The 68,181-nt window shown below is 58.6% G+C and overlaps 2 protein-coding genes across 3 annotated transcripts; one reads left to right on the top strand and one right to left on the bottom strand.

Moving 5' to 3' along the window:
* Positions 1-10,542: 10,542 nt before the first annotated feature.
* MRPL21 (mitochondrial ribosomal protein L21) lies at positions 10,543-23,669 on the bottom strand. 2 transcript variants are annotated; one of them, XM_023240172.2, is made up of 8 exons: positions 23,432-23,669; positions 23,187-23,237; positions 19,477-19,534; positions 17,332-17,417; positions 15,986-16,149; positions 13,111-13,163; positions 12,038-12,141; positions 10,543-10,657 (listed from the first exon to the last, which is right to left on the bottom strand). In XM_023240172.2, the coding sequence occupies exons 1-8, from the start codon at positions 23,667-23,669 to the stop codon at positions 10,593-10,595; spliced, it is 819 nt and encodes a 272-aa protein (XP_023095940.2). In that variant the 3' UTR covers positions 10,543-10,592. The 2 variants fall into 2 exon arrangements, with proteins under 2 accessions (XP_023095940.2, XP_011285406.2); XM_011287104.4 differs by lacking the exon at positions 23,187-23,237.
* Positions 23,623-49,978, top strand: IGHMBP2 (immunoglobulin mu DNA binding protein 2). The gene is made up of 15 exons (XM_045039673.1): positions 23,623-23,753; positions 26,051-26,220; positions 29,811-29,994; positions 30,226-30,323; positions 31,634-31,797; positions 33,984-34,184; positions 35,763-35,910; positions 37,307-37,481; positions 40,075-40,257; positions 40,571-40,680; positions 41,103-41,206; positions 42,147-42,270; positions 43,103-43,948; positions 46,147-46,319; positions 48,970-49,978. The coding sequence occupies exons 1-15, from the start codon at positions 23,668-23,670 to the stop codon at positions 49,165-49,167; spliced, it is 2,964 nt and encodes a 987-aa protein (XP_044895608.1). The 5' UTR covers positions 23,623-23,667; the 3' UTR covers positions 49,168-49,978.
* The last annotated feature ends 18,203 nt before the right edge of the window (positions 49,979-68,181 follow it).

Raw genomic sequence — 68,181 nt, forward strand, 5'->3', positions numbered from 1 at the left:
GCCTGCTCTGTTTCTGCCCGTGAAATCCTATAAAATCCTTCCGTTTTCCTCAGATCCTCAAAGCTCCTCCCTACCTGCTAGGTCACCTGCTTCCCAATTCGTGAATTGAATCTGTTGAATAAAGCTGATTAAGTCTTTAAATTTGCTCAGTCTCGGGGCGCCTGGGTGGCTCGGTCGGTTAAGCATTCGACTTCAGCTCAGGTCGTGATCTCGTGGTTTGTGAGTTCGGGCCCCGCCTCGGGGGGGCTCTGTGCTGACAGCCTGGAGCCTGTTTCCGATTCTGTGTCTCCCTCTCTCTCCGCCCCTCCCCTGCTCGCGCTCGGTCTCTGTCTCTCAATAGTGAATAAATGTTAAAAATTAAAAATGTGCTGTTCCATTTCTGTTACGCTCCCAGGTAGGCCACTGTGTGTGTTGTAGCTTCTCTAAGCTTCAGGCTTATTACCTGTAAGGCGAGAATCACGAAACCTACCTTGCCGGATTTATTTTATTTTATTTTATTTTATTTTATTTTGAGAGAGAGCTGGGAAGAGGGAGAGAATCTCTAGCTGTCTCCACACTCAGTGTGGAGCCCGACCTGGGGCTCGATCCCCTGACCCTGGGATCTCGACCTGAGAGAAATCAAGATACTCTACCCCCTGAGCCACCCAGGGGCCACCCCTCCCCCGCTTTCTAAATATAGTGAACCCACCCTGCAGGATTGCAGGATTGTTGTGAGAAATCCATGGGCGTGATGGTTGATTTTATATCAACCTGACTGGGGCGTCCGGAGACCTGGGAAAACGTTATTTCTGGATGCGTTCTGCAAAGGTGTTTCCAGAAGAGATCGGCCTGTGGCGGTTAGAGTGAAGAGGGTGGCCCCATGTCCCCAGGGATGCGGGCGGACACTGTCCCATCCTCGGGGGCCTGGATGGAACAAACCGGCACAGGAGGGACGAACTTGCCCTCTCGGCTTGGGCTGGGGCCTCCACCTTCGGTCCCCGGACACTGGCCTCTCCGGCTCTCAGGCCTCCGGTTGGCTCTGGAATCACTCTTTCCAGGGTGTTCGGCTTGTACATTGTAGATCACGGGGCTTCTCCGCTTCCCTGCCCATGTGAGTCAGTCTCTCACGATAAATCTCCTCCCGTGTGTCTCCACATATCCTGTGGGTGCTGTTTCTCCGGAGAGCCCTGACTCCCACGGCGCGCCCATTTGGTGACGCGCAAAAGGGCTATGGTGCGAAGGGTGCCTCCTTGCCCTGAGAGACGCACTCGGGCCAGACCCTGGTGGCAACTTCCAAAGATATTCCGTGTTGTGACGCACATCGACTTGTCTGCAATTCTTTTCCCAAGTGAAATGGTGTCTGAAGACGGCTAGCTCAGGGGCGCCCGGGTGGCTCCGTCGGTTGAGCGTCCGACTCTTGATTTTGGCTCGGGTCGTGATCTCACGGTTCGTGGGTTCGAGCCCCGCGTCGGGCTCTGTGCTGACAGTGTGGAGCCTGCCTGGGATCCTCTGTCTCCCTCTCTCTCTGTTCCTCCCTCACTTGTGTGCCCTCTCTCTCTCAAAATAACTAAATAAATGTGAAAAAAAAAAAAAAAAAGGAGAGAGAGAGAAACAACCAACATAAGCACCTGAATGTGCCCGGCCGAGGACGTCCCAGCTCTGCGTCTGGGTCACCAGTACTGCACGGCTGGGACCCTACACAGGAATTTGGTTTCACCTGTGTGCGAATATTTTTCGAGCATAACTGGCCTGAGAAATCAGCTTGCCAGGCAGGCCTCTCTTTAAAACCAGCATTCATTCATTCATTCATTCATTCACTCATTCACTCATTCATTCTTCCTTTTATTTACACAGAGTTCACGTCATATTTTGTTGTATACCCTTCATATGACTCCATGGGGTTTTGACCATTTTGCAGACAAAAAGAGTGAGGCAGAGACAGGTTAAGCAACTTTGTCCGAGCTCCCATGGCTCACAGGGGCAGAGCTGGGATGCCAACCCCGAAAGTACCCTCCAGCGGAGACATGCAGCACTGGGCTCCACCAACCCCGGTCGGGGAACGGCTTGTCACCTTGTCCCGTGTGGGGTGCCGGGCCAGGCTTTGTGCAGAACGCTGAATCTACGATTATGTTGTCCTTGTTTGCGAGGAGCTCAACCCCCCCGGGCGGATAAACAAAAAGACTTGGGGAGCTTCTGAGTGCGTGTGTCAGGACCTGGAACGAAGGGTGAACCCCGAGGCAGGGAGACCGGCCCGATGGCTCGCGCGGTGACCCAGGCATCGGCTTGCCACTGTGGGGCCAAAGGAAACAAATGGATGTCCCAAAGGAGGGACAATCCAAGCGCTGCTGTGAAGGTTCAAGGGCAGAACTCCTGAGCCGTTGGTTCGAGGAGGAGGAGGGGGAGGGGTGCGTGATGGTGCGGGTCCCCGTCGGGTTCCTGGAGCAACACGTGGCTGGGGGCCCAGCCACGGTCCCCAGATGATTTCAGAAAGAACTCCTGATCCCGTTACACGGCCCCTGGGGCTGGCCTCGTGTCCCTGCATCTGAAAGGTGACGTTTTTCATCACCAAAAAATGTACTATAATGGATTCAAATGCACATTCACTGGGTTCCACTCGCCCCCCTCCCCCTGCTGTCTGTGGCCGCATTTGGGGTTAAGGGATCGGCAGGGATGGGAGTCAGAAGGAAGGAACAGAAGTTGGAACCAGAGGTTTTGTTCTTAGCCGCCCCTAGGACGTCTGTCACGGGAGAATTTAGATCCATGCGCCTCGAGGTGACATCTTAGCAGCTCTGTCTGGCAGGGACTCGAGGTGAAGGGTGACAGGCTGGCGGGTGGGCCTCTGGGGCCGTTGGGTTGGCTCATTCATGACTCCAGCCAGCTGGCGCTGGGCGATCCCTGGAGGGGTGTGGGATGCCAGGGCGAGGAGGAACCGGGTGTCTGGGCAGCTGGCTTGGCCTTTGAAGGAAAATGTAACACATGTGGATGGAGTCCATGGCTAGGCCCGGGCAGGGCCACAGGCTGGGAGCCGCGGGGCACGTCAGCAGAGTTCAGGGCTGACCCAGGATGTGCCTTTGGTGTCCCCCCCACCCCCGCCCCGTCTTGACCACTGTCTTGGGCTTGGGTTCCTGGGCCTGCTGGATGAAGGTCCCGCAGACTGGGGATGGGGGGCGGTGGGGGGTTCACACGATTTGTTGTCTCGCGGTGCCGGGGGCTGGAGTCTGAGATCACGCCGTGGGCAACGCCACATTCCCCCGCAGGGGCCGGGCAGGCGTGTGTCCCGGGGCCTCTCCCCTGACTTCTGGTGGCCCCTCAGCTTGTGGCTGTGTCACATGGTGACCTCGCTATGTGTGTCCGCATGGCCCCTTTTCCCCAAGGACACCGGTCACGCTGGATCAGGGGCCACCTTAGTCCAGCGTGACCTCATCTGAACTCATCACGTCTGCAATGACACCGCCTCCGAGTAAGGCTGTGCTCTGAGGTGCCACGTGGGCCGGGGGGGGGGAACACAGTTGAACCCGTGACCACCACCCACCCCGTGTTCTTTTGGCCTCCCTTCTCCATGTTGGTCCTGGTGGTGGCTACACCTGTGTGTGTGTGTGTGCCCTCGGGGTGGGTGCTTGAGGCTGGGCTTTGGCTTCCCCTCCAGTAGCCTGAGGCCTGGGACTTGGCTCCTGGGTGACGAGAGGACGGCTGGGCCCCTTGGGAGCAGAAGCAGCGCGTGGCTGCGGTCAGAGAACCGTGTCCTGATAGGTGGCTCTTCCCCGTGTGGCCGTGAGCAGAGTTGAGGAGACGCGCCTGCCCACGGCCTCTCCCGTCCGCGCGCAGCCCGAGAGGCCAGCTGCCTTCCAACCTCTGTTCATGTCCAGATCGCAGATTCCCCGACAGGTGTTTCCCGAGGGGCCCCCCGCGTGCCAGGTCCAGTCGCCACCCGGAGCCCTCGAGGGGCTCCGCTCTGGGAAGCCGGCCCAGCCGCGATTTGTTGGACGCGGGCCCCGGAATGTGGCTCGGGCGCATCCGGTAAGTAGCGAAGCGTCTTGAAACTCAAAACGCATTTGCGTCAAAGCCCGTAATTTACTCTTACCCCGGGGAGGAAGATTTTGCTCCACGGTCCAGCTTTTTGTCGTGGAGTCTCTGGGTCTCTCGCACGACACTGGGTCTCATTGTGGACTCAGAGATGCAGGAGTCTCCCGGGATGTTCTGTGTGCGCGTGCGTGCACGTGCTTGTGCATGTGCATGCCTGTGCGCGCGCGCATGCATGTGCTTGTGCGTGTGTGCATGTGCTCGTATGTGCGGGTGTTCATGTGTGTGCGCGTGTGCACGGGCACGTGTGTGCCTGCATGTGCGCGTGTGCGTGTGCATGGGCATGCGTGTTTGGCATGTGCTCGTGCGTGCGTACATGCGTGTGCTTGTGCGTGTGTGCGTGTGTGTGAGTGGCTTCCCCAAGAGCAAGGAGCAATGGGCAGGGCTTTGCCGTGTGCTGAGCATCATCACACATGGGATTGTATTGAATTTGCACAAGTGGCTGAGGGGTGGCTTGCTCTGAATTGTGTGTGGGGAATAGAGGCTCCCAAAGTTTCTGTTTTGTTGGTCCAAGTGTATGTCAACTGTGTCTCTGATTTTCTGCATTTCTTTTTCTTATAAAAAATTTTTTTGAAGGTTTATTTATTTTTTTTCAGAGAGGGAGAAAGAGCGTGAGCAGGGGAGGGACAGAGAGAGAGGGAGCCTCAGAATCCGAAGCAGGCCCCAGGCTCCGAGCTGCCAGCACAGAGCCCGATGTGGGGTTTGAAAGCACAAATCATGAGATCATGACTTGAGCCGAAGTCGGACGCTCAACCGACTGAGCCACCCAGGCGTCCCTATTTTCTGTGTTTCTGAGGCTCTGGCAACAGGGGCCTTGCTGACCCTGGAGGGACAGCCCCTCCCAGGGTTAGCGATTCCTAGAGACAGCAAATAACTAGCCTGAGAGGGTGGCTTTCAAAGGAGCCCACGCAGAGCCCTCTCTCCCACCTGTCTTACTGGGGTCTCACCCTCAGGACCACGGTCCCTTGCCCTGATCAGCCCAGGGCAGGTCCCAGACAGCTGGGACAGAGGCCTTGAAATTATCCAAACTAGCCAAGCCCCCGCTTGCTCATTCCGCCTGCCTCTTCCTTCCCTCAAAACCACAGTGATGGTTCCTGCCCCCAGCCCCGTCTCCCTCTGCCTCCTGACCGACCCCCGTGCTTTCCCGTGTGGCCTCCTCCTCTCGGGCTCTGCGAGCCGCAGATCTGTTGTCCTCACTGTACCTGAATGACAATGAAAACCTAGATTTAAAAAACAGAGGGGTGCAGAAGAGGGGAGGAGGGCGGTGGAGCAGGAGGACCCCAGGCTCGTCTCGTCGCACAGACATGACTAGATAAGCCATGGGGTCTGAAACTCCCAGAAATTGACCCGACAGAGCAGACTTCACAGCTGCAGAGAGAGAAGAATGCTTTTTGCTGCACAGAATCCCACCTCGCGTATTTTATTGCACAGAAAGCGTAGTGCAGAATTTAACAAGCCCAGTTATAAAAGATTTACGCCAGATGCAAAAGAATAAATAATAAGAGATACAACAGAGGGACGCAGCTCCCTGCTGGCCAGGAGAAGACGTTCACATAGGTGACCACCTGGCACAGGCGTTGTGGTCCTGGGCAAGGGTACCGAACGGCCAGGGAAGGGGTCATCGTGTCCTTCTGGATACTAATGGCCCAGGCCAAGTGCCTCCTTGAGGCCAATAGCACTGTGGCCCCATTTGGCCGAGGCTCGGGAGGCGAAGTCGTTTGCCCATCAGAGCTGGGACTCTGAACAGGGTCACCTGTCCTGAGGCGGTGGAGGAATCCCACCAGAGAACCCCATACGGCCCCTGCAGAGTGAGCGCGGCAAACTCATTAATGCTACGTGTCGTTCGTACAGGGATGTTAAAAATCTGATATAACTGGGGAGGGCACGGGGGAAAAACAGGTGGGCTTTAGGGGGGAGGGAAAGGTGGTGTGGGGGAAGGGAATTTTCTGGGGTGACGGAGGGCTCTGAACCCTGGTCTCAGATCCTGCCCCCTGAAATAGCCCCACTTCTAGAATCTTCTCTTAACATCCTAGGATTTTTTTTTTCCCCCCAGTTCAAACATTCCAGAAGAGAGAACTCCCCAAGCTGAGCTCCAGGAAGTTCCGGGCAGCAGACAGAGGAGGGGCTGGGGGCGTGTGCAGAAGGAGACATACTTGGCTTTCACGTTGGGCATCAGGCTGGTCAGGAGAACAAGTTCCCTTAGGCTCCTTCGGAGACTTGGAAGGTCTCCTCAAGGAAAACATTCCTTATCGGTGGAAATACCAGTTTCATTTCAAAGTATGGGGTTGACAATTCAGTAGAGTCTTCCCTGGAAGGGCAGGCAAATCACGAGAGGCCACATGTCTGCACTGCATCATCCTGTGAGAAGAGTCTTTCCTCGGGGCGCCTGGGGGGCTCAGTCAGTTATGCATCCGACTTCGGCTCAGGTCATGATCTCAACGGTTCATGAGTGTGAGCCCCGCATGGGCTGTCTGCTCTCAGCATAGCCCACTTTGGATCCTCTGTATGTCCCTCTCTTTGCCCCTCACCTGCCCTCTCTCTCTCTCTCTCTCTCTGAAAAACAAATAAACATTGGAAAACATTAAAAAAGAAAGAAAGAAAGAAAGAAAGAAAGAAAGAAAGAAAGAAAGAAAGAAAGAAAGAAAGAAAGAAAGAAAGAAAGAAATTGGGGCACCTGGTGGCTCATTGGGTTAAATGTCCGACTTTGGCTCAGGTCATGATCTCGTGGTTAGTGAGTTCGAGCCCCGCTTTGGGCTGTTTCAGATTCTGTCTCCCTCTCTCTCTCTGCCTCTCCCCTGCTCTCACTCTGTCTCTTTCTCTCAAAAATAAATAAGCATTAAAAAAATACTAAGTAAAACGATCCTTTTAAATTTTTAAAAAATGTTTATTTATTTATGGGCTCTGTCCCTCAGAGATCATTCCCAGAGACAACCTGTTAAACTGCTGACCCTGAGGTCTGGTGAGGAGCCTGGGGGCAGGTAAGACCCCCACCTCGCAGTTCTGTTCCACACACGGAGCCCAGACCCCTTGGCCCTGCTGAGAGCGGGGGCGCTGCCTGTCGTGGCGGCCTTCAGCCGGAGGAAAGAAAGAAGAAACCTGGAGGGCGTCTTTCAAGGACATCAGGGTTTCTGTGTCTCCAGTCCCTCCGTGGGGCTGCACAGGAAGCGGGTCAAAGTGCACCCAGCCTTCCAGCTGCTTGGCTCTCGCCTCCTGCGGCCGCTGCTGTGCCCGCCTCCACGGAAGTGTCCTCGGGCCCAGGTGTCTGAGGCCCTGGGTGTGGGGATGCCGGGAGGAGAGGTTCTGACCCTTGGGCTCCCGGAGCCATGTGCAGACAGGTGAGCTCCATGGGCACCACTTTATTGTTTTAGTTTTTTTAAGATAAGTGTACTCTTTTTGATATATATAAAGTTCATCCATTTATTTTGGGAGAGAGAGAGCATGAGTGGGAGAGGGGCAGAGAGAGAGGGAGAGAGAGAGAATCGCAAGCAGGCTCTGCACTGTCAGCACAGAGTCCAGCGCGGGGCTCGAACTCACAAGTGTGCCATCGCGACCCGAGCCGAGGCCGGACTCTCAACCACTGAGCCACCCAGGCGTCCCCCCGGCCGACCCTTGTAGACATCGCTGAGTCAGTCCTGCCTGCACTTTAATGCTTCCAGGGCCGTGTCTCTCCGTGGCCCTGTAGACGCTGGGCCCCACCTCCTCCACAACCTCCCGGGTCATCAGCCTCGCCGGTGAGTAACACAGAATCTCACCCTTATCCTGGAGCTGGCTGTCCAGGGAGGGGGGAAGGCCAGCGAGAAACCCGGGACAAATAAATACACACGTGCTGACCCCGGGGAGCAGACAGGGAGCGGACAGAGACCCAGGGGAGGGTCCTCCTGAGATGAGATGGCCTGGCAGCCCCCTCCGAGCTACGGACGCAGACCCCTTGCAGCCGGGCGTGCGGGTTAGCGCGGGACTCATAGCCCTTGTGCCAAACCCCTGGGCTGTCCTGCCTCCCAGTGTCCCCTTTCACGCTTTTCTTAGTCTGCCCCCCCCACCGCGTTCTCAGGACATTCCAGGATCCGCTGGGAGGCTCTGAGAGGGTGAGCGGACTCTGCAGGCCAAGGTGGGTGGAGGGAGCAGGGGGCTGGGTTAAAGGGAGGTGAGGCAGGCAGGTGCCTGGCCACACCCCTCCCCTCCTCCCCCCTCCCCCGTTGTTCCTGGAGCTGCAAGGTGACCCCGTGGAAAGAACGGAAAGCTGGCCTAGGGGAGCAGGGAGGTGCTGCGGCCCCCCTAGCGCCCTACCAACCCCGGGGGGCGGCCCTGGCGTGGCTTCCGCCCCAGAACAGCACAGCTGTCGGGAAGGGCCTGTAAGGAAAAGTTCACTCTGCAAAAATACAGATGTGGATCTTTTTTTTTTTTTCAATTAAAAAAAAAATGCTTGTTTATTTTTGAGAGAGCAGGAGTGGGGGGGGGGCAGAGAGAGAGGGAGACACAGAATCCCAAGCAGGCTCCGGGCTCTGAGCTGTCGGCACAGGGCCCGACGCGGGGCTCGAACTCACGGACCGCGAGATCATGACCTGAGCCGAAGTCGGCCGCTTAACCGACTGAGCCACCCGGGGGCCTACCATCTTAACCATTTCAAGCGACAGTTCGGGAGCATTAATGACTGTCACAATGGTGTGCAGCCATTACTGCCGTCTACTTCCAGGCTTTTCCATGACCTCAAACAGAAACCCTGTACCTATCCAGCAAGAACTCCCTGTCCCCGCCCCCCCAACCCTGCTCTCAGCCCCCGGAACCTCTACACTTTCTCTACGGATTTGCAAATTCTAGACGTTTCATACACGTGCAGTCGTACGGTTTGTGTGCTTTTGGGACTGGTGGCTTTCAGCATCGGGTGCTCAAGGTTCACCCGTGTGGTGACAGGTCAGGGCCCCATCATTTTTAGGGCTGTACGACATTTCACTGTGTGTCCACCGCCCACATCTATCCACCCACCTGTTGACGGACACGAGTTCTTTCTGCATTTTGGCTACTGTGCACAGGCCTCGTCCAGTATGCTCAATGCTTCGTGGGCACCCGGCCAGCTCCCCGGAGCGGGGGTTCCGCCTCTTTCTAGGTGGTGCGCGCGGTCACTTCTTGTCACCCGAGTCCTCACAGCCGTCCAGCGAGGCGGGCACTGCACACCTGGTTCCGTCTGGCTCCAGAGCCGAGCAGTACGGCCGGAATCCGTCCCGCGTCCCGGCGCGTGTATGCGCCAAAGGCAAAGAACGTGGAAGGCGGACCCTGTCCTCAGCTGTGTCAGCACGAGGACGGTCCTCAGAAGTTCCTGGCGTGGCCTCGGCGGGAGTGCACCCCACGCTCCGGGGCTGGCTCCTGCCACCCCTCACACCCAGCATTACGGGGGGGGGGGGGGGCTGCTGCCCACTTGCGCGGGCCCATCCTGCAGGGCTGCGCCCCCTGCTGTGCACGGAGGGCACTACGGGAGGGAGAGCCCCCCAAGGGTGGCCGGCATGGGGGGGGGGGGCTCCGCCTACAGAGCTGTCTTCTTCCTTCCCTCCCCTGCCCACCCCCTTTCAGGGGGGACCTGACAGGCGACTACCCCCCCTCCCCATGACTCCCCGACCCCCCAAGCAACTCCCCAGGACTCCTGCCGAAGAAAGCATTCACTCCGGTTCCACAAAAGGTTGTATTGTGCGACTTACAAGCCCTAACTGTTCTTTGGGAGGAAGGCCCTGCCTCCGGGAAGGACACAGAACAGGGGACCTTGCCATCGGGGAGCCCCTCTCCCCCACTGGCTCCCCCTGTCCCGGGCCCACTCTGGGTTCAGGACCTGTCGTCCCTCCTTGCCTGGGGGGTTAGCTGGCCTGACTCCCGGCACACAGATCTGGGCGGCCCCAAAGGCTTCTGGGACAGGCGGCTGCTTCCAGGACCCACTTGGGAACCCCTCCGGCCCCTCACCGCTCCAGGCTGCCCACTGTCCCTCCTCCCGTCCCCGCTGCCCCGCCCTTGGTGAGAGCGCCACCTCCCTGCACCGCAACCCTCCTTTCCTGCTGGACCGAGAGCAAAGGACAAGAACAGGGACTCTGGGCCCAGAAGGTTCGAACCCCAGCTTCTTGAAAAACCCAATCACTAGACACAGGCATACTCGGAGATGGGGTCCACTCGCTTTCTGTCCACCCATCTTGCCCAGAAGTGGAAGCCGGACTGTTTCTCTTGGCGTGGGCTCCCGGGTCCCGGCTGCGCCCCCCTCCACACCCTCGGGCCCCACCGCCTGCGCTGGGGTGGAGGACAGCCAAGAGAACCACAGTGTCCCTTGCACAAGCCTCCAGGCTGCAGCCCCGGGAGGGCCGTGCTTGTAATTCTTCCCGAATTCCAGGCTTCTCTGGCTCCGGGAGGCTGGCTGCTTAAAAAACTGTGCTCACAGACGGGGGTTCAAGCTACAATGGCCTGTCACGGGCACGCGGAGATTTTACGTCACAACTCAGAAACCCGGTCTCCGGAAAACGGGAGTTTATTTTCATACTCTGTAAATAGTAGCTTCGCGATCAACACAAACACGGAGCGATCTCAATGGTGTTCACCCGGAGGACAGTCTGTGGGTTCACGATAACTGGAAAAGACGGACAAGAGGGTCACCGCTCGGCCACGGATTCCGCCGCTGTTCGTGAGCTACAGTGAAACCCTGCTGCTGGGCCACCCGAACTTTCCATGGGGTTGGCCTCACACCGGCTCTCCCCAGGCAGCAGGCACGCGTGGGCCCCGCCGGCCACCTGCCGTGAGCGCGTCACGGCGGGTGCTTTCCTCTCTGCCCACACGGCCCACGGGCACCATCAGACACAGCAACACCAGGGCCTGGAGGCCGGGAGCGTCCTGGCTTGGGGGCGGACGGCCCGTCTGCCCGAGCCTGGGGCTACCTGATGGCGGCCTGACCTGCGGGGAGGCCGGCCTACTGGTTCGGGATATTTTAGTGACTCCCCACTATGAACAGCTTAGGCAGCCCTTACGGCGTCACCAAGGACCGTGGGTGCTATGCGCTCCCGGAGGCGGGATTCCGTAGCCCGCGCGTCCCAGCCACGAGGAGCCCCCACCCTGTCAGTTAACCGGGCAACGGAAGGTGGCCGTCGACTGGGGCAAAGAAGGGTGACGTGTGGGGGTCAAAAAGAACGGGGCGGCACGGGCCAGGCCTCGGCTGGGCGCTCCCCCAGGACGGGGGGGGCAGAGAGTGGGTAGTGCCAGCTGGACTGAGACCCAGGCGGGTCTCCTCCAGCCTGGGGCCTCCTCCCTGTGAGCCCAGGTGCCCCGGTGCCCTCTACCCTGGATGCGTGGAGCCCGGCACCCACACCAAGAGGCTGGGCGGGGAAAGCCGGCCTCCTGCCCTTGCTCAGGGGACGCTCTCGCCTTCCTGACCCCTCGCATCGCACCCTCTGCAACACTCCTGCAGCGCGCTCCAAAACGCCCCGGGATGAGGCCTCCTCTCCCCTTCCCGCTCACTGGCCGCTGAGCCCACCCCACGGCCCCTCTCTTCCCTCACGTGCTGCTCACGAGCCCCTGCCTGTGCACCCACGCGGGGGACACGCACAGGTGCCACACACGAGTGAGGTGTCTGCTGTGAAGTCACCCCTCAGACTCGCTGCTCCCAACTCCACCCTGGGTCTCCCCGGCCGCGCCAGGGTGCCTCCTCCCTGCGCGGCTCAGGCGGTCGGCCACCGCGGGTCAGGGCCTGCCTTGTCCCGTCGTCCCCACGCTGCAAGCTGCCCGAAGCGTCATCACGCAGCTCCCCCTGGTCCACGGTGGGCTTTGCTTCTTCCCTCTCCGACCTCTGACCTCACCCCCTGCCACCTGAGGGGAGCCTGAGGCTCCCGGGCCCTCCCTCTGCACCCCTCCACCTGTCCATCCCCCTCAGACCTGTGAGGCCGGGCAGAGCTCCCTCCCTGGGGTGTGGCCCCGGCGGAGCACGAACGAGGTGCCAGCCACGCTTTCTCTAACTTACCTTTCTTCTTCCTGTAGTTTTTCCTTCTCTGAAATTTCATATTGATTTTTGGCCATGATTCTGTCTTTTCAATGACTGTGGCTTCTACCCGAACGAGATCCTTTCTAGAAGATGGAAAATACCCTTTTGATTATTTTTCAAGCTTACTAATGCTTTCTGTAAGAATTTCCAAAATGAAGTTTTACTGTTGTATGTGTGTGTGTGTGTGTGTGTGTGTGTGTGTGTGCTATAAAAGCGATATGTCCTTTTCCCTGCAGACATTTTGAAAAGCACGTAGCAGCCCGATCAAGATCAGTGCAGAAAGGACAGGGCTGGGGGGACTGGCAAAGTAAGTGAAGAGGGATAAACTCCCAGTGATGAAATAAATCAGTCATGGGGACGTGACTACAGCAGAGAATACAGTCAATAAGGCTGTAATCGCTTCGTGTGGTGACAAACGGTGACCAGGCCCGTGGGGGGCGTGCACTCTGCAACGTATGAAGATACCACACGCCTAAAACGAACGCCGTGTCATATGTGAATTATACAATTCAACACCATAAAAAAAGAACAGCATCAGGGTGCCTGGCCGGCTCAGTCAGTGGAGCACATGGCTCTTCATGTTGGGGTTGTGAGTTCGAGCCCCACGTTCGGTAGAGTTTACTTAAAAAAAAAAAAAAAAAAGAAAAGAAAGAAAAAAAGACAGCAGGGGCGCCTGGGTGGCTTAGTAGGTTAAGCGCCCGACTCTTGATTTTGGCTCAGGCCGCGATCTCACGGTTTGTGAGCTCGAGCCCCGCGTCGGGCTCTGAGCTGACAGCAAGGGGCCTGCTTGGGATTCTCTCTCTGCCCCTCCCACTGCTTGCACGCATGAGTGCGCCCTCTCTCCCTCTTTCTCTTTCTCAAAATAAACAAACATTAAACCAAAACAAAACCAGCAAGAAGATCGCAGCGTAGTCCGTCAACAAATCGTAAGGGCCTTATGCCGTAATAAGTTAGTTAACGGGACAACGCTGTGGTCCGGGGATCCTCTGCCCGGCGACCCTGCGGTGGCCCGCGTGGGTCCTGGACAAAGCCAACGTGAGCGAGCGTGTTACCCGAGGAGCGGCTTGCCAAGTAACGTGAAGTTGTCGGCTCCCACCAACAGCACCTGCGGAGCGAAACAGACACGTTACCGGCAAGTGACACGAGAGCTCGCCGATCAGGCGGCGACACAAACACCCTGGAGAATGAGACAGTGTGCCGATGGCATGCCGCCGACCAGGCTACCTCATGAGTCGGTGCCTGGGACGGGAGCCGCTCAGGACCTGGCAAGCGGCAGCCGCGGCAGGAAAAACCGAGCCCTCGACCCGGTGATTCGGTGGCTCTTTTCTTTTTTTTTCCCTTTTAAACTTTTTATTGGGGGCGCCTGGGTGGCTCGGTCGGTTCAGCGTCTGACTTCGGCTCAGGTCATGATCTCACGGTCCGTGGGTTTGAGCCCTGTGTCGGGCTCTGTGATGACAGCTCAGAGACTGGAGCCTGCTTCGGATTCTGTGTCTCCCTTTCTCTCTGCCCCTCCCCTGTTCATGCTCTGTCTCTGTCTCAAAAATAAATAAAATAAAACGTTAAAAAAAAAAATTTAACTTTTTATTGGAAGTTATGACATAGACAAGGAGAAAAATGCACAAATCATACTGGGGTACTTTTTTTTTTAAGTTTACTTCTTTATTTCAGAGAGTGCAGAGCAAGCAGGGGAGGGGCGAGGGGGGGCAGGAAGAGAGAATCCCACGCGGGTTCCACACTGCCATCAAGGAACCCCACGTGGGGCTCGAACTTACGAACCGGGAGCTGAAATCAAGAGTCGGATGCTTAACCGACTGAGCCCAGCGGGGCCCTCGTTCTGTGGCATCTTTTGAAGCAGCTCGTAATGCTAACCCTGCGCACTCAGGTTCAAGTGTATTTTCTGAGGACTGCGGAATCCCATCCAGCAGCCTTTCTCGGCACGGCCAAGTGTGGCCTCCCAGGAAGACCTCTTTGCGCTGCAAGGGCAGGGGTTTTTATTGAAGTTGGAGAACCATCTGAAGTTTGACTGTAAGAAAAATACCTGAGCATATGAAACTTAAACATCTAAAGGCAAAAAGCGACTTCTGTAGCAGTGTAAACGGGCTCTTTATGCCAAACGATGACAATCAAAAAACTTTCACGGTTCCTTCAAGGACGATGTGTTTCCTGCTCCTAGAGTCTAGATTTCCTAAGTTAGGAATAAACAACCCGCGTTAGGTGAGGCTTTCGTCTATGTTAACGTGATGTGTTTGAGAACAATGTCTTTGGGAGGTGCCTGGCCGGCTCCGTCGGTCAAGTGTGGGAGTCTTGATCTCAGGGTTGCGAGTTCGAGTCCCATGTATAGAGATTGTTAAAAAAACAAAACAAAGCAAAAAGCCTTTTTAGAAGCCTTCACAGATACACTTTTTTGTTTAAATTTTTAACATTTATTTATTTATTTATTTATTTATTAAATTTTTTTAACCTTTATTTTTGAGACAGAGGGAGACAGAGCATGAATGGGGGTGGGTCAGAGAGAAGGAGACACAGAATCTGAAACAGGTTCCAGGCTCTGAGCTGTCAGCACAGAGCCTGACGCAGGGCTCAAACTCACGGACTGCGAGATCACGACCTGAGCCGAAGTCGGACGCTTAACCGACAGAGCCACCCAGGCGCCCCTTAACGTTTATTTATTTTTCAGACAGAGAGAGACAGAGCACGAATGGGGGAGGGTCAGAGAGAGAGAGGGAGACACAGAATCCGAAGCAGGCTCCAGGCTCCGAGCCATCAGCCCAGAGCCTGACGCGGGGCTCGAACCCACGGACCGTGAGATCATGACCTGAGCCGAAGTCGGATGCTTAACCAACTGAGCCACCCAGGCGCCCCCAGATACACTCTTAAAGGCTCCCGTTACTTTAGACCGTGCTCACAAGCTCATGACCGGCCACTGTGTCATTAAGGAGAGGAGAGTTCTGAGGGTTGCTGATGTCCAAAACAGTTAATTAGTCCAGCTCTGGGCTCAGATCACAGGCTGGGAGAAGAACTTCTTAGAAACAGAATTTAATGCTCTGCTTGGTGAAATACATAAAGAGTCTGCAGTCACAAAGGAAGAAGTCTTAATGAAGAAAACCACATGTGTTATGGTACGTTACGCTAACAGTTAAACCTATCCTACAGAAATGACCTAGTGCAGAGAACTTAAATTTTATATACTTTTATAAGTAGAACAGGCCAAAAACAAATAGAGCCGCCCAAAACAGCAAACAGAATGCTAAGTGATGGGTAGAAACGCTAAGTTCACAGACGGAGCGGTGTAGAACGGCCGGCAAGATCAATCAGTCCCAGGGAAATGCCTCTGAATCCATCAGGGGCGCCTGGGGGGGCTCAGTCTGTTCAGCATCTGACTCTGGATTTTGGCTCAGGTCGTGATGTCATGGTTTGTGAGATCGAGCCCCACGTCGGGTTCTGTGCTGACAGTGTGGAGCCTGCTTGGGATTCTCTCTCTCCCTCTCTCCCCTGCTTATGCACGTGCTGTCTCTCTCTCTCAAATATTAAAAAAAAAAAAAAAGAAAAAAAAGCAGCAGCCATCGATTCGAAGGCCAGAGTGGTGTTCCAGCTGAAACATTTCTCCTGTAACATGGGGTTGAAAGTCTACGTGTTCACCTGGACGCCCATTATGTTCTGTGGGAGCACGTTACGGAGACAGGAGACGAATCAGCACACATACTTTCCTCTGCGGAACGTGCTGCCTGCCTCCCTGTGACAGGGTCTCCTGGGTGGGTGGGTGGGGGGGCAGCCGCCCGCCCCTCCCTGCCTGCCACCCTCGGGGAGGATGCTGCTCTCCTGCCCCACGGGTATGCTTGCCTTCACCCGCCGACCTGAGGGAGTCTCCCCAGTGATGCGCCCGGGGAGCGGGATGACACGTCTGGTGACTGTCACTGACAGTCTCACCTTCTCCAGCCGGATCCTCTCCCCACACGCGACGTCTAATTCATTGTCAATTAAAATCAGGTCCTCGGAGGTCACCTTCCACTGGTGGCTGGCAAAGTGCACCACGGCGAAGAGCCTGCCGTACTGGCCGGTGGCGATCAGCTCGTTCACCTTCCCCACAACCTCTGGGGGGGGGGGAGAGGGAGAGTCAGGACCGGGCTGGGTCGGTCAGCTACTCATGACCCGGACGGCAGCCGCTCCACCCCACCCGGCCCCAGCCGCTGTGACCGTGGTACAGGACCACGTGGCCCCTGCTCCCTCTCAGCGGGACAGGAAGCTTCCCCGGGAGCTGGCACCCTCAAAAGGGGAGCTCACAGCCGGGGGGCTGCTTCCTCTCCCTGATGCGGGCAGTGTCAGCCCGCTGTTCCCAGGAGCACAGGCACTCGGGGCACGTGGGGCTTTTCCAGACCAAGTCCCCAACCCCATACGATACCCCGCTCTGGCCTGAGCACTGTCTCTCTGACTCTGGGGAGGACAAACCTTCACCCTGTTCGATTCCCCGTCTTTACTAAGAAAAGGCCAGAGGACTGGCAAAGCAAAAGGAGAGGCCATTTTGCAGGTAAGGAAAAGCTAGAATTATGCCGCATAGCATTGGGGTCCACCTGGAAGCTTCTGCCCACACAGCTCCCTGCTTCCGCCGCCCCGGCTCGGGTTACAGCCCCTGTGGAGCCCTGACCCACCAGCCTGCGCGGGGCTGGGTGCGCGGGGCTGGGTGCGCGGGGGAGGAAGACATCCTTCCTGCCCTGAAAGCGGAGTCCAGGCCGGAAGCCGCACCGAGGAAGGGGAGGACGCTGTTTAGCTGGCGCGGCATCTCAAAGACGCCACCCGCTACCCCGCGTGTCTAGCTCTGTAAAAAATACCGAGGGTGCCGCGCCCCCTCATGGCAGCCACGGCGGCCGGCCACACCGTCCCTCCTCACGGCCACAAGCTCTGGGCGGACACCCGTCCCGACACCCCGACGGTTTCTCCAACGCCCAGGACGGCACGGGCTCCCGCTGCCCCCCGTGCACCCTGTTCTTCTGATCGCGGACAGATCTGTCCCTGACCCCGTGCTCCTACCAGCGGCGGGAAGCACGGATGGCCCGGGGGCCCCTCCCTCACTTACGCAGCCTGCCCTGAACGTGCTCGGCGCTCAGGAGTATTTGCTAAGTGAACGACGGTTTAACTTTTTGTGCTCGGTGGCGAAAATGGGCCTGAGCATTCACACTGGGCCTCAGAGCGCCTGGCGACGCGACATCCTGTCTGCGGCCAGGTGACCGCCTCTGTCAGGGAGGGGGGCACCGCCCTCCAGCTTCTGCCCCCGTTACCTGCGTGCTGTCTGGTCTCCTCAGCTGGGTCTGGCAGAACAACCTCTGGCCAAGGCGGTGAACTCAGCGACGTTTCAGGAACGTACCTGCAAAACATTTTCACGTGTGCATCACCGTTCAGAATCTGTGAGACGGGGCTGCGCTCCCAAGCCCGGGGGGCGGAGGAGGGGGGCACGGCAAGTGCAAACTCACGGCCGTGCTGCCACGTGACGACCGAGGACAGGCTCCCGCACAGCCTCTCGGAAGGAGCAGGGATTCCAAGGAACACGCACCAATCACTCGTAATTAAAACGGAATTCCGACCATCTTATTCCAGAAGATCCCCTCCTTGGAATAACCACGCCCCGGGCCGGTGGCCCATGCGAGGAAGCCGGGCCCTCTCAGTGTCCCCAGGGCACACGTGCTCGGAGGGAAGGGCTGCAGCGCTGTGCTCCCCTCCCCCCAACACTCCACAAGAAGATAAGAAGCTCTCAGCACCTCCCCCCACCCAGCCCACCGGGCTCCTGTGTCTCATCTTGGCCCTCGAGGGCCCTGAGGGCAGGACTCCAACGTCAGGACCGTTTCCCCTGCTCTCCCCCTTCCCCGCCAGCCCGAACCTCTAACTCCCACCCGGCAGGGGCCTGCTCGGCCTTCATGGGGGGACAGGAGCCAGGCAGGCCTGCATCTGAAGCCCAGCTCTGCTGACAGAGTAACGCGACCTTGGCAAGTGTCTCACTAAACGGGAATAAAAGCCCCTCCCTCCCCCCCCCCCCCCCCCCCCCCCCCGGGGCTGGGCAGGGTCAGGAGGGTCAGTGTGCCCGGAAGGCTGGGCAGCGGGGATGCGCTCAGGAGCAGGGGCAGTGCCGTCGCGGGTCTGTCCTGTGCCGCAGCCAGGCGTCTGCCCGCGGCACGGGAGCCGGGTGCACCGGGCCGGGAGCCTGGAGGCAAAAGAGGGCCGCGGGGTCTTTCTGACTTCCCGATCTACTTCTGCCTCCAACTACTGTCGCCTGCAAAGAGGGGAGAGCTCGGGAGGCCAAACTGAATTATTCAGAAGCATCTTGGAGCTTCTGTCCCTTTGCTGCCAGACGGTGACAGGTCGGCGTTTCTGCTGCAAAGCTCCAGCAAGGAGAAAAGGCCACTCGACAGGCAGAGCCGCCGACTGCGCAGCAGGACCCACGTCGCCGGCGGTCAGCAGGTGCTCAACACAGACCCGTGAGTCAAACGCTCTCCGGGACGGGGTCCGCTGGCCACAAAATTAAACCGGGCTCGTCCGCTGTGCTGACCTCGGAGCACCCAGAGACACGTCCCGGCTCTGCGGCCGGGCAATGACCTCTGACGGACCCGGAGGCGCGGAGTCTGTGCGCGGGAGCCCCGGCCCCCCTGCCGGGTCGGGCGGCACCCCGCTGCGGACTGGCGAGCTGGAGGCCCGTGGGGAAATAGGAAGAACCAGGCAAATTAACTACCATCCCCCTTCAGGGGCTCTCTCTGTAAGCAGGTTCTGTCTTTCGACTTCTTCTCAACGTAAGAGAGCCCTGAATGTCTCCATTTCTGAGATCCTGTGACCCAGGGGCAGCTGACACTCTGGGACAACTTCCCGTCCGACACGCACTGCCCTAAGCTCTTTAGACGTGGAAATTTACTGAGTGCTCACAGGATTCCACCGAGATGGACATGAACATCACTCCCATCTTGCAGAAGAGGAAAGGAAGCCCAGAGTGGACCACCCGCCCAGGGACCTGCCCCAGGCTGCGAGAGGCGGGGCCGGGATAGGAGGCGGGGCTTCCTCGCTTTTAACTGCTACTAGGGCGTGACTTTGTCAGATTCACTTCCTGTAGTTTTCCCCAAAGCGTGATGCTTTAATACTGAATCCGCTCTTCCCAGTGGTATTTAAGCTGTTCCTAGAAATTCTGATACAACCTTCCATACTCCCACTTGGAAGTCTCTAACTCGGAGTTAAAAACTTTGCTTAATAAAACAGCTACGTAAGGCCCGGGAGCACACTCGTCTTCGGGTTTCTCGATGCCCCATCCACACTTACGTCGAAGGTTTTAGAAAAACACTTTCACAAAAGTTACATATTTTCGAAAACCCACGCACGTGCAGTTTTGGCTTTAGAACGACAGTCCCACAAACGAAGGGTCGCCCGAACCCACATTTGGACATTACCCTTGTGGAACTGAAGTGCTCTGTGAACCGAACCTTCGGGAAGCCGACCCCAGGGAAGCTGAGGGGACAAGAAAAAGGGGTAGTTACTGGTATGAAATGCCACAGCTCTTCACAAAGCTAAACACACAACGCTCTTGCTGGTACCCGAGTCAGACCACCACACTATCACATGCCTGTGGAATAATCTAGGTCACCGAAGCTAAAAGAACGTCACTTAGTTACTGCTTGTGTGTGCCGAGATGTGCTCATCACACCATCGAAAGTTTTCAAGCAATCTCTACACTCGATGTGGGGCTCAAATTCACGACCCCGAGATCAAGACTCACAAGCCTCTTCTGATGGAGCCAGCCGCGTGCCCCTGACCGCATCATTGAAAAGAGCCCCAAACCGGAATCCCTCACCCACGAATCCACTCCTCGACCACCAGGTGCCCAGCAGGTTCAGACGCTGTTCTGGGCCTCCAAGACGGCCCGAGGGGCTATTCTCACCCCTGTACTGTCCCTCTGAGATGGAGCCGGTCTCTGTGACCGATGGCACATGGCATAAGTGATGTTGCAGAACTTCTGAGATTAGGTTATAAAAGACTGGAACGGAGGGCTCCTGCCGACAGGCAAGGAGTGAGATTGGAAATGGACTGTCCTTGGGGCGCCCGGGTGGTGGCTCAGTTGTTTGAGTGTCAGCTCATGATCTCACGGTTCGTGGGTTCGAGCCCCGTGTCGGGCTCTGTGCTGATAGTTCAGAGCCTGGAGCCTGCTTCGGATTCTGTGTCTCTCTCCCTCTCTCTCAAAGATAAACATTAAAAAAAAAGAAAAGAAAAGAAAAGAAAAAAAAAAAGAAACGATCATACAGCCCCAGCCGACAGCCTGACTGCCGTCTAATGAGAGCCAGAACCACCCAGCAAAACTGCTCCCGCACTCCTGACCATCCGAAACGGTATGACATAAAGTTAGACATCTTTAGCGGCTGGGGTTTGGACTCGCTTGTTATGCAGCAGGTGACCAATACACCAAGGGACAAAGGCAGTCACCCCCTACTGAGTCAAGAGCCTGGAAGTCAGATGCAGAGCTTAGGAGCAAAAAGAAGAGAGCAGGAACTCAGTGGCCGTTGAGGGTTTATTTATTCATTTACCTCTGAAGATGTTCTGTTATTAAAGTTCTTTTGCGGGGGTGTCTGGCTGGCTCAGTTGGTAGAGCGTCTGACTTTTTTTTTTTTTTTTAATTTAAATGTTTATTCACTTATTTTGCAAGAGGGAGGGAGAGCACGAGCCGGCGAGGGGAGGAGAGGGAGAATCCCAGGCAGGCTGCATGCTCCGTGCAGAGCCTGACGCGGGTCAAACCCACAAACTGTGAGATCGTGACCTGAACGGAAATCAAGCATCGGATGCTTTTTTAAAAAAACGTTTTTAAAGTTTATTTATTTTGAGAGAGAGAGAGTGAGCAGGGAAGGGGCGGGGAGGGGGAGACAGAGAGAGAGAGAGAGAGAGAGAGAGAGAGAGAGAGAGAGAGAGAGACAGAGAGAATCCCAAGCAGGCTCCCCGCTGTCAGCACAGAGCTCAACGCAGGGCTTGAACTCTCGAACTTGAGATAATGACCTGAGCTGAAACCAAGAGTCAGATACTCAACCGACTGAGCCACCCAGGGGACCCAACGTTTTTTTTTTTAAAGTTTTATTTTTATTTTGAGAGAGACAGAGACAGTGCAAGTGGGGGAGGGGCGGAGAAAGGGAGAGAGAGAATCCCAAGCAGGCGGCACGCTGTCAGCCCAGAGCCTGATTCGGGGCTGGGTCCCACAAACCGTGAGATCGTGACCTGAGATGAACTCAAGACTCGGATGCTTACCTGACGGAACCACTTCCGTGCACCAGAGTAGACAACTCTTGATCTCAGGGTTGTGAGTTTGAGCCCCACTTAAGGGAGCCTACTTAAATTAAAAAAAAAAAAAAAAAAGTTTCCTTTGTATCTATTTTTCTGTTTTTGTTATGAACACACGTTGACTTTTGTCAAATATTTCCTGTATCTATTGACGCTTTTTTTTTTTTGAGCTATAATTGACATACCATAAAATTCACCCTTTCGTAGCTACCTGCTAGCAGGTGTTTCCAACTATGGGTCTCTTGGGTTGGTTTCCTCCTCTCCTCTGCTACCTCGCTGCGCCTGGGGTTTAGATCTTGGACCTTCTCTCTCCTTTATCTATGACCACTCGTCTGGTGACTGCACTTAGCTGGATGGATTTGAGGACCACCAGTATGCTTAAGGTGCAGCCTGGACCTGACTCCCCACTTGACCATCTGCCATCACCACTTGCGAGTCTAACAGGCATCTCGAAACCTACAAAGGCTCCAGGTTCCCCCGAGTGCCTGCTTCTCCTCCCCATCTCACGTGACCACAACTTCATCTCTCCAGGTGCTCGGGCCAAAAGTCTCCATCATTTCGGACCCTTCTCTCTCCTGCCTTCACAGCTATTGGCAGTTCCTCCTGGTTCTCCTCTTCAAGAGATCCGGGTTCTGACGACGTACGTTCTCCAACCCACCCCCACCTCCCGCCTGAACTACCACTAATGTCCTGCTCTCCCCATTACCTCCCTTCTCTGCACAGCAACTAGAGTGATCCTGCTAAAACCTAGGTGGGATCCTGTCACTATTATGCTGAAACTCTCCACGAGCCTCCTATTTCATTCAGAGAAAAAGCCAAAGCCCTTGCAGTGGCCTACAGGGCACGGGCAGCGTGATCCCCTCCGTCTCTCTGAGCCCATCTTGTTGTTCATTCCGCACCCGCCGCTCAGGCTGCCTGGCTATTCCCATAACATGCCAGGCCCGTGCCAAGCACATGCCCACCTCAAAACCTGTGTTCCTTGACCGTTCTTCCCCTGGAACCTCCCTCCCCCGCAATCCACAAGGCTACTTCCCTTCTTTTCTCTGGGTCTCTGCTCAAACACTATCTCAGTAGAGAGGCTTCCTTGACCATCCTATTTAAAACTGGTCCCCTCCCTCCCAACCTACGCTTTCTTTTTCTCTGTAAGACTTATCAGCTTCCAGCACACTATGTAATGTGTGTATTTAAAAAAATATTCTTAAAGTTTATTTTCTTGACAGAGTGTCCAAGTGGGGTTGGGCTGGTGGGGAGTGGGGGGGAGGGAGGGAGAGAGGGAGGGAGACAGAGAGAGGGAGGGGGGAGAAGCAGGCAGGAGGGGGAGAGGGAGAGGGGGGGGGAGAGAGAGAGAGAGAGAGAGAGAGAGGCAGAGAGGGAGAGAGGGAGAATCCTAAGCAGGCTCCACTTCGTCTGTGTTTCTTAAAGTGGGCGTCCGGACTTGAACACGGCATTCCAGGGGTGGTTTTACGTGGGGGTAGAAAGCAGTGGTTTCCAGTGCTTTTGTAAAAACGTTCCTGCCAACTTAAAGCCAAGTTTCACCAGGGCACCTGGGTGGCTCAGGTCATGATCTCACGGTGGGTGAGTTGGAGCCCCACTCGCGGCTTGCTTCTGTCTGCTTGTCAGCACAGAGCCCACATCGGATCCCCTCTCTCTGCCCCAACCCCGCTTGCACTCTTTCATCAACAAACAGTTAAAAAAAAAAAAACCCTTCACCATTTCCCAGACGGGGACAGGGAAGGTTGGAAGAGTGGCTCGTAGCCCGGGGGCGATGGTAAAGCACAGGCGTCTAGAGGTCTGTATCCCTCTTCCCCCACTCCCCGCCGTGTGACCCTGGGCAAGTTACCTAAGCTCTGTGAACCGAGCCTCAGTTTGCCCCCCTCCGGTAACACCGGGCCTGCAGAGAAGTCGAAGGGCTGCGGTCAGCAGCTAAGCTCCTAAAGGACCCAGGATCCGAACCCAGGTTTCACCCACCGCAGGGCCGGTGCTATATTCGCCGCATCAGGGAAAGCGGTCAACACCGAAGGCACCGGGGCGGACGCAGACACGCGCGCCCCGACCCCTCCTCTCACCCCGCCGCCCGGGTCTCACCCGCTCCGGGCCCCGACGCGCTCAGGACGCTGCGGCTGCAGGCGGACGCCAGCCGCCCGAGGCCGACCCGCACGGCCCGCGCGGTTACGGCCGCCGCCATCTTCCCGCGGCCTCGGCCGGAAGCGGAAGCGGCAGCGGCGCGAACCTTGTGCGTCGACGCACCGGGCCCGGCCGGGAACTCCGCCGCGCGCCGCAGCGGGACCTCTGCCGCCGCGGGCCCGGGCCGGGCGGCGGTCATGGCCTCGGCGGCTGTGGAGAGCTTCGTGAGCAAGCAGTTGGACCTGCTGGAGCTCGAGAGAGACGCGGAGGTCGAGGAGCGCAGGTACTGGGTGGACCGGCCGGGATTTGCCCTTCTGCTCCCTGAGTCCCGCCCGCGGCGCTGTGCGTGTGTGTGTGTGTATGTGTGTGTGTGTGTGTGTGTGTGTGTGTGTGTGTGTTTGGGGGGGCTCGGCCGCCTCTGGAGATGGGACCCTGTCGCCTCCCGGGTGGCCGTACCGGTTTGGGGCCTTCACTTCAGGAAGCCCTTTCTTCTTGGCCTGGAGCCCCCACCCCCGAACTTCCAGTCCCAGGCCTTGCCCCTGCCCCCAGAGCGTTCTCAGCCCTTCTCTCTTTCGGGGCCCGGCCGTGGGAAAGGGCGACGATGCGGCCTCCTGGGCCCTGGTCTGGGTAGGGGATGGGCCTGGCTTTGGGCGGGGAGTGGGGGAGGTGGGCCTGGCTTTGGGCAGGGAGTGGGCCTGGACCTGGGCCTGGGGGGGGAGTGGGGAGTAGAGGGGTTGGGGGGCAGGGGGTGGTCCTGGGCCTGGGCGAGGGGGTGGGGTGTTGTAGGCCTGGCTTTGGGCAGGGGGTGGGCCTGGGCCGGGGGGGGGGGGGGGGGGGGAGTGGGGGAGGTGGAGGGGTGGGGGAGGTGGGCCTGGCCTTGGTCAGGGAGTGGGCCTGGGCCTGGGCCTGGGCAGGAGGTGGGCTTGCCTGGACTGTTAACTTCCAGTTGGGCACACTCATGCTGTGTGTGCGGAAAAGGCTGTGCAAGCTCTGATGGCGACCAGCTCCCCCTGGGGAGGGCGAGGCTAAGGCTGGCTTTGGGGACAGGTGGTGCCTGAGCAGAAAAACAGGAGTGAAGGTTTCCTGGATAGAAGAGGAAGGAGAGGAGCCTTGAGGCGCCTTCCTGGATGAGATGGGAGGGCAGCCTTGCACCTGAGGGTGCGTGCCGTAGAGAGCCCGGCTTGCTTCTCAACGCGAATATTCATTTAGCTGAAGAAGTAACAGCCAGGGCTTATGGAGCGCTCACTGTAAATGCTCTTTCCAGACCCTCGTTCCTTCAAACCTCAGTGTTCTTCTCATTTGGTGCCCGAGGAGGCTGTGACAGAGCAGTTCAGTCACTTGCTCAGGTTAACACAGGTGGAGTCAGGATCGGAGGCTAGGAGTCTGATTCCAGGGTCCGCACTGCAGACATCGATGGGCTTTGCTTTGTGTGTGGCTGTGTGACTTTGCAGGTTACGTCGCTGAGCCTTAGAGCCACCTCGCCTGTAAAGTGGGATTATTCCCACCTCATGGGTTTGCTGTGAGCACAAGATGGCCTGCTGTCAGGTGCCCAGCTCAGTGCCGGGCGCAGTGAGCACCCACAGAAGGGTAGGCATCGGTCAGGTTGAGAAGGGTCTTGCGGGTGAGCTTGTGTTATATTCCGTGTGCAGAGGCCGGCTCTCCGCACAGGTAAGAGGGTGGGGTATTCACCTTAGAAATAAAACAGCCAGTTCCTCTCCTAGCAGTTCTGGACGTGGAATTCATAACAGCAGAGGATTGCAGTTCTGGACATGGAATCTGTGGCCTAAGCTCTAGGCTAGTGCAACCAGGGAAGGGGAGGACCTTTATTTTGTGGAGGAAGGAGTCGGGAGGGGTAGTTTCGAACTGAAGTCCGTTACAGAAGGGGCAAGAGTTCGGGAAGACGGCCGCTTCTCGCTGGCTGCGTCCAGGGGTAGTGGATTTCTTGTAGGAGTTGCAGGGTGCATCATTCCTGTTGTGGGATGGTCTGGCCCCTTTGCTGTGGGGGGGTCTGTCACCGACAGTTCTGGTCGCTGACATCTGTAGGTGCAGCTCCCCCTTCTGGCCTCCCCGCTGCATTTCAGTGAGGTTTTCTCTTCGTTTTCACGGGTGGGGGGAGGGGAGGCGGGTGAATAGATTCGTGTTTTGGGTGGATTGCTCGGGTGCTGCTGCTTGGGACTGGACAGGGCAAGCCCCAGAGGTGAGGCAGTTAGGAGGCTCTGTCTAGTCCAGACGATGTAGCTGGTGTGGGTTGAACCAGGGTTATGGTGGGGAGGATGGAGGCAGAGGCGGATTCGCGAGGGTGCAGATGGTGGGGGGTGGGGGGGGGGCTACGATGGACTTAGTGACAGGTGGGAACCAGGATGTGCAGTCAGAGCAGAGCAGGGCCAGCGCGTAGCTCTGCCCGCAGGAGGATGTGGGGGAGCCCGATCCGAGGGGCAGTTGTGGAGCCCCCTTGGGGTCTTACTTGGTGCCTGTGCACAGATGTTTGTGTCTCTCTCCCTTTTTCCTTCCTCCTGTACGGGTGGAAATACAAGCTGGTGGAGTGTAAGTATTGAACTCTCAGTGTTGGGTATCTTCCAGGTCCTGGCAGGAAAACATCTCTCTGAAAGAGCTCCAGAGCCAAGGGGTCTGTTTGCTGAAGCTGCAGGTGTCCAGCCAGCGGACCGGGCTGTACGGGCGGCTGCTGGTCACCTTCGAGCCCAGGAGATGTGCGTCTGCCACGGCCCTTCCCAGCAACAGCTTTACTTCCGGTCCGTGCGTCTGTGACGTAGGCATATGTTGTTTACTGCTCGCCTCCCGACTGCGACTTTCGCTCTGTAAAGGCTGGGTCACGCATGACCGATTGGGGAATAAAGCATTGCAGTGAAGACCCCTTGGTTAGGTATTCGCCAGTCACGTGGCTTTTTGGCAGTCTAGGTCAGCGCCGTCCAGACGGCAGCCACTGGCCACACGTGGTCATCGAACACTTGAGATGTGGGTCGCGATTGCCGCAGGCATACCGTGCGCACCCGGTTTGGAGATTGAGTACACAGATGTCTAGGCTATCTGAAGGGTAACCTTTTTTTTTTTTTTTTTAATATTTTATTATTTATTTTTGAGAGAGAGGGGCAGAGCGTGAGCGGGGCAGCGGCAGAGAGAGAGGGAGACCCAGAATCTGAAGCAGCTCCAGGCTCCGAGCTGTCAGCCCAGAGCCCGACGCGGGGCTCGAACTCATGAAATGTGACATCATGACCTGAGCCCAAGTCAGATGCTTAACCGACTGAGCCCCCCAGGCGCCCCGGAAGAGTAATCTTTTGGAAACCTGACTACTTGTTGAAACGGTGTTTGTCATATATCGGATGACGTATATCATCATTAAAATAAGTTGACTTGTTTCCTAAAGATTATTTTTTTCACGGCTACTAGAAAGGGCAGAATTACGCGTGACCGTGGCCGTGCGTGTCTTGGGCAGCTGTGGTACAGCACGTCTCCTTCTGTATTCCCACAGCCTCTCCATGCCGAGCGTATTCGGGGCACCCTTGTGCCGGCCCTGCCCGAGAGGAGCAGCGGCCGGGAGGAGCTGGACTTGCTCTAGAAGAGTCCGCCTTGTTTTGGTGGTGATGGGCTTTTGATTTCGTATTCGGGTTTCCCAAACTCCTGCCCGCGGTTGTTGGAGTGGTGGCTGGATTTGGAGATGAGGGGACAAGGGGGGCTGCTGGCTGCAGTCCGGTCTTCCGTGTTCTTGTTTTTTTTTTTTTTTAATTTTTTGTTTTCAACGTTTTTATTTATTTTTGGGACAGAGAGAGACAGAGCATGAACGGGGGAGGGGCAGAGAGAGAGGGAGACACAGAATCGGAAACAGGCTCCAGGCTCCGAGCCATCGGCCCAGAGCCCGACGCGGGGCTCGAACTCACGGACCGCGAGATCGTGACCTGAGCTGAAGTCGGACGCTTAACCGACGGAGCCACCCAGGCGCCCCTTCCGTGTTCTTGTTAAGCCAGCTAGAGCTCACCACTGCCTGCCCGCTGCCGACGGGCCTGGGGGCGCCTTGGCACATTTCCTCCTCACCGTCAGGGTTGAATGTCCATGCGGGGGGTTGTCAACTCTGAAAACCAAAAGCGAAAACGCATCCAGTGGCGTATACAGTTAGCAGGCATCACGGAGTGTGATCCACGAGGTTGGCGGATGGTTCGGAAATGGCAGTCGGGGAGCGGCAGTTGGGCGCGAAAGGATCCGGCCGAGAATCTGCCGTGTGGTTGAGGCTGTGGGCCAGACCCAGGTGGAGCTGTTAGTTTCTCGTCTTTGGAAGAGCGGTTTTAAGGCTCAGCTTAGAAATGTAAATTCCTTTTTTTTTTTTTAATTAAAAAATTGTTTTATGTTTTTATTTATTTCTGAGAGAGAGTGGTCGGGGGGAGAGAGAGAGAGAGACACAGCGTGTGAGCAGGGGAGGGGCAGAGAGAGAAGGAGACACAGAATCCGAAGCAGCTCCAGGCTCCGAGCTGTCAGCACAGAGCCCGACGCGGGGCTCGAACTTGTAAACTACGAGATCGTGACCTGAGTCGAAGTCAGACGCTTAACCGACTGAGCCACCCAGGCGTCCCTAGAAATGTAAATTCTGAGATGGATCCTATTCAGGGCACTAGCGGGGAGGTCACAGTAGGGACGGGGTCCTCTGTGCTCAGCCCCGTGGCGCGCACAGACAGAACTGGACTCTGCCCGTGGGGGATTGTTGCCACCTGCTGTCTGTCTTTATAAAGTTGGGGAGAACACAGAGAAAAGGTTTAAGGTGCGGGTGAAACTCATTGCTTGAAGAAAAACAGCGCAGGGTCAGTGCGTCTGGTGCCTGGTTGACCTGGGGCACACACTTTCAGACACGGAATGAATGGGATGTAAGCGTGTGGGTGGCTCTGGCTTTATCTCAGAGTGGAGTCTGTTTTGGTCGGAATGTCTCCCCTTCCAGGTGATGAAAACCCAGGCCACGCTGGCTTGGGCGAGAAAGATTGCGTTGGTTGTGATGCTAGAAGGTTGGCTTCAGGGCCCACAGGAGGTCGCTCGGACTTCTCTCCGTTTCTTGGCTTTGCCCTGTCCTGGGGTGGCTTCCTTCTCAGGCGACACGTGATAGCAGTTATAGCCCCCGTGTGCCCTCAGGTTTCTGGTCCAGCTGGACAGAGGGAGGGCCTTTTTGCCAGGTGCCAAGCAATAGTCTCACCGTGTTCAGGGGGCTCACATTTGGTCCCGTGCTCATCTCTGAGCAGTCACTGTGGCCAGGGACATGGCAACAGTGATTGGCTGGGGTGTAGGTTGTGTGCTCCGTCCCTGGCATCAGGGAAGCCCCTCAGAGCCACCCGGCGGATGGCGAGTCACTCGACAGTTACTGTGGGAAGTGGGGAAATCCATACTTGATTGCCATACTTGAGTGGGCAGCAGATGACCTCTGTCCCCCCGTTGATGCTCCCGTTCTGCCTGGAATGTTCTCCTCTAGATGTGCTTGTGGCCCCTGCTTCGTTCAGGGCCCATCCTGCTTACCTGTGGCCACTCGGGGGCCCTTGCCATACCCCGTTTCTAAAATGACACGCTGGGGCGCCTGAGTGGCTCAGTCGGTTATGCATCCAACTCTTGATTTCGGCTCAGGTCATGATCTCACGGTTCATGAGTTCGAGCCCGCGTCGGGCTCTGTGCTGACATTGTGGAGCCTGCTTGAGATTCTCTCTCTCCCTCACTCTCTGCCCCTCTCTCACTTGTGCACGCCACCTCTCTCTTTCTCTCTTTGAAAATAAAAAAATTAAAAATTAATAAAATGACACCCCCGTCCCTCTCCATCCCCTCCTGGGCTGCATAATTCCTTGAAACCTCCAGTGCTGACACGTGTGTCTTATTTCTAATTGGACCAGCACCTAGACCAGTGCCTAGCACAGAGTAGGCACTTCAAAAGGTTTTATTGACTGGCACGTTTGTCTTAATTTTTTTGTTAAAAATTTTTTTTAAATATTTATTTTTGAGAGAGAGAGATTGAGAGAGAGGGGGACATAGGATCCGAAGTGAGCCTGGTGCTTATAGCAGAGAGCCTGATGCGGGGCTCGAACTCACGAACTATGAGATCACGACCTGGGCTGAAGTTGGACACTTAACTCACTGAGCCACCCAGGTGTTGTCCCTGGCGTGTCTGCTTTAAATAGTTCATTGACCTCAAGTCAACTTTTGTACGTAATTTAGATGTCAGTTAAACTTTTTTATTGCTATTGATTTCATTTCTAAAGAAAGTTAACAGGGTATTTGAAATAATGCTGGAATTTATCATAGAAAATAATCCACAGTTTAACTTGGCTCAGCGTTTGTATAACCGGAGTCTCTGTTCCTGCAGGAGATATAGTGGGTCTGTATGACGAAGGCGGTCAGCTGGCCACGGGGATCCTGACCCGGATCATGCAGAGATCGGTCACAGTAGCCTTTGATGAGTCCCATGATTTCCAGCTGAGCTTAGACCGAGAGCGTGCCTACAGACTGTTAAAACTCGCCAATGACGTCACTTACAAGCGGCTGAAAAAGTAAGGGCGAGTGAGCCTGGGAATCGCATGTTCTTTTTCCTTTAACGTGGCTCACTCACCCTGGCCACCTGTCCTGTGGTGGAAAGGAATGCAGTCGAGTTGAGTCTGGAGTCGTTCGGTGCCCCTCCCAGGGGGTGGTGGCTGCAGGTGGCTGTTGGGACAGGGGCTCAGGCACTGAATCAATGGCTGGTTTTCACCCAGCTCCTAATTCTCGTTTTTCTCCCTGGGCAGAGCTCTCATTACCCTAAAGAAGTATCATTCTGGCCCCGCGAGCTCCCTCATAGAGGTCGTCTTCGGTGGATCACCTCCCAGTCCTGCCAGTGAAACACGTAAGAGCCTTTTCTTCCCTGGTCGACGAGATCACTCCGGAGATACTGAGAGCAGAGTGAGCTGGGGTGTTTCAGCAAGAGGTTGAGGATGTACCGTTGGAGGGAATGTCTGTGTCTTTTTTTAAATTTCTTTGAGTGACTCACGTGAACCGGACTCTCCAGGACTCGGTGCCAAGACGCAGCTCATTCCGTCGACTTTCCAACGTTCTTTCGAGTGTTCCTAAATACATCGTTTTGAAATGTGAGGATGTTCTAGCTCAGTGATCCGTGAAAATACGTGATGGCTGGGTATAGCGTTTGCCCAGTAGTATTTTTTGTCTGTTTGTGTGAAAAGTCTCCGTTCTAAGTGCGTTTCGTTACTTTTTCGGCATCTTTCAAGCTGCACGTGTTCTGGTCTTTTCTACGTACAGACACACGTACACGCACGTGCTCCCCTTCCTCGCCTGCACTTTCTCATACCCCTCAGTGGTCCTGAAGAGCCTCAGTTTTGAGGGGGCTTGTTGCCTCCCCGAGCACCGCCCGCGACGTCACACTCGTCCATCTCCTGACTCGGCAGCGCTCGGTCTGTCCCTGCTGCCTGGGGTGGCGGGGCTCATTCACGCCCTCGTGATGCCGCGCCAGTATCCTTTAAGGATGTGGCTGCCATATGGTACTTCTCCACATTCTGAAAGCACTCCCGTCTCTACGTTTTATTCTGTCACCTATTTATCGAGAGGCTGCTGTGCACGGGAAACTGAATTAGAAGTTTATTTGCCGTGTTTTAAGGAGCACGCCACGTGGTGGTTATGGCAGGTGTCCCTGAGGAAAAGGGATGCGGTTCCAAGAGGTGGGGCGCGCTGGGACTTCGGGTCAGGTGATCGCTGCCGCTTGCCAAGCTGGTTTCAGTCTGGCCTGCCTCGACCAGGGCGCTGTGCCCGGGAGCTGCGCCCACTCAGGGGTCGGGTGCCCTGCGGCGGGTGCCGGGGGCAGAGCTGGACGCCCAGGGCCCGCTCTCGGAGCACAAGGCACACGAGGGAAATGCTTGGCGGTGGCCGGAGGCCGCGTGTAAGCGAACGGGCGTGGCTGGGTTCCGGTGAGACCGGACGGCCGAAAGCGGGCAGCAGGCTGGTTGGGGCCTGTGGTCCACGGCCTGCCGCTTCCTGTTCTGGGAGGAAGCTTTTGGAGACAAAGCAGGTGGGTTCTGTGTTGACGGGCTGATGCCTGGGGAGACCCAGGGGGCTGGTGCGCGCTTCCTTCCACCCGCGCCGTCCGCAAGGGGGAAGCGCCGGGGGGTGCGGGGCCCCAGCCTAACTGTGTTGCCCCTCCCGCAGAGCCGCCGCCGTTCTGCAGCACCTCCCTGGACGCCTCCCAGAAGGAAGCCGTCTCCTTTGCGCTGTCCCAGAAGGAACTTGCCATCATCCACGGGCCTCCTGGCACTGGGAAGACCACCACTGTGGTCGAGATCATCCTTCAGGCTGTGAGACAGGGCTTAAAGGTGGGCGTGGGCGCCAGAGCCCCGACAAGGCGAAGGGGTTCCATGTGCCCGGCTCGCGGGTGCTCAGCAGTGTCCTTGCCTGCGCTGTGGGGTTGGTCAGGAACGTTCCCGAGCGTGGACTGATTGGGCGTGGGGCTGGGCCCTGGCTGATCTCTGACAGCTGCAGGGCGCCTGGGAAGGGCACACGCTTGGGAGCATCGGTCCGCGGGGTTCCACTCGGCACACTTGCTGTGCCCGCGCTGTGCGCAGGCCTGTCCGTGCCCTCAGGAGCCCTGCGGTTGGTCGAGGGAGACAGACGTGTTGCCGTTAATGGGCGCGCTGCCCGTGTGTGGTGCCCAGATGACTGATTTCCCGAGATGTGGAACAGGGCGATTGTATGCCGTTATTCACGCACGTTTTCAGTGGTCCCGACGGGGTCTTTTGTCCTCGTGTGCATCCACGTGAGTCCTCATGGGTTCTGAGCCCGTGGAAGACTTTAGAAAGTCTTTCTCGTTTAGAAACGTCAGATGGTGATGAGAATTAGAGTGATAATGGTCAATGTTTGACTTTACGACGCAGTTCTCCTGAGCGCTCTCTGCGTGTTCGCTCAGGTCGGGGCAACCCTGGGTGCTGGGGACCGTTGGCACCCCCAGGTCCCAGAGGAAAGCAGGCACTGAGGTCCTGTGCCCCGGTCACAGTGAGTGGCAGGGCCAGGATTGGAACTCGGCAGACACGCTCCCCAGAGCCTTTGCTCTGTACCTCACGCTTCTCCACAAGGCAGAGCTGCCGTCGAGAGCATAGGGAGGTCTGTCACTTGGTCACGGGGCTGTCCGGTGGCTTCGGTCAGGTGAATGGCACTTGAAAACTGGATGAATGACCATTCGCTGGTGGGAAGCAGGTCTGGTGGTTTGATCGGATGCCTTCCGTTTCCATAAACGGTGAAACAGGACACACTTGTGCTCACGCTCGGGCCCTCGGTGGGGGTGAAGGCGATGGGGTGGGGGTGGGGGGGCGCCTGCCGCCGAGGCTTGTGTGTGTGCGGGGGGGTCTCCTCTCCACCTCCTCTGCCAGCTGCCACCTGCTGCTTTTTGTTTTTAAAGTTTATTTATTTTGAGAGAGAGAGAGAGAGAGAGAGAGTGCGTGCGTGCCCGTGAAGGGGAGGGGCAGAGGGAGAGAACCCCGGAAGGCTTCTCACTGTCAGTGCAGAGCCTGATGCGGGGCTGGAACTCACGGACCGTAGGATCATGACCTGAGCTGAAATTAAGGGTCGGACGCTCGACCTCCTGAGTCCCCCAGGAGCCCCCGCCACCTGTGTTTCAGAGTGGAACATCAGGTTTTTCTTTGCTGATGGAAGGCACTACAGAAGAGTTCTAGAAGCAAGATTGAGCCCATCAGAAAGATTTTTCCCTCGTACCACTTTGTGAGTTGATCAAGTGATTTCATTGGTAAGAAGCTGGATGCTCCAAAGCTGATAATTTCAGAGCACACTTTAATCTTTGAGTCCTTTTTTTCCCCCAGTTGCCAATTATTTAACATTTTTGGTGTTTTGGTCACCAGTAGTCATTATTTAAAAAAACTTTTTTTTTTATATTTTATTTTATATTTGAGAGAGAAAGAGGCAGAATCCGAAGTAGGCTCTAGGCTCTGTCAGCACACAGCCCGTCCTGTGGTTTGAACTCAACGAACCGTGAGATCATGACCTGAGCCGAAGTCGGATGCTTAACCGACTGAGCCACCCAGGTGCCCCTCAATAGTTCTTAAGACCAAACTTCCAGAGACCGTGTCAGTCTGCGGTAACGTGTTCTTTTTTAAAAGTATATATATATTTTTAAATATTTATTTTGTGTGCGAGAGTGTGTGCACGTGTGTGTGGGCAGGGGAGGGGCAGAGAGGAAGGAGAGAATCCCAAGTAGGCCCTGTGCTGCCATCACAGAGCCTGACTCAGGGCTCGAACTCCCGAACTGTGAGGTCATTACCTGAGCCAAAAATCGAGGGTCAGACGCTCCCCTGACTGAACCACCAGACGCCCCTGTAGCACGTGTCCTGTGGGGCGTGTCCACTCGTGCTCGCGTCTGCGTGTTTATGCGTTGACACGAACTCTTGTACACTCTCCGATCCTCCTCTCTTGGCCTTCAAGCCTTCCGGTCCGTTTTAGCGTGAACTTGAGTGGTTAAAGAAGTCGCTGAACGCGAGCCTTGCTTCCCCAGGTGCTGTGCTGTGCGCCCTCTAACGTCGCCGTGGATAACCTGGCAGAGCGGCTGGCGCGGTGTCAGCAGAAGGTCCTGCGCCTCGGGCACCCCGCCCGGCTGCTGGAGTGCATTCAGCAGCACTCCCTCGACGCCGTGTTGGCACGCAGCGACAGCGCCCAGATCGTCGCAGACATCAGAAAGGACATCGATCAGGCCTTCGTACGTCCCTCTGTGTGGCTTCTCATCTGAGGTCTCTCCCGGGAGACATTTCTGTCTGTGTTTCTCTCGCTTTTTTTTGGCCTCCGTCAGCTCCTCTAAGAATTTCAAACATTAGGGGGCGCCTGGGTGGCTCAGTCGGTTAAGCGTCCGACTTCGGCTCAGGTCATGATCTCATGGCTTCATGGGTTCAAGCCCCGCGTTGGGCTCTGTGCTGACGGCTCGGAGCCTGGTACTTGCCTCGAATTTTGCCTCTCCCTCTCTCTCTGTCCTTCCCTAGCTCGTGCACTCCCTCTCTCTCTTTCAAAAATAAACGTTAAAAAAAATTTCAAATATCAGGATGGCCCATTAAAAATTTTTCCCCCAAGTTTTACCAAGAAAGGAAGGGCTGCCTGTTTTTGGTAGAGACTTGTACTCGGCATCTCGTAGGGACTCGACTGTTGTCAAGGTAGTTTCGTGAGTAGGTGAGGGGTCGTCTTCCAGAGGACCTCTCTCTAAGCGCCTCTGCTTCTGATCTTGCTGGCTGGGTCACGTCGGCAAGAAAATACCCAGCGGCCTGAGAATAAAGATTCAAAAAATATTCATCCTCCCGGTCTCTGGTCCATTTTACACCCTCCCTGTGGAGGAGAGGCAGCAGGCAGTGGGTCAGGCGGAGACGTGCTTCTTGCAGTTGGGGCTCTGGAACTCCGTGGTCCTGTGACTTAACGTCCGCTCGGTTTGCTCACTGTCAGCTGGCCTCACGTTGGCGTGGCCTCCTCCGTGTCCCCGCCCCACAGGGCTGTGAATCAGCCTTCCCGCGGGCCTGCGGGATAGTGGGATGGCGCACGGGATGCCAGCGTGGGCCCAGCAGAGGTGGGGACGAGTTGAAAATCTGTCATTCAAGGGTACAGGTGGTGTGGGAATGTGCGGCGATGGTATTTCCTCCATTGCAAATGCGGATGATTTCACTTCTTGTTCCTGTTTAATCAGTGCTTTCGGGATCTCCTTTTCCGTAAGGGAGGCGCAGTAAAACCCCTCCGCCAGCTCTGGAAACCCTGTGCTCCAAAGCAGAAACCACAGATAAGGAAGGATGTCTTTTTTAGTATTGCAGGAAGTTGGGGCTTAGCTAAGCATTTTATGGGCCCGGGAAGACCTGTTACTCCCTTGGCGGGTGTGGAGTGCAAACTGGCGTGCAGCCTCTCCTCTGTAAGCAGCGAAAACCCAAATCCTGGGCTGGCAGGCGCTCTTTGTTGCCCGGGCGTGTGCGGCAGTTCCGGGCAGGGTCGGGCAGGGCCCAATTTCCGGTTTTGTGTGAGCTTACAGTTCAAGACACCGTCTGCTTCGAGGGCCTGGCCTTTGTCTCTCTGCCTCTGCCGGTGCAGGTGACAGCAGCTGTAAGGCCACAGAGGGCGTCAGGTGCTCGGTCACCTGCGTGTGTCTGTTTGCTCCGTCGAGAAAGGTTTTTGACATCTTAGTGCCCCTCAGGGAACTTCACGCGGTGGACCCGCTGGTTGTAAACAGAAGCGCTTTGGGAGCGAGAAACAGCTAAGCAGGTGCAAAGTCACGTCCAAATACTTACGTTTTCTTGGTTTTCCTTTGTAGTTGAAGAACAGGCAGACCCAGGATAAGAGAGAGAAGAGTAGTTTCTGGAACGAAATCAAGCTGTTACGGAAAGAGCTGAAGGAGAGGGAGGAGGCCGCCATGCTGGAGAGCCTCAGGTCGGCAGCCGTGGTGCTGGCAACGAACACAGGTGAGGGGGCTGTGCGCCCCGCTCCCGGGGGCCCCCCTCGACGGAGGCGCGGTCCCTCCCACGGGCTGCGGGGGGTGGGTTTGCATAGAACCGTCCGTCGGTGTCGGGTAGGGTTCCCAGGGAAGCCTTCGGGCCTGAGGTCTTCCCGTAAGGAGGTTTCTCGAATCGGTATGGGGGCGCTCACGTTCCCTCTCGCGGAGCCAGCTGGCATCTTCCAAGGAATCTGTCCGTTGAGTCTACGTGATTGCATTTGTAGGTCTAGCGTTCACTCTTTCCCCTTCTTTGACAGTGTAACATCTCGGGCGACCTCACTTATTTCCTTCCTGGTGTCCGTAATTTGACACTTTGTCAGGACAGTGATTAGCGGGGGCGTCCGGGCTGTGCAGGCCCGAACCAGCCTTCCAGCAAGTACCGTAGAGTCAAGTGCCTCCAGGGGCGCCTGGGTGGCTCAGTCAGTCGGTTAAGCGTCCGACTTCGGCTCAGGTCATGATCTTGCCGTCGGTGAGTTCGAGCCCCAAGCACTTGTCGGTCTCCATAACTGCAGGAGCAAATTCCTTACAAAAAATCGGTATGTTATATTGAGGTATACGTATAACATCCTATAGGTTGTGTTTCGTGGTGGGTTGAGCGCCTGACTTCAGCTCAGGTCGTGATCTTACGGTTCGTGGGTTCAAGCCCCATGTCGGGCTCTGGGCTGACAGCTCAGAGCCTGGAGCCTGCTTCTGCTTCTGTGTTTCTGTGGAGAACCCTAACTAACACAGGGTTTAGCTGGTTTAGCGTCTGGTCTCGGGAGCCGTCCTGTGCGATACAGGTGGTGCCCACGTTTGTACATGAGAGAGGTTCAGGGTTGGGGGCCCTGCCCGGGCTCGCTGCTGTCTGGGGGGGGTTGGCGCAGGGCCCGGGTCATCCTCACACGTGAGCTCTTGCCACGGCACTGCTGTTCCGAGGAGGAGCCGGGGCTGTGCTTTCGTGCCGTCACACACACGGAGGCTTCCCCCTGGATGGACGTTCAGTTAATTGTTCGGTACGTCTGGGAGAGCAGCAGAGAGGGGAATTAATTAAGCTCGGAATTCAGAAAATGATACAGGAATAATATTTAGAAAAGAGATGCCCTTCCGGGCACTTGGGCCCAGACCCAAGGGGGAGATCGATTCCGGTGATTGGACTGTGGGAGTGGCCCTTGGCCAGGGGCCCGCTGCTCGCACTTAGACGCAGCTGGGCTGGAACGGGAGGTTTCTCGTGACCTTCCCCGTTTTTATTCTAAGACGCCCAGTCCTTCTTACACAGTCTTCATGCCAGGCTGGGTTCTGAAACCCCCGGCCCGTCGCGGCCTCGTCCGGCGTGGGTGCGGCCTCTGGCACCTTCTGTGAAGGCTCACGGTTCCGATTTCCACCAGGCGCTTCTCCCGACGGCCCTCTGAAGCTGCTGCCCGACGGCCACTTCGACGTGGTGGTCATCGACGAGTGCGCCCAGGCCCTCGAAGCCAGCTGCTGGATCCCCCTGCTGAAGGCCGGGAAGTGCATCCTGGCCGGAGATCACAAACAGCTGCCGCCCACCATCGTGTCCCCCAAGTAAGACCCCTGCCCGCGGCGCTCCTTGGCCCTCACCCGCCACCCCTTCCGTCTCTCCTTGGGCGCAGCGGCCCTGACGTGCCCTCCTGCACATTCCTGACGACAGCCCCTCGCGCCCGTTTCTTTTTTTCTTTAGTGTTTATTTTTGAGAAAGGGAATGTGCGCGTGAGTGAGCAGGGGAGGGGCAGAGAGAGAGGGAGACATAAGAATCCGAAGCCGGCTCCAGGCTCTGAGCCGTCAGCACAGAGCCGGACGTGGGGCTCGAACTCATGAGCTGGGAGATGATGACCTGAGCCGAAGTTGGACGCTTAACCCGCCGAGCCACCCAGGCGCCCCAAGCCCTAGCACCCGTTTTATGGCGCGTACTTGTTTAGAGGTCAGGCGATCCCACCGTGTGCTCCTGAGGCCGGGTGTCGTGGCCACCACACGCCCGTCTGTAGCGTCAGCGTCCGGCACCGTGGCCGGTCGTGCTGGTGGCACGGAGCTTCTCTGGCGAGGCCGGCAGGCTGACGTGCCCGTTGCCGCCAGGCGAGCCTTCCCGGGCCGAGGGAGGCGCCCCTGTGGGCAGGCCGGCTGGCCTCCGGGTTCGTTGGCGCACGGCCTGGCACGGGTTCTTCCAGTCCTGACCTGTAGGCGCGTCTTTTGACCTGGGCCACAGGGGGGACTCTGTAGAGACACAGTGGTCCCTGCCGTTGCCGGACTGCACTGGTCTTGCCACTCCTCCCGCACTGCTTCGGCCACACCGGCCTCTGTCCTTGCTGTCCTCGTCTGGACGGCTCCTTCCCGGACCCTGGGTGGCCATGTCCTCCCTCCAGTCAGTACTTTCTCAGATGAGCCCACTTCGCGGGCTCCCATGACCACCCCGCCTCAGCGCGTCCCCACCCCGTGTGGGTCCCTTGTTAACAGCTGCGCGTTCCTGAGCGCTCACTGCTCTCTGGCGGTGGTGTGTGTCTCTCTGTCCGTTCCCTGGCTGGTCCACCCGGAGTGGAAGTCGTGTGCAGCTGGGACCCCAGCCAGCACGTGGGTATCTCTGACCCAAGCGTGTCTCTAAGTGCGCCTGGGACCGTGGCCGCTCCAGCCACCCCCGAGGCGGGGGACAGGAGACTCCCAGAGCCTGGCGCCGGGGCTCTCCCTTCACGCAGGGGGCTTTCTTCTTGTCCACCTGCTGCCTGAGCCCGGCCTCTCCTTCGGGGTGAGTGTGGACGGGCCGCGCTTGACCGCGGGACGCTCCCTACTTGTTCTGAGGTCCAGCAGCCCTCGGAGATGTGGGGGATGTGCCCGCACATCTGTCGGGTGGAGCCTTGCCGGAGGGGAGTGCGGCCCCCGGAGCGGGGGGGGGGGGGGCGTCAGGTCAGGATCCCTCAGAGAGAGAGGGCGTCCCATCCACGCGGTGTGGCTGGCAACCGGGGACTGCGTTTGGGAAGTCGGTCGTGGCCGGGGAACGGCCCCCGCGGTGGGAGTCAGCGTGCAGACTGCAGGACAGGAGCGGTCTGTTCCGGGGTCCCTGGGGGTCCTTGAAAGACAGCGTTGTCCTCCACAGACCTTTGTGTGGAGAACGTCTGGAGCTGTGCCCTTGGGAGCAGGGACCCTCTTGTGTCTAGGGGGCAAAGTGTCAAGGGGACACGTGCTGGGTGCTTCCGTGTTTGCCGTCGGGACCGGGAACCACTTCACTCGTTTCTCTGGCATTGTTTTTGGTGGATGCCTTTATTACAAAAGGTTAAGCGCGAGATCTTACGAGCTACCGGGTAAGGGGCCCCCGAGCTAGAATGAGTAAGCGTCCCCTGGTTTTAGTGTCACCCACGCGGCGAGAGCTGTGGTTAAGACGGCGGCTCCGGAGATCGCTGGCTGGGCGGCCTTGAGCTGCTCCCTTAACCTCTCTGGGTCGCACTCTCCTCCTAGGGCAGGGGCAAGCGCAGCGGTGACCCCCGCCTCAGGTTTTGTGGGCGTTAGGTTGACAAGTATCAGGGGTGCAGAGTGGCACCCGGGACACGGGAAGCGCCCAGTGCACGTCAGCTGTGGCTGTGCTTAGCAACGGATTACTTGCGGCCGAGGGTATCGGCTGGTGAAAAGTTTCCCCGTAACAGCTCGCTGTTGCCGCTGCGCTAGATTTTCACAGACGCGGACGAGGTAGCTTTGCGTGGGTTCGTCGTTCCGCGGTTCTGGAAATCAAAAGTCCGAAGGCTTCCTCGGTGGTTCAGATCCAAGCATTGGCAGGGACGGGTTCCTTCTGGAAGCTGCGGGGGAGGATTCACTTGTCGGCCTCTTCCAGCCGGCAGAGGGGCCGCCCCCTTCCCTCGGGGCCCCTGCGGAGCCGGCAGCGACTCCCGCCCTCCGGTCCCGTCTTCTCTGCCCTGACCCTCTGAGGAGGAGCCCGTGGCGGCTTCGGGCCCACCTTAGCTTCGCGCACGGAGGGTCACACATTCGCAGGTCCCAGGCTCGGGACCCGGGCTTCTCTGGGGGCCGGCGTTCAGCCGAACACACCCTTAACTTTAGGCGGGAACTTGGGCAGAGCCGGGTCCTGAGGTTTGAGGGCCGGTGTCAGGCGGGACAGGGGGAACCCAGGCGCCCCTTCCCGGTTCCTCTCTTGGGGCAGGGCTGCGGCGGCGGGCCTGGCGCTCAGCCTGATGGAGCGCCTGGTGGCGGAGCAGGGCGCGAGCGTGGTGCGGACGCTGACGGTGCAGTACCGCATGCACCGGGCCATCATGCAGTGGGCCTCCGAGGCCCTGTACCACGGGCGGCTCACGGCCCACCCTTCCGTGGCGGGCCACCTCCTGCGGTGAGTGACCTGTCGTGCCCTCCCCGGCCCGTCCTGCTGGGTCCTCGTGCCCCGGAGTCCCCTGTGTCCCCTGAACCACGCGCTGTAAGGACTTCAGAGTCACCCCCGAGGCCGCTTTCCGGGAGGGGGGAGGGGCCTGGCCCTGGGGAGCTCCATCGGGGCGCTCGGTCTCCGGTGCTCCTGGGGCTCCTCATCCTCCAGAGGGAAGGGCCCGCACCAGACGGGGCGAAGGGAAGCATCAGTCCTGTCGGGAGGGCCCCGGCTCTGCTTCGTTGCCCTGGTCTCACGTGTTCAGTGTCCGTCCGCGGTGCAGGGACCTCCCCGGGGTGGCCGCCACGGAGGAGACGGGCATCCCCCTGCTGCTCGTGGACACGGCCGGCTGCGGGCTCTTTGAACTCGAAGAGGAGGACGACCAGTCTAAGGGAACCCTGGTGAGCCTGCTTGGGCAGGGCCAGCCTTTTGGTTTGGACGGACCCTGAGCTCCTCTGTGTGGACAGCAGAGGGCCTGTGATTGTGGACCTTAGGGGGCGGGGGGGGGGGGGGAGGTCCCCGGTGAGCCGCGGGGTTCCAGCCGGACGGGAGCGCGCGGTGCCCTTCTCAGCGGGTGGCGCTGCTTTGACGAAGGAGCCGGCCTGGGAGGGTGAATGGCGTGGTCCCTGCTCCCCCGAGGTCCCAGACCGCCAGCTTGCACCCAATGCCACGGGGCCCGCGTCCTTGCTGGCTCCAGCCGGCCCGCCTGCGACCCGGCAGTGCCCCAGGCCGACGCTGGGTCTGCTGGCCGGGGCAGGCGGAGTCCTGAAGAAACCGGCAGCAACGGGGGCGTGACCTGGACCCTCGGCCTGCTTGCTCCCCAGGCGAGGTGCGTCTCGTCAGCCTGCACGTCCAGGCCTTGGTGGAGGCTGGCGTCCGAGCGAGCGACATTGCCGTCATCACACCGTACAACCTCCAGGTGCGAGAGGGCCCCCTCTGCCGGTGTCCGCGGGCTGCGGCTGACGGGAAAGGGGTGATTCACGGTCTCTTCTGACTGCAAACTGCAGGTGGAATCGACCACCTCACCACCGGATCCGGGGCTCACGTGACCTCAGCAAGAGCCTCCGTCCGTCTGTCCGTTTTACTTGCCCTAACGTGTCTGCCCCGTCCTGATGTCCACCTGCTTCCCTGGTTGGCTTTGTTTTCTGGCCAGCTTCCCGGTAGCCCTGTCCAGGGGCGCTGTCCTTACGGGGCGGCCCCGGGGACCGCCTGACCCTCCACGGCATCTCCCACAGGGTCTCAGCTTTGGATCTTCCGCGTCGGGCTCGGGTCCCCATCCCTGAGCTGGTTGCCGTGGCTTGTGCGGGGTCCTTGCCCACCTCTGGGTGGGGGCGCTGGCTGTGCTTCCTGGGACGAGCGTGGGCGGACCGGAAGATCGGGGTGCCGCCTGGAGGAGGGGTGGGGGTGGGCCGGCAGAACAACCCGTGCTCACTCCTTTCTCTTCTGCTCACGTCTCTCTCGGCGCCTGTGGGCTTATCAGCAAAACCCGTCTTCTTCGGTGGGAAAGACGCGGCCACGGCAGGGTGTCGTGGGGTCCGTGGGCGGGCTGCCACCCCTTCCCGGCGTGTGGACACCACACCAAGGGGGCGTCTGAGGCAGGTGGCTGTCGTGAGCCAGAAGAGCTGGTGTGATGTCAGCGCTGGGGCGTGGGTCACGTCCGACCTGTTCACGTGCTGCCTTGTGCGTTCACGGACACCTGTCGGACAGCGGCTCCGGGGCTCTGCAGGGCTTCCGTGCAGTGGTTTTGGTTCTGCAGGCTGAGGCCCTCGGCGGAGTCCAAGGGCGGAGTCCAAGGGCGGAGTGTCGGGGCTACCCTGGCCTGAGCTGCGATGGGGACGCGGCCTTGCTTGGTGTTCCAGGTGGATCTGCTCAGGCAGAGCCTCGCTCACAGGCACCCCGAGCTTGAAATTAAGTCGGTCGATGGCTTCCAAGGCCGAGAGAAGGAGGCTGTGGTCCTGTCCTTCGTCAGATCCAATAGGAAAGGTACGTGGGGCTCAGCAGACTCCTCTGGGAGCACAGAGGAGGGTCGTCCGGGGGGTGTGTACCAGATTTCTGCTCCGGGCTGTGCAGGGCGATGCGAGTGTGGCCTCCGTGAGCTCAGCATCGGGCGAGAGGCGGGCGAGAGAGCGGGCAGGCGTGGGGTGCAGTGAGGCCCTGACCGGAGCCGCCGGGGCCGGGAGGATCCCGAGGGGCTGCCTGTGAGCTGGGTGTTGTCAGGGGGGGGTGTGGGGGGGCAAAGCTGGAGGCTGAGCAGCGTGCAGGTGCGGGTGTGCTTGGGCCACCTGGCATCCTGCCCCGGGGGCGGGCGGTGGGGCTGAGGCACACAGCCTGGATTTTGGCCTCAAGGTGCAGTTGGCCTCGGGGCCTGGTGTTTCCGCCACTGGGGCTTGTGGGTCCTCCATGTGGAGGGCGTGTGGGACCCTGAAAGGGCTTGTCTGGGCTTCGTAAGGCGCTTTCAGTGGAAGGTTGAAGGCAGACAAGAGAGGTGGGGTAGACGGGGGGCGGGGGCGGGGGAGAAGCTACTGGAGCATCCCCCTCGCTTTCCCGGGTCTCGGCTGCAGCCACCCCCTGGGCTGGGCGGAGGGAGGAGCCCGTACTTGGAAGTGACCAACGGTTTGGGGGTCCCACACCCGGACCGGGTGCCGTGGAGCCAGACTTGGGAAGCCAGGGTCGGGCAGCGGGGAGTCTGCGCAGGCATGATGTCCTGGCGGTCGCCGGAGGGGGTGTCGGCTGATCCCCGCGGTGGGCAGAAGCGTTGATTTCCTGTTCCTTAGTCTCGGGTCTGCTTGGCCACTCACTCCTGCCTCGTTCGCAGGCGAAGTGGGTTTCCTCGCTGAGGACCGGCGGATCAACGTGGCCGTCACCCGCGCTCGGCGCCACGTGGCGGTCGTGTGTGATTCGCGCACCGTTAACAACCATGCCTTTTTGAAGACCCTGGTGGATCACTTCACGGAGCACGGCGAGGTGCGCACGGCCTTTGAGTATCTCGATGACATCGTCCCTGAAAACTACTCCCACGAGAGTTCCCAGGGCCACGGCCAAGCTGGTGCGAGGCCCCGGGGCCCTGCCGCAGCTGCCGGGAAGCCTCCTGGAAGCCGGCCGCGGGAGGGGGTCCGGGAGGCCCGGGCGGCCGCCGGGCTGCAGCAGAAGACGCCTGGCGGGAAGCCCTCGGGCCCTGAGGTCGGTTCTCAGCCCAGCCTCAACGGAGGCGGCCTCTGCCCGGAGGCCGCGGACGGCAGAGACCGTGCGGACCGCTTCAGGGCCGAGATAGCGGAGTTTGTGGCGAGTGAGAACACGCGGCTGGAGTTTCCCGCGTCCCTGAACTCACACGACAGGATGTGGATCCACCAGATAGCGGAGGAGCACGGGCTGAGGCACGACAGCGCCGGCGAAGGGAAGAAGAGGTTCATAACCGTGAGCAAGAGGGCCCTGCCTGCCCCGCCGCCTCCAGCGGGCGGCCCCACGGCCCCCGGCCCCACGGAGGCGGAGCCCCCTCCCGGGGAGCAGAGCGGCCGGGACCCCCCGGATCTGAAGGCTCTGCACCTGGAAAGGCTGCAGAGGGAGAAGAGCCGGCGGGAGCCGCAGGCCGAGCAGGGGCAGCGGGCCTCGCGCTCAGGGCCGCGCAAGTTACCGGAGAAGAAAAAGAAAAAAGAAGCAAAAGGTAAGCGAGTTTACCTGAGGAGAACACAAGCTCGGTGTCCCCTTAACGGGGGCGTTTGCCCCGTTTGAAATCCCCTACCCCCTCCCCCAGAATTGGGACTTCCTCTTGGTGCCACGGCCCTGATTCCGCGTCCCGCGCCTTGTTTTTAATCAGTTAGGTGTGAGCTCCCCGAGGGCGGCGATTGGCCACAGTGACCTCTGCCCCCCGGCTCCTCAGGTGGGGCCTGGCAGGTAGGCAGCCGTCGGGGTGCAAGAGCCAGGAGGAGGGGACGAGGACGGCGAGCAGGAGCCCTCGGGCAGTTACGGACCCCCGTGCGGGTGGCAGTCTTGTTCACTCACAGCCCAGCTCGCACGTCTGCCGTCCCGGGTCCCCGTCCCAGGAAAGGGGCCGCCTGCGTCCTGCGCTGCCCCGTGGGGCTCTTTGCTCTGCCCCCGTCCCGCGCAGTGGTGGGGCATCCACGGGCATGACGCGGATTTCCTGCAGACTCTGGGTAAAGTCGGACTCCTGCTGTTGTCCTCTGAGCAGGGCCACGGAGCGTTTGCTTCTTTCACTGAATTCCTGGGAGCAAAGCCGCGTAGGAATCACGAGCGTGATTCCTGGTCTGTGAAGGCACCGCAGAGCGAGGGTGCAGCCGATGTCGTTCTGGGGGACTTAGTGGCCTCTAGGCGCCCGGCCGTGTGCTGGGGAGCGAGGTCAGCCCTGCTGCCCAGGAATGGGTGTTCTGTCAGAGGATGGAAATGTCAGGTGCCTCTTTAAACCACACCAAGAAGGTGCTGAGTGCCGTGCAGGGCAGATGCTGGGACGAGATGACAGGAGGACCTGGGAGAAGGTGTGGTGTGGTCAGTTGAGGACAGAGCATCCTGGGGAGACTTTTCCCCACATAGGGGACAGTAGCACTGCTTAGTTTTGAAGCGTTTCTTCAAGCCGCTTCCTGATTTCGCCTTGCCGCTCAGGTCAGAGCGTGACCCAGCAGGACAGGTCCCCAGAGGCTGTGCCGAGGTCCCAGCAGCTGAGAAGCCGAGGCCAGTCTGAGCAGGCCCCTCGGGCCATGGCTGGGGCCCCCCGCGGGGAAGGGTGCCACTGAGTGATCAAGGGCTGCCTGTCCCTCTGGAAGGCTGGGGGAATGACAGGTGCTCAGGCCCGCGGGAGAAGCGGTCAGTGCTCTGTTGATGAGATCTCATTTTCCGGTTGGAGCCCGAACACCGTCTGCCTGGTCCCTGCCGCGTGTCCCTTTCCCGAGGTTGCCAGTGAGCAGCCAGCGCCTTCTCGGGCCTTCTCCGAGCTCCCCTGGTGCTGCTCCTGGGGCATCAGCACATCTGGCCCGCCTTGCCCTCTGTAGAACTCGCCTTCTACCACGGCCCATCCGGGGGGACAGGGGAGGGGCACGTCCCCCTTCGAAGGTGACCCTGCCCGGAAGGGTGGCAGTGGCTGCAGCGGGGAAACTGGGAGGCCCTGTGGTGTACCGGCTGCCCCCCCCCGTCCCCTCCGAGGCTGACCTGGCCCGTGTACCTGGCCCCGCGGTGCGCCTCTTGTAGAGAATCTGCTCGGGGAAACGGCACGCCGCCTCGCCTTGTCTGTGCCCGTCAGCCACATAACTGACGAGAGCCACCCGGCTGGTGCCCCCCCGTGTTCCCTGCCTGTCTGTGTCTGCACATGCGTTTGTGGTGGGGGCACGTGTCCCACAGAGTTACGGGCGAGTGTGACCTCGTGTTCTTTTCCACTCGTGAGCGTTCCGCAGGAACTTTCCAGGACTTGTGCGCACCTGGTCAGGAAGCTTACGGCCCCCTGGCGCTGGGGCCCGTGACTACGCCGTGGTTCACCTGGCCGTCCCGGGTACGGCAGCGTCCGTTGGCTTCATATGTACAGTCGATGGCATGAGGCGCGTTCTTGTCTTTAAATGTGCGCTCAGCGAAAGAGGATGTGCTTTTCAGAGGCGCTCTCCGTGGGCTGCCACCCCTTCCGGGGAGTCCGCACGGTGCTCGCACCTCCTGGCAGTGACGGTTACTAGCTCGCTGAGGAAGGGCCGCCCCGGGCTGGACGGACACCGGGCTGGACGGAGGGTCATTGCCTGTTCACTGAGCCCGAGGGCAGGAAGCTGGGCAGAGCGGCTCCGTGGGGGTGAAGGTGGGTCCAGCGGGGGAGTTCTCGTCCTGCTTCTGTGTCCTTCCCCCGCGCGAGTGACGCTTTTCTTCCCCTAGGACACGTGGCCATGGACTTGCCCGGTGAGGAGGACTTCGACGCCCTGGTCTCGGCCGCCGTGAAGGCCGATAACACCTGCGGCCTTGCTAAGTGCACAGCCAGCGTCGCGACCCTGGGTCAGCTCTGCCTGCACTGCGGCCGCCGCTTCTGCCTCAGCCACCACCTGCCGGAGGTGCGCTGGCCCTCCTGGGGCTCGGGGCGGTGGGCGGGTGGGGGGACGGTGGGGCTGTGTCTCCGGGGCTCGGTCCCGGCCAGATGCGCTCCCGACAGAAAGGGTGGCGGGTCACGAGCACGGAGTCTTTTAAAGCGGACACAGACCTGGGCTTGGTTTCTGACGCGTCGCATTACAACCCAGCCAGTGGGAGTTCCGGGCAGAGAGGATCTTGTTTAAGCGCGTTTGGGGTCTTTCGGTGGGATAGCAGAGGGGAGCTGGGGCCTCCGGCCCACGGTCTGAAATGGGCTGGCTGCCTGGCTGCTGCTTCGTTCGTTCCTTGAGCAGGAATGGCTGGGGATCTCCGCCCCGGGGGGCATGGGCCGTGGGGACCTGGGTGTGAGAGCAGTGGATGGTGTCGGGTGCCGACTGTGTGGAGGGAGGGCCTCTGGCAGCAGGGGTGGGGAGCCGGGCCGGGGAGGGCATGTGGGCAGGCCCCCGGGGAGGGGGCGCATGCATGTAGCTGGGAGCAGAGCAGGGGGCAGGGGGTCAGGGGTGGAGGCTGAGAGGGCCTGGCTCTGGAAGCTTCGGGGAGCGTCGGAGACCTGGCCGGGGTGCGGAGGAGGCCGCCGGCAAGGCTGGGAGGTCCTGGGGCCTCCCCTGGGGCGGGCAGTGGAGGGCGTGCAGGGGGCCCCTGGGCCCCTGAAGTGGTTGTAGGTGACGATGAGAAGGGGAAGGAGGGCGCACGGTGGCCCTGGGGTTTCTGGTTTGGGCCGTGGGAGGAAGGCAGTGGGGCTCTTGGAGGGAGAGGGAGGGGCAGGCACAGGGGAGGGATCGTGGCACCTGGGGCCTCACTGTCCTGGGCACCTACGTGGGGGTCCTCACGGTGTCCCTACGCTCTGGGTCAGGGCTTGTAGTGCTTGCCCGCAGGGAGCTCTGCTGCCTCCGACCCTGGAAAGGGCCTCCTCCCTCCCCTCTCCCTCCCTCTTTTCCCCTCTCTCCCCCCTTCTCCCCCCTCCCCTGCTCTCTCCCACCTCCTCACTTCTTCTCCTCCTTCGTCTTCTCTCCCTTTCTCTACCCCCTCCACACCTCTCTCTCTTAACTTCCCCATCTTTCCCTCTCCATCTCCCCCCTCTCCCCCTCTTCTCCCACCCTCCCCCTCCCCTTCTCCTTCTCCCCTACTTCCTCTCCTTCTCACTCTTCCTCCCCTTCCTCTCTTCCCCCCTCCCCTTCTCTTCCCCTCCCCTTTTCTTCCCTTCCCTCCTTTTCTTCCCCCTCCCCCTCCCTTTCTCTTCCCCTCCCCCCTTTTCTTTTCCTCCCCCCTCCCCTCCCCCTCCCCCTCTCCCCCCTCCCCCCTCCCCTCTCCTTCTTCTCTTCCCCTCACCTCCTCCCTCATTCTTTTCCTCTCCCTCACACCCTTCCTCCCCTTTGCCTCCCCACCTCCCCCCCCGCACATGCACACTTTCTCCATATGCACGTGCACACACGCACGTGTGCAGTCTGTCGATGCCTGTTGACAAAGCGTATGGTGTTTTAGAAAGATTTTCATCCAGAATGTTTAGAAATGGCCAGATGCCAGGTTTGGGAGGCCAGTGTGCGTTACTGGCACGGCCTGTGCTGGTCCCTGGTGCCGGACGGTGGGAGCCCGCAGGGGCGAGTGGACCGTGCGGTCCCCGTGCCGTCCGTGGAATAGCCCGTCTGAGCACGGATGCCGCTGCAGGCCAGGCCGTGAGTCTGTCTGCTCTGAGCTGCTCTGCGGGATGAGGCCCAGGGCTGGGTGGCAGGGACCTGGCCTCAGAACCCGCTCTGTCACCTGCTCCCTTTGTGACGTGGGCAAATTCACTTTCCCCAGCCCTCACCGAGGTGCCGGGAGGAGCAGCAGGCTGGTGCTGGGTGTGGAGGAGGAGGGCTGGGCCCGAGGGCCACCCGGAAGGGGCAGGAGAAGGGGACGCCCACCGAGTGGGGAGGGGACGGGCGCAGCACAGGGGTATGGTGGGCTGTGCACAGTGGGCTGGGCGAGCCGCTGAGCTGTCTGTTCTGGGGCCTTGCTGAGTCCAAACTGGGTCCCACCCGGCAGTTCCCAAGGAGGCAGCCTTCATTTGTGCAACGGGGAAGCCCAGGCTTTCCAGAAGAAGCCGTGACTCGCACACGTGGCACCGTGGCCTCAGTGCCCGGCGCTGGGGAAATGCTCAGGGGGCTCCTTCTGTCTTCCTTCTCCTTTCAAGAACAGAAGGGGTCATGTCAGAGCGTCCTCGAACCGCCGGGGCACGTCATTAGCTGATGCACGTTTCAGAGCTCCTGGGGTGGGCCTAGCACTGGGGTCTGGTTAGAGAAAACGGCCTGTCGCCCGGAGCAGCCTGCTCGTGCTTTGGCTGCGTGCTCGTGGAAAGGCGGTGTGGCTCGCGGGGACTCGCGCTCTGCTTTCAAATGCCACTGCTGGTGGCACACACAGGTGTGATGTCCCCCCGTCAGAGGACGGCGTGGCTAAGCCGAGGGCGGGGCTGGAGGCTGGGTGCGGGTGCTCCCTCCGGCCCCCCCCCAGCCCTGAACGTGCAGCATCCGGGTGCAGGAAGGGTGAGGAGCCCTCCAGGACCTGGTCCGGGGGCAGCAGGCAGAATCGCGGGGCCTTTGTCCCCACTTGGCTCAGCACCGACTGCTGTGTGCCCCCCAGATCCACGGCTGTGGGGAGAGAGCGCGCGCCCACGCCCGGCAGAGGATCAGCCGGGAAGGAGTCCTCTACGCCGGCAGTGGGACCAAGGACAGGTCCCTGGACCCAGCCAAGAGGGCCCAGCTCCAGAGGAGGCTGGACAAGAAGCTGGATGAGCTGACCAGCCAGAGGAAGAGTAAACGGAAGGAGACGGAGAAGTGACGGGCTTGTGTCTTTGAAAGAACGGGTGAGGGCGAGCACGGCTGCCTTCCGCTTCCTTGTGGCTGCTCCCCGTGACAGCGTGCAACCCGACCCACCCGCCTGTGCCGCGGCCGTGTGGGGCTCGGGATCTGGGGGAGAAAGGGTGGGCTCTTCTAACCTGACGGGAGGGTGCCTGGGCGTGTGGTCAAGGCCAGGTAGCCCTCTCCCCGGGCATGCCCACGCCCTACGTCCTCCCCGTCACTGCCAGGACCATCGCCCGGTGCATTCTCTCCTTCCCGGTCAGAACCGAACCCCCCCACCCCCACCCCATCTGAATCTTGGGGTGTTGCCGTGAGGGTCAGTAAGTTCCGTTGGAGACGTGCCTCTGTGTCCCCTGCCCGGGTCCGATGCCCCCTCAGGCTTTGTAAAAGTAAATCCCGTCAGGGCCCGGCCGGCTTTCGGCCCATCAGAGTGAGGGAGAGCACCCGAGAACTCAGCGCGCCTGAGATGGGCTCTGAGAATGTTCTCTGGGGCGCTCCTCCCGCACGTCGCCCTGCAGCTGGCTCGCCCTCGTCCGTCCGTCCGTCTCCTGTCCCCTGTGGCTGCCGTGGGCCACCCTGTCCCACGGGCGGCAGACACAGCTCGGGCTGCACCTGCGAGGTCTGGAGGGCCCCTCGCGTGTGGCCTGTGCGGGCCCTGTGTGGGTGGGGGTCTCTGCCAGCTGCCTCATTGAAGAGAGCCTCAGGGGCGCGTCCTGTTTTAGTCCCAGGGTGTTATTTGCGTAAGCGGGATAGAAATTATTTGAGAAAACAATAAAGACATACGCACATCACCCGGTGTCTGTTTCGTGTTCACGGGGAACGTGCTGTCCCGTTTGCTCAGCGTCTCTTTCGTGGAGCGAGGGGCCCAGAGCTCAGGGTGAGCTGACGTTTGCTCTCAGCTCTTGGCCTCCAGAAGGCATGAACTGCACTCCGAGCGAGGAGGGGGACGCGCAGGGCCACTGCAGGGGTGTGTGTGTGGGGGGAGCTTGTCCCGTTAACAGATGACAAGAGGAGGAAAAAAATCCCCGTTCTACTTGCCTTTCTACCGGTTGGAGCGAGCGTTTGAAATCGGGAAGGTCGGGGCACCAGGCCGGGCTCCGTGGCAATACCGTGGCAGAGCGGCTGCCCCCCGAGGGAAGAAAGAGGGAGGTGCCGGGGTCTGCCCTGTGGGCTCAGAGCTGCCTCCCCCTCACGTCCACCCACCTGCTCGCCCCACTCGCGATGTCCTCTGCCTTCCTTCCACCAGCCCCCCGGCCCCCCTCGCGCAGACCTCGCGTTCTCTGGCCCTGCGTGCCGTTCGCGTCTCGGCCTCCCTGACCTGGCGTTCGAGATGTCTGCGTTGTCCTCAGGGGCCTCCTGGGCCTTATCCTTGTGCCGCTGCCCCCCCAGCGCCGTTTACTCGGCACATCTGTTGCCTGTGTCTTCGGCGCCAGGCCCGCGTACGTGGGCCACCGTCTCGTGGGGACAGCCCGTTCCCACACGCAGGACGGTCGGGTGCGGTCCTCACCGCCCCCAGCAGCCCGTGGCTGGCGGCAGGCAAGGAGATGACCGCAAGGTGGGGAGTTCCGTGCACACGACCCGCTGCTTCACCGCTGTTGACGGGCACAGAGGCGCTCTCCTGGCTGCTGAGGACGCTCACTCTTTCTTCCTGTCTTTGTGGCCACGGCCACGGCGAGGCCAGGTTCAGGGACGGGCCGGAATCCGGCCAGGGAGCATCAGGGTTCTAGCCTGCGCTCCGCACGCAGATGCTGAGAGACACGTCGGTCGTTCGTCCTGAGGGTGTGGCTGGTAGCCAACCTTCCACCTGCAGGAAGCATGTCCGCAGGAGAGGACGAGGCCGACACGGAAACAGCCAAAAACTGGGGGAGGGAAGGAACACGATCACACTCTTTGAGCGCCTGGATCCAGCCGCACCTGACCCCCACCCCATTCTTCCCGGTGTCCTGAACTAGTCTCCTTTCTCAGCTGAAAACAGTCTGTCTTGAGGTTCTGTCACTCGCTGCTAGAATGACCTCTGCCGGTCCCGTCGTGCCTTTGTGTATCCCATTGGGTGCACCCGGCCCCAGCAGGGAGGCAGTATCGAATCAGGACTCCTCTGCTCCTTAGAGAGGGAGCGAGTCTTGTACCTTCACCCACGTGGTCTTCCCATGAGCCATCCTGCCAGGAAGAGCTCAAAGAAAGGCCGCGGGGCTTGGGCTGGGGTCGTGGGAGGCCTCCGCGAGTCCCCGCCTCCCCGAGCCCGTCCGCTTCTCGGCCATGAACTCACGGGGTTGAGACCGTCTTCACCTCGCCAGCCATGCCGACAGGCCGACAGGATGATCGACAGGCAGCATCACATGTTGCAAGACCTGGGTGTGGGTTAGCAGGCTCCGTGGCGGTGGCCCGGCACGGGGTTCGCTGTGGCCCCCATGCCCACCCCCCACCCCCCCAGAGCCTTCACCCTCCACCGCCGACCTCCATTCAAGCTGGTCTTGACGCATCGTTGAAATATCAGAGTTGACCGTTGCAACGCATAAAGCTGCTGTTTGTCGCCCCAGAGAGACCTTGTTGGGACGATGTCCTACATTTGGCCTGGACAGGGTAGCCCCCCAGAAAGGAAACAACGTGCCAAGCCTGACATCTTAGCCAGTGAGTGTGGTCTGCCGGTAACCCGCAGGCTGCAGCCCTTCCTGGGGGAGCAGCCTGGAGCGGAGGGGTCCCTTCCGGGTGGGCGTGCTTCCTCTCCTCCGAGGCACCGAGCCGGGAGCCCTGCCTTTTCTTTTGGGGGGAGGGGACACCTTGGCACAAAACAGAGCCCCTGCTCGGAGTGTGTCAGCCCTGGGGCGGGGGGGGGGGTGGTTCATTCTAGATTCACCCCATGTGTGGCTCATGCCTCTGTTTCCTCATCTGTAAAGTGGGTAAAGGACAGGACCCGTCTCCCAGGGTTGCTGCAAAGATGAGTTAGTTGCTTGAAGGTCACCAGGCCCCCAGAACGGTGCCTGGTGCTTCAGTGCTCAGGGGGCGCCCGCCGTCCTTGTCGTCCCACAGAGCTGCGGCAAAGGTGACGTGAAACACACGGCCCTCCGCTCAGGGCCGAGGCGAGGGCGCCCAGGGCCCCAGGCACCGGTCAGCTGCCGGCAGAAGGTGTGGGTGCAGCGAGCCCTGGCCCTCCGCGCGGGCACGCCGGCTTCCTTCGGAACAGCAGGGCTCAGCCTCGCCCCCTGCCGGCGGCCCAGGCTGCCCACTCTGTGTTTACCCGGGTTGTTTGGAGCGTTACCCGGAGGGACCAGTGGGCTGACGGGCACCGCGCTGCTTTGGGACCTCTTAGGCCCAAGTTGTAACCTGGCACTTAAAAGGAGCTGTGTTCTGTGCCAGGGGCACTGCAAAAGCTGCAGCCTTATTTGGTCTGGAAACTTCTTTGCTTGGACGAAAAGCGGACTAAGTAAGCAGGCTTCTCATCCGGGCGGGCAGATTTTTAATTGTGCTGGGGATGGGGCGTGCGGTCCGAGGATCCTTCTGTTGGTGGCCGCCCGGCCGCCCGGCCCTGCCCTCAGCGGCCAGCGAGCTGTCCTGGTGTGCGGCTTTATTGAAGGTGTGATGGTCACGCCGTGAACGTGAACTCTGCCAGCCGTCGCCCCACCCAACTCCCTCGTACCCGTTTGTAGTTATCAGGCCCGGAAGTTCCCCTCCGGCCTTAGTTTGCTGAGAGTTTTTGTTTATTTACTTGTTTATGAAATTGTAAAAAAAATGTTTTATTTTTGGGAGAGTGCCAGCAGGGAGGGTCAGAGAGAGAGGGGGACACAGAATCGGAAGCAGGCTCCGGGCTCCGAGCCATCAGCCCAGAGCCCGACGCGGGGCTCGAACCCACGGACCGCGAGATCGTGACCTGGCTGAAGTCGGACGCTCAACCGACCGAGCCACCCAGGCGCCCCACGTTTATACATTTTTTTGTTTTTTAAATCATGAATAGACTTGGGACTTCATCGTATGCTTTTTCTGTGCCTGTTGAGATGGGGTTTGTCCTCGGTTGTATGAATATGGCCTGTGGCATTAGTTGATTTTTGCGTGTCAGATCAGCCTTGAACTCCTGGATGAATCCCGCCTGGCCACGGTGTTTAGTTTATGTCTATGTTGTCGAGAGGGGTAGGTGACCAAGGAATATTTGGAAACTACCGTTGTGGGACCTGCTCCAGATCACAAGTGACTCTCCTTCTATGGGGCAGCCACGGTTGGGTTCTTTTCGCGAAACGAGACAGAGAAGTCGGGACCTGGAGGCACAGACGCGCCCAAGGGTCCCCCCACGGAACGCGGCGCCCAGACCGTCCTCCGTTGTGACGCCGCTCACGTTAGCCCTCACCCGGAGCGCGGCATCAGCAGGCAGGGTGGTCCAGGCCCGGCTGGCCTGTCACCTCTTGGGGTAGACGGCAGCGGGCCCCCACGTAAGGCCGTGCAGGGTGGGCTTTAGGGGCGAGTTGGGGGCTGCAGCTCTCGCGCCTGCTGGTCAAGTCACGTACACGGGCTGTCGCCACTCGGAGGAAGGGGTGCCAGCTCCCGGTTTGCACAGCGCTGCCGTGGAGCCTGCTGGCGGCCCTGGCTGTGGGCAGGGGTGCGGGTGCCGGGCTGGGATCACACCGCCACCCTGCACAGGGAATTTCTGGTCTCTCCTCGTGTCTTTCGCACTCCTTCCTCGCGTGGAGAGGATGGAGCCTGTGGCTTCCTCCTTCCCGCCTTCCTCCCCCGCTCCCCGCCCTTAGGCCCCGGCAGACCCCCTCCAGAGTGCTAGCTGGCTCTCTAAATGTTTGGGAAAACGCCTTGATGCAGGGGTCAGGGTCCCGGGAGCTGCAGTGGTCCTGCCCCTCGCTCCCGCCGTGCGGGCGCTCAGCTGTGCTCCGGGCGAGGCCTCCGCCAAGGACTCTATCGGTGGGGCAGCGGGGCTCTCAGGCCTCGCCGGGGGCGCCCCCAGCCCCGTCACGGAGGGCGGCCCGGCGTTGCAGGAGGCCGAGGTGACATGGCCGGTTTATGCCGAGAGGCACCGCCCCCCACCCCCCGTCTCTGAGCCGGTGGAGAAAGTTTTAAAGACACAGAGCCACACTCGAAAGAAGATAAACATCCGTGTTTTTTCCAGGCACCGAGCAGGGCGGTCAGCGGCGTGGACGCTGTGGGCCCGCGAGGTACCTGGTGTGGCGAGAAGCAGGAGGCGCTTTGCCGTGGGTGACGGGGACCGCAAAAGGGCCGATTCTGAGCCGGGAATGGAGCCAGGTTCACACTGAACCTGGCAGCCGGGACGGGACTCCCCGATTCATCACAGGAAGAAAGGCTATTCCCCTTACTACAGCCGCGTAATAAATTGACCCGAAACTGTCGTATGAAACGACCAGTTACCACGCTCGTGGGTTCTGGGCGCGGGCAGATTGACTAGCCCTTCTGTCCCCCAGAGCTGCCGCGGGGTCAGGCTGACGGCCCTGGTGTCCAGCCAGCTCCCCCTGAGCCCACCCTGCTTCCCCTCCGTCTTCTCCCCAGTGGCCTCTCCCAATAAACCCCACGCCCTGGAGTTCCATCTCGGGCTCGTGTCCCGCAAACTGGGCCTGAGCCACTGCGCGCCCAGCCTCGGGGCTCCCCGCTGACCATCGGCTTTGCTGTCTGCCCCCAACGCCGAGCGAAGAACTACTCACATCTTCCCTTGGATATTCAAGACGCATTTCGAACCCAGTGTGTCCGAATCCGTGCGGCCTCATCTGTCAGCCCCTCGGTGGTGGGGTGAATGGTGACCCCTGAAAGATACGTCCACGTCCTAATACCCAGAACCTGGGGATGTGATCTTACCTGGAGAAAGGGTCTGCAGGGGTAATGAAGGATCTCGAGAGATCATCCTGGAGGCCGGTGGGCCCTCGACCCAGCGACAGGTGTCCTTGTAAGAGATGCACAGGGGATGACCGTGTGAAGTTGAAGGCAGGGTCCCCAGAAGCTGGAAAAGGCAGGAAGGACACCCCCCCCAACCCCCTGCAGAGCCTTTGGAGGGGGCGTGCCCACACCTTTGGATTGCGGAAGCCAGGAGCAAAGGAATTACTGCTGTTTTCAGCCTCCCGGTACAGCTGCCCCAGGACACTCACACGGCCTCCAGATCTGGAACCTCATCCTCCAGATCCCCCAAATGCTTGCAGTCATCCTGTCCCCCCTCTTTCTCCCACACCGCACACCCGTCTGCCAGCAGCTCCTCTTTGCTAGGCCTTCAGCAGGTGCTTACCTGCCCCCTGGGTCCCGGCGCTGCCCCCTCCTTGTTCCCCTGTCTTCACCCCGGGGCCGCTGGCTGTTCCCATGGAGTTGGGACGAGGGACTGGGGTCCTGTTCTTCCCTGGCCCTCCGAGTGTTCCCCGCCCCCCCAGCGGTGGCAGCTGTCTCCTGCCCAGACTTCTTCTGGTCCTTCCAAAACCAGCCTCTTGCCTGATCTCAGAGGCCACACGGTGCCCCCTGTTCTGTGGGGCCTGCCCCGCGAGCTGCCGCGTTCTGGACACCCTCTGTGTCCCTTTTGTCCTGCCAGGGCTGACGGTGGTCCCTGGGACGGTGACTCAGGTCCTTCCCTCTGTGGTTAGCGCAGTGCCTTTCCCTGCTTCTGCCTAGGGGAGTTTTCCGAAACTGTTTCCTGATTGCTCTCCTCTGTGTGGTTTCTCTGTCCCCTTCCCGGAACACCTCCCAGGCGTGTGGCAGGTCTGGGCCCAGTTTCTAGTTCTTGTGTCCTCTTCCGTTTCTATCTCTTGGTCTTTTGCATGAAATATTTTTTTTCTTTTTTTTTATTTAAAAAAAATTTTTTTTTTTTTAGCGTTTATTTATTTTTGGGACAGAGAGAGACAGAGCATGAACGGGGGAGGGGCAGAGAGAGAGGGAGACACAGAATCGGAAACAGGTTCCGGGCTCTGAGCTGTCAGCACAGAGCCCGACGTAGGGCTCGAACCCACAAATGGTGAGATCATGACCTGAGCTGAAGTTGGACGCATAAGTGACTGAGCCACCCGGGCACCCCCCCCCCCTTCATTTTAAAGGTTATTTTATTTATTTTGAGAGAAAGCATATGTGCGAGTAGGGGAGAGGGAGAGAGAGAGGATCCCAAGCAGGCCCCACACTGTCAGCTCAGAGCCCGATGCGGGGCTTGAACCCACGAGCTGAGAGATCGTGACCTGAGCTGATATTAAGAGTTGGATGCTTAATGGACTGAGCCTCCCAGGCGCCCTTGGATGTCCTTCTCTTTGTGTGGGAGCCCCCGCGCCACTGCGCCCCGGGCCCCGAGGAGTGTCAGTCACCCGTTTTAACTGCTGTGCAGACAAGACCTGTGTTTAGTCCTCACCCAGACTGGTTCGGAGCCTTCACTGAGGGGCACAGCGGTCAGAGGACCTGATTGCCACTCCTTCTTTTTTTGGTGGTAAGATAAACGACAATACAGTTTGCCATTTGAATCCTTTTAAATTTTTTTTTTTTTCAACATTTATTTATTTTGGGGACAGAGAGAGACAGAGCATGAACGGGGGAGGGGCAGAGAGAGAGGGAGACACAGAATCGGAGACAGGCTCCAGGCTCTGAGCCATCAGCCCAGAGCCCGACGCGGGGCTCGAACTCCCGGACCGCGAGATCGTGACCTGGCTGAAGTCGGACGCTTAACCGACTGCGCCACCCAGGCGCCCCGCCATTTGAATCCTTTTAAAAGGGACAACTCGGTGGCATTTACTGCACACGCACTGTTGTGTGGCTGTCACAGATGGAAACTGTGTCCCCGTGAGACGCTGACACCCTCCCCCATTTCTCCCTCCGCCCTGTATGCATCCGTTAGCGGCCCCCCACCCCGCCCCCCAGTCCCTACAGACCCGTTTGTCTCTATGGCTTCCCTATTCTGGACATTTCGTATAAATGGAATCACCCAGCGTGTGGCCTTTTGTGCCTGGCTTCCTTCGCTGAGCAGAATGTTTTCGAGCTTCCTCCACGCGTCAGGATTTCATCCCTTTTGAGGGCTGAATACTATTTCGTATGGATAGATGACACCGTATTTATCCATTCGTAATGAATTATCCATCCGGTTGGTAGACATTTGGATTTTTTCCACTTTTTGGCTGTCGTGAATCGTGCGGCTATGAGCATTTGTGCACAGGTTTTATTTATTTTGTATTTTTAAAAAAGATTTTGTTTTATTTTTCTAAGTGAGCTCCACACCCAACGTGGGGCTCAAACTCGTAGCCCCGAGACCAAGAGCCGCGTGCTCCGCCGACAGAGTCAGCCAGGCGCCGCGGGACGAGATTTGACATGAACGTATTTTTGCGGCTTGGGCATGTGCCTGGGAGCGTAAGTGCTGGCTCATGGGGTCACTCCATGAGTCCCAGACTTCTTGAAATGCACACGGAACTTCCTGCCTGCCCTCTCAGCCGGGTTCTTTAGAACTCTCCGGTCCTTTGGCCCTGACTGTCCTCTGTGACGGAGGCGTGCTGGCCAGCTGCATTTTTCCAGCGAGGACACGGAGGCACAGGGCAGTGAGAAGACGGGTCTGGCCTCCGTGCCTCTGCCCTGTGGCTCCGAGGCCACGTCCCTCGGACAGAGGAGCTCGTCTCGAGCCTGTGTGGACCGGGCCGGGCCTGTGGGCAGGCCGAGGGGCGCCCACGGGACACTTGCTGGCTGAGCTGTGGGCACAGAGCCGGACGCGGGGCTTGAACTCATGAACCGTGAGATCGCAACCTGAGCCGAAGTTGGACGCTTAACCGACTGATGCCCCAAAAGTTACTTTAGTCGCTGGCCGTGCCGCGTCCCCCGGCCTCCGAAGTTTCGTTTTATGCCAGGAGCCAAGAATTGTTGTATTGGTTCTTGAAGAAAAACGTGTAGAAATAATGATGAGCACCCCTGCGCCCCTCGTGATTTGCTGACTCAGCCCGGCTGTTTCAATGTGCAGACCACCCTCCACAGGCTTTTGCATAATTTTGCATAGTCGCCATCAAGCTGTTCATCCCCTTGTGTGTTGTGCTATTTTTCACCGAACGAGTCACAAACATTTCCCGTGTTTTTTGCCTTTGTCCCAACTGTCATTTTATTTTATTTTTTTAATTTTTTTTTTTTCAACATTTATTTATTTTTGGGACAGAGAGAGACAGAGCATGAACGGGGGAGGGGCAGAGAGAGAGGGAGACACAGAATCGGAAACAGGCTCCAGGCTCCGAGCCATCAGCCCAGAGCCCAACGCGGGGCTCGAACTCACGGACCGCGAGATCGTGTCCTGGCTGAAGTCGGACGCTTAACCGACTGTGCCACTCAGGCGCCCCCCAACTGTCATTTTAAAGAGTCTCACAGTCTCGCATCATGGGGCTCTCCATAATTTAGTAAACCATCCCCCTAATGTTTGTTCTTCAGATCAGGAATTGGCAAGTATAGCCCGCAGGGCCAGTATAGCCCAGCACCTGGCCTGCGAGCTAAGAAGGGGTGTTCCATTTTCATTTTATTTTATGTTTTACGTTTATTTTTGAGAGAGAGAGAGAGGGAGGGAGAGCGCCAGAGAGAGCATGTGAGTAGGGGAGGGGCAGAGAGAATCCCTAAGCAGGCTCCACACTGCCAGTGCAGAGCCTGACGCAGGGCTTGAACTCGAGAACCATGAGATCATGACCTGAGCCAAAATCAAGTCAGACGCTTAACTGACTGAGCCACCCAGGTGCCCCAGGTTTTCCATTTTTAATGGTTGAAAAAAAAAAAAAAAAATCCAGGGGCACCTGGGTGGCTCAGTCAGTTAAGCGTCTGACTTTGGCTCAGGTCATGATCTCACAGTTCGTGGGTTCGAGCCCCACGTCGGGCTCTGTGCCGACAGATGGGAGCCTGGAGCCTGCTTCGGATTCCGTGTCTCCCTCTCTCTCTGCCCCTCCCCTGCGCGCGCGCTCTCTTTCTCTCTCTCTCTCTCTCTCAAATATAAAATAAAACCTAAGCATTTTTTTTAAATTCAAAAGATCTATGATAATAGTATAAAATGCACATTTTAGTGTCTGTTAGTAAAGTTTTATTAGAACACAGCCACACCTATGTGTTTACTGTTGTCTATAGTTGCTTTTGACTGAAATGGCAGAATCCAGTAGCTGTGTGGGGACCGTGTCATCCTCAAAGACTAAAATGTTTCCTATCAGTCCTTGACAGGAAAATGTTTGCTCACTCCTGATTAAGATTATTTACAGGCTTTTTTTTTTTTTTTTTGGTTCTGCACTTTAAAAAAATTTTTTTTAATGTTTATTTTATTTTTTTAAAAGAGAGAGACAGAGACAGAATGTGAGCAGGGGAGGTGCAGAGAGAGAGGGCAGCACCGAATCCGAAGCAGGCTCCAGGCTCTGAGCTGCCAGCACAGAGCCCAACATGGGGCTCAAACTCATGGACCGCGAGATCATGACCTGAGCCGAAGTCGGATGCTTAACCGACTGAGCTACCCAGGTGCCCCTTGGTTCTGTACTCTTTTAGGTGGCAGGTGCTATCTAAGCTTTGGGGTACAGTGGGACATAGAATGAACAAAGCATGCAGGGTTCTTGAGCCCTCGGGGCTGGAATGTTCTGGAAGTGATGTTGGGTGGGGTGAGGAGAGGGACAGTGAAATAAGATTGTCTCAGAGAGTGGCCAGGGGAAGCTCATGGGGTCTGGGAAGTCCTCTCCAAGGAGGTGACACCCAGGAGGTGTTGTTAGAAGTGAGATCTGAATGTTAGGAAGGAGCAGCCATGCCAAGACCATGGAGAAGGACATTCTGGGTCAAGAGAATAGTGAATGCAATATTAGCTGAACCGATTGGGGTAACCATTTTGCAACATATGTAAATCAAATCATTGCACTGTTCGCCTTAAGCTTATAGAGTGATGTTTGTCAATTGTTTCTCAAACTGGGGCAAAAAAAGAGTAAGGGGAAATACTCTGAAACAGGAACAAGGTGGACACTGTTGAGGAGCCAGTAGGAGGTGAGTGTGAGTGGGACAGAGAGCGACTGGATGGTCCAGGTGGGGCGGGACCTCAGAGGCCATGGAAGGGAGCTTGGATTTTACTTAGAGCCACGCTGTGTGAGGGTCTTGTAGAAAACAGGTTGCGGGGTCAGAGAGAGTGCAGGGTTGATGGAGAGAATTGGGTGGGTGGAGGATATTTTAGAGGTTGGAACTTAAAGGATTGTTGAAAGGATGTGGGAGATGAGGGGTTGAAGAGGGGTTAAGACACCTCCTCGGGTTTTGGCTTGGGCAGCTGGGTGGATGGGGTTATAATTCCTGAGACAGAGCAGATTGGGAGAGGAATGAAGTTTTGGAGCCAGGATCTGCAGGACTGCAGGGACTCTGCTGATGGTATGCTAGGTCTGTGGAGCCTATTAGACACCCAAGGAGAGATTTTTTAAGAAGTCAGGTCGATAGCAGAGTTTGAAGCTCAGTAGGGAGGTGGGTGATGGGATACAATAGGGGAGGGGGGTCACTGACTCCACAATGCATTTAAGGCATGGGATGGGATGGGCTCATGCAGGAGGACAAATCAGGGTAGAAGAAAGAAATATGGTAAACTCTGACTACATTTCCTTCTTGGACAGCTCTTTGTTTTTACTAGTTATTCATTGCCTTGTTTTTCTCATTTGCTTAATTTTCTATGTACTTTTCACAAATTCATCCTCAGACATTCTCACAAAACTAAAAACCCCTCTTTCTTGGTTTTTGGTATTAGTGACTTTCCTGAGAAAGAGTGAATGGGAGGTAGTTGGTTTTTGGTTTTGTTTTGTTTTTGAGGACTTTTCTTTATCTAGTCTCAGTCTTGAATTGACAGTGTGGATTCTAGGTTGAAGATCGTTTTTACCCTGGCATCAGAAGGCATTATCTTCTGCTGTTTTGCTTCTTCCCTCAACACCCTGCATGATCTGTTTCCTCTGAGTTCCTTTCTCCATTTTGTTTTGGCACCTCGTCTTTCATGTTTAAACGTTCCCTGGAGATCATGGACTCTATTTTTATTTTATTGAAGAGTGCAGTACTAAGAGCTGATGGCAAACTCTGTTGGGTGGGGCACCTGTGATTACTGGTTTCACTATCAGTTTATAGGGAAGGGCTCATTGGTTTCTTTGGGAAAAGCTTACACACTGTCTGTAGGTCCTACCTCTTGGGCAGGCCACTTCCCACAGTATGGTAGACAGACTAATGGCCCCCCAAAGATATTTGTGTCCTCATCTCCAACGCCTGTGTATATGTGACCTTAATGGCAGAAGCTACTTTGCAGATGTAATTAATTTAAGGAACTTGACATAGATTATTCTGGATTGTCCATGTGGGCCTAATTAAGTCCTTAAAGAGGGAGGCAGGCATGCGAGAGACAGAAAAGGTGAGCGGAGAGAGTGATCTGAAGGTGTTAGCCTGCCGGCTTTGAAGGTGGAGCAGCGGCTACAGCCAGAGAATGCAGATGGGCCACTAGAACCTGGAAGAGACAAGGACACAGATTCTCCTCTACAGCTCCCAGAAAGAAGTCGGCCCTGCCCGTCCATTTCAGGTTTCAGACCTCCCAAACTGCACAACGATGCATTTGTGTTGTTTGAAGCCACTAAGTTTGTGGTCAATCACGGCAGCCCCGGGAATCTAACACACGCGGTAAAGAACCCTCCAACCTTCCGCCCGGCGAGCTGGTGGGGGGCGTCTCTCTGCTCTGACCAGCGGGTGCTTCTGCTTTTTCTCCAGTTTTCAGAATGGCCCCTCATTCCTGTTCTTGGCCTTGTCGCTGGATACAGACCCGAGGTTGGTTGGTTTTACGATGGAGAATACTAAGCATTTGTTGACCAGTGCGAATTTGTGCTGGGCTCTGAGTTTGCGGAAGAGTGGGAAACCTTCCCACCTGGGTGCCCACCCTCTGGGGCTGAAGAGCCCGTGGGCCAAGTTCATGGATTCTGGAGCCCAATTCCTGGCTTCTGAGTCCACTTCTGCCGCCCCCTGGTTTGGTGACAGGCCATTCAACCCTCCCCCCCCCCCCCCCCCCCCCCCGTCCCTGCCCCAGCTGCCTCAGCTGTACGTGGAGGGTGCTCATAACACCTGCCGGTGCTGTTGGGTACCAGGCGGTGCCTAGAACCGTTCCTGGCCCCCAGTGAGGGCTCCTGACTGCTGCTTAACAACCACGTGGCGAGTGTGTCTCACGTGCCTGGCATTACGCCGTCCTTCACCTGCTTTCTCTCATGTCCTTTTCCCTGTGGCCCCATAGGGTTGATGTAGTGGAATCTTTCCCTGGGAGAGATTCCCTGGAATGGGAAGTCTTGGGTCAGTGTCGCAGCTGGGGATAGGGGAGGGAGGGGAGTGCTGTAGTCGTCATGCTTTGGGGCCTTACTCAGCACACCGCCCGCCCCCCCCCCACCCCGACCAGGCTGGGAAGGGGGAGGCTGGTCTCAGGCGCCCCTAGGATCCAAGGCCCAGAGGCCAGGGGATCCCGCGCGGGGATGTGACTGGAGGCAGTTGGCACGAAGGGGGCTCTAGCAGGAGGAAGCTTCAAGCCCTGCGTCTCTACCCCGGACAGGACTCTGCAGCCCTGCTGGGGAATCCTTTTTAGGAGGCGGAGGGTGGGGACCAGGCACAGCAGGAGCGTGGGTGTGGTGTACTTGGGACTTTGCTCAGGGAGCCACTTGGCAAAGTGGCGGCTGGAGGTGGGGCTGGGGGTGGGGTTGGGAGGGGCTTGGGGCGGGCGGGGCTGGAGCTTGCGTGTGAGTGGAGCCGGGTGGGGCCCGGGGCGTGGCTTACACAGAGGGACCTGATAGGGCGGGTGCTGGGATTGGGGCGGGGCCAGGGCGGGGCCGAGTGGCAGGCGTGGGGTTTGCATAGGATGCTGGCTCGCGTCCCTCTCTCTGACCAGGTTTTGTTTGTGCAGGACCAACAGCCCGGCCCGGAGGAGAGGCAGCCTCGGGTCACTCGGAGGGCTGGGCGCTCCGCGAGGTGGTCCCTGTGCCCAGGGTGCCTCCCTCGTGGGGCCCGAGATGCTTATGCGTCCTCATTGCAGGGTCTAGGGGCTCTCTTAAGCCGCCGTTTCTTCTCTTCTCCCCGCTCCCCCATCACTGCTTGAGAAGGGAGAGGAGTCTGGGGAGGGAGGAAGGCTTAGTGAGATGACAGGCCATTTGTCCTTTTCACTCTGCATTTCCCTCTTCCGCGTGCTCCTGGCTCTGCCCCAGTCAGACTGCAGTGCGCCAGACCTGGAAAAGGCAAAAATGTTCCCTTTGGCAAAAAAGAGGTGAAAGGAGCCTCTGGGGGCAGGGGATCTTGGCAACAGAGGGGACTGGCAGGGAGGTTGTGTACTATCATCCTGGTTGCCCTGTCATCCTGGCCTCCCTCGGTCACCCTGACCTCCTGGTCATCCGGGTGCCTCTGGCTGTCCTGACTGCCCTCTGTTTACTCTCCCTGAGCAAGCCCCGAGCTCTCCACGTTTGAAGTGGAATTTCCCAATCAAGGATGAGTACAGCCCTGCCACACAAAATGACACATAGACCATGCAAGAGCCAAGTAAGTCATGGCCTTATTTGGGATGCGAGCTCATCCTCTGGGAGCCTGCAAGTCTCCTGGAGGGTTGACATCTTTTACCTGACCCTATCTGGACCCGGGACAGGATAGAGAGGGCCTGGGATGGCTCAGGCAGGGCTGGGCTGGTTAGACGGCTCTATAACCCACTACAGACTCCTCATTGGAGGGGCCCAGGATTGATTCTACCTTTGGAATAATGCTTCTTAGTGCCCAGTGATGGATGGATGTGGGACCTGTGTGTCCTTTCCACACTGAAGAGTGGTAGAGGGTGGATTGTTCCCATTATACAGATGGGAAGACAGCTCAGAGAGGGTGCAAGATGGGCCCAAGGGCACCCAGGACAGTGGTGATGGAGCCAGGGCCAAAGCCAGTCCTTTCCCTCGATCACTATAACAGCTCAGTGAGCTCTTTATGACTGACTCCTGGTGGGATGGTAGATCCAGGGCACAGGCCTGCCCACTGTAGTGCAAAGGTGCAACTCAACTCAATTCCCAGTAGTTTACAAGTGATACAGCTAACAGATAGGAACACAGAGAGGTTGAAAGTCAAAGGAGGCAAGAAGAAACAAGCACCAACCAAAAGAAGCCTGGTGGAGCCAAGTTAATATCAGATAAAATAGATTGTAAGGAATAACATGACTAGGACCGAGGATGATAACTTCATAATTTATCACCAAAGCGCCAGCTCCCCTGGATGACATAACACTCCTAAAGCTGTATGCTCCTAATAACATCATCTCAAAATTGATAAAGTTAGGTAGCAGCTCATGCATGGACTTGTTTTTTCATTCTGGAAGTCAGGTGTTGTTTTTTTGTTTTGTTTTGTTTTGTTTTGTTTTGTTTTGTTTTGTGTTTGATGGACTTCAGTCTTGGCCAGCAGCCTTGGGCAAGGCTGAAGAGTCAGGCCCTCCTCTTGGGGAGTTTGCCCTGTAGAAGGGAGAAAAAAATCACAGATGCATGAAAGAGTTGGAGACCAGGGGCTGGCACTAGCTGAGGAAGGTGTGGGTTTTGTACTGTAGACACACTCACGCTCACAGATGGCAACACCAGCAGGTAGACACATTCCTTACTCTCTCATTGACACAGTCACACACGTGTGCCCACAGGAACGGTCCTCCCACCCAGGTGTGGGGGAGGATGCTTAGGGGTTTCATTTGAGGAGGGCCCTCTGGGAGGTGAACTGTGGACTTGAGCTATCTGGATGACCACTCTGCCTCACCGCTGTGGCTTTCTCCCTGTCCCTTGTCTGGACTCCCACAGTGTGCCTACCAGTGGGCATCCCACAAACATGTCCTGGGCCCCTGTCTGCCAGGCATCATCCTAGGCCTGGAGCACAGCAGTGATCAAAATGGTCATGGCCTGTGCCCTCTTGGTGAACACGTAAACACGTAACGTATCGGTCAGTGGTGAACGTACCAGGGAAATGAGGCGGGGTGGGAGTGTATGTGTATCACAGTTTTAAAAATATTTATTTTTGAGAGAGAGACAGCGTGAGCCAGTGGGGGAGGACAGTGAGAGAGGGAGACAGAGAATCCCGAATCCCAAGCAGGCCCCACCCAGGCTGTCAGCACAGAGCCCCGGGTGGAGCTCGAACCCACTAACCATGAGATCATGACCTAAGCTGAAATCAAGAGTCAAACGCTTGACTGAGCCACCCAGGTGCCCCATGTATCACATTGTTTTATGTCAGGTGATCAGGAGAGGCCTCTCTGAAGAGTTGATATTTGAACAGTGACCCGTGGAAACTGAGGAAGAGAGCTCTGTGCACGGCTTGGAGAGGGGCGTTCCCGGCAGCGGGCACAGCAAGTGCAAAGGCCCTGAGGCGGATGCTTGGTGGACTGGAGTAAGTCCCTGAGGCAGGGACACCTTGCAGGCCGTGGCCATGACTGTCGCTGCCCAGGAGTGTGTGCAGGAGGTGGGAAAGGGCCCAAAGGAGAGTGTGAAGGAAGTGAGGGTGTCCCGCATCTTGCAAGCCGGTAGTATTATTCTCACTGGGTCAGACATGTTAAATGCCTACCGTATGCGTGGTCTGTGCAGGGTTGGGGTGTGTCTCCTGGGGGGCACTGACCCAGCAGGGTGGCAGTCACCTGGGGGGCTGTGCCCACCCCTGCTCCCTGTTCTGGCGTGCAGGTCTCTGGGTGAATGGGCCTGGTGCAGAGGCCCATGGTCCCGACGGATCCCGTGGCCCCGGATGCCCCCTCCCCTCCCAGCACCCTCCCGCCCGGGCCAGGTCTCCTAGAAACGCTGCTCCCATCAGGTCCTGTATTCCGGGGTGCCCTTCTCCGCCCGTCCCGCACCACCTACCTGGCGGCTCTGTAGCCACACCCTCTCTTGCCCACGGCCCACGGCCCCGCACAGCCTCCTGCCAGTGTGCAAGGTGCTGCTCATGTGGCTGGGCACGGGGTGGCCGCCCCATCTGGTCACCGCGCGGGCTTTCAGCTGCTGTGTGTGCAGTAAGGCCCTGAGGCCATTGAAATGCGGAACCACCTCCTAACCGGTTGACGCCTTGCCCCTTCCTCGCCCCCCTTCCTTGCCCCTTCCTGGCCTCCCCCACATCCCCCGCCGTGGCCTAGTTGCTCATCTTCTTGCCCAGGACCCGCGGGACCTCTCTCTCAACATCAGATTCAGCATCTGAAGGGTGGGCACCCGGCGGCTGCCCAAGGCTGTGGAATGCCTGCCTCCCACACCTGACTGGTGTCAAGATTATTCCGTATAAACGTGCCTGGGTGGCTTGTCCGCCTCCTCTGTGTCCTGCCCTCCCCCCGCAGGACCCGGCTCATACTGGCCGTTTGCCAGTTAAACGGCCACCGGGCGCTCAGAGTCGGGGAAGGGCAGGAGCCCGGCGGGGAGCCGTGGGGCAGAGCTGTGAATGGCCAGTGTCAGCGGGTGGCCCCGGGGCAGGGGCGTCCGGAGGCCCCGCTCTCCGGCTCGGACCTGGTTGGTGCTGGGGGAGGGCGTCCGCGCTCCAGCACAGGCTCCCCGTTCCGCGCCCTGCGGAGCACGGTCCCCAGGAGCTCACGCGGGCTCGCGCCGCCCGGACCGCCCATCGGGAAGTAGATGACAGGCTGGGCGCTGTGGCTCACGGCCGAGGACAGGCACTCCGGGTGGCGGAACACAGTCTTCGTCCGCCGGGTTGGGGGTGGAGGCCGGTCGAGCCAGTAGATGCCAAGGGGCGGGGAGGGCGCAGGTGAGGAACACCAGGACGGAGGCCGGGATGACCGCGAGCGGCAGCGTGGGCCGCGGTCGCCGCCAGGCGCTCCTTTGAGTCTGGATGACGAAGACCGCGCTGGACGGGGTCGTGATGGTCCCGGAGCTGCCCCGCGTGAAGACGTGGAGGATGGTGTCCACGTGGAGCCCTGCCACAGGTGGGCGTTTCTGGGCGCGCCGTGGAAGGACAAGGCCGGCGTGGTCGGCAGGAGGGGCAGCAGCCAGAGGGTGGCCCGCCCCGTGCTTGTCACAGGTGGGGACGGGGACTGAGAGGCAGGGCTGGGTGCCGGTGAACTCCAGCGGGCTCAGGCCTGTGTGCCGTAGGCCGGGTGCCTGGCACCCCTCGTGGCTCGCGGGGGCCGCCTGGGGGCCGGCGTTCAGGATGGTCAGGCCCGAGGAAGACGAGGTCGGCCGCGGCCAGGTGGAGGACTGACGTCCTGTGGCACCCCTCTGTACGGGGAAGCTCAGCGGCCGGGCCACCGCGCCTTTGCCCACCATGGCACCCACGCAGGGGAACGCAGCCAGGGCGCCGGGCGCCTGCCGGACCCCGCGGGTGAGCTCCTCTGTGCGCGGCGGCCCCCGGCAGGTGGCTCTCTGAGGAAGGCGTGCAGCCGGACGGGGGTTGTCAGGGGCCGTGTGGCCCTCACGGGGGGGGGGGGGCGCCCCACCATCTGTCCCTCAGGCCGGAAACCGCGTGTTGTGTGCTTAGAGGGAATTAGCACTGGGGGGGGGGGGCGGGTAGGTGGTGCATTCAAATAGAAGTCTTCAAATGAGGAGGGAAACGATACCGTATCTGGGATTTGCTTTAGGATATTCCGCAAGAAGATGGGGCGCGCCCGGGTGGCTCAATCGGTTAAGCGTCCGACTTCGGCTCGGGTCATATCTCACGGCTTGTGGGTTCCAGCCCCGCGTCAGGCTCCGTGCTGACGGCTCGGAGCCTGGAGCCTGCTTCGGATTCTGTCTCCCTCTCTCGCTGCCCTTTCTGCAAACTCTCTCACTCACACCAACGAATTGCCATTTTTGCTCTTTGGGCCCCTCCCTCGAGCACAGAGCTCCAGACTGGGGTGCCCAGGGGAGCCAGAACGTGTAAAGGGGGACATTTCCAGCCATCAAGTGGCACAGTGGCCAAACCATCATCTTCCTGGGCTGTGACAGTGACAAGCCGTTGGAGGGTCCCCATGCCGGTCCTGGATGCTGGTGGTCATGGGCAAGGATGGGCCCTGTGGAGCCCAGAACGACGCAGGAAGGGGGCAGGCAGTGAACGTGGAGCCCTGGGTGGGCACAATGAGGGAGGGTCTCCCGGTGTCTTCGTGAAC

This window comes from Felis catus, chromosome D1 (assembly GCF_018350175.1).
Source record: "Felis catus isolate Fca126 chromosome D1, F.catus_Fca126_mat1.0, whole genome shotgun sequence".
NCBI classification, from domain to species: domain Eukaryota; kingdom Metazoa; phylum Chordata; class Mammalia; order Carnivora; family Felidae; genus Felis; species Felis catus.

What these genes read in the sequence shown, in the direction of transcription:
- IGHMBP2 (XM_045039673.1), top strand. Translation starts at nt 23,668, where the DNA reads ATGGCCTCGGCGGCTGTGGAGAGCTTCGTGAGCAAGCAGTTGGACCTG. An exon ending in CAGTCCTGCCAGTGAAACAC is followed by an intron (nt 30,324 to 31,633) that starts GTAAGAGCCTTT and finishes CCCCTCCCGCAG; the next exon opens with AGCCGCCGCCGTTCTGCAGC. An exon ending in CTGTGAGACAGGGCTTAAAG is followed by an intron (nt 31,798 to 33,983) that starts GTGGGCGTGGGC and finishes TTGCTTCCCCAG; the next exon opens with GTGCTGTGCTGTGCGCCCTC.
- MRPL21 (XM_023240172.2), bottom strand. Translation starts at nt 23,669, where the DNA reads ATGACCGCCGCCCGGCCCGGGCCCGCGGCGGCAGAGGTCCCGCTGCGG. An exon ending in AGAGGATCCGGCTGGAGAAG is followed by an intron (nt 13,164 to 15,985) that starts GTGAGACTGTCA and finishes TTCGCTCCGCAG; the next exon opens with GTGCTGTTGGTGGGAGCCGA. An exon ending in AAACTACAGGAAGAAGAAAG is followed by an intron (nt 10,658 to 12,037) that starts GTAAGTTAGAGA and finishes CGTCTTTTCCAG; the next exon opens with TTATCGTGAACCCACAGACT.